This window comes from Acomys minous, assembly GCF_964271855.1.
Source record: "Acomys minous genome assembly, chromosome: 11".
Classification (NCBI taxonomy): domain Eukaryota; kingdom Metazoa; phylum Chordata; class Mammalia; order Rodentia; family Muridae; genus Acomys; species Acomys minous.
The window spans coordinates 7,299,494-7,371,582 of NC_140492.1; the positions used below are offsets into that span (position 1 = coordinate 7,299,494).

The 72,089-nt window shown below is 47.1% G+C and overlaps 1 long non-coding RNA gene across 1 annotated transcript; it reads left to right on the forward strand.

Moving 5' to 3' along the window:
* The first annotated feature begins 13,678 nt into the window (after positions 1 to 13,678).
* LOC311608352 lies at positions 13,679 to 50,924 on the forward strand. Its single transcript, XR_014782916.1, has 4 exons — positions 13,679 to 13,756; positions 29,873 to 29,992; positions 48,951 to 49,045; positions 50,200 to 50,924. It is a non-coding gene; the product is annotated as an uncharacterized lncRNA (long non-coding RNA).
* The last annotated feature ends 21,165 nt before the right edge of the window (positions 50,925 to 72,089 follow it).

A 72,089-nucleotide genomic window follows, 5' to 3' on the forward strand; every position in this document is an offset into this window, starting at 1 on the left:
TCTCAAAGCCAGTTTCATTTGTTCTCGGGAGTGAGGTCTTGCCTGCTCACATAGTTAATTCATCTTGGCTTCTGTTTTGTTTTCCATCCTGCATGTAGGTGCTATCAAGAAATCAGTATATTATATTGTTAAAACAATCCTTCATATTAGTGACTCTCAACTGAAATCCAAGACCGTGTAACCCAGGGCTGATGAGGCTACAGGCAAAGTAGATAGATCATTCTTTGAAAACTGGCACAATGCCTTTTGAGGGCATTTGGCAATCAATGCAGGTCAGAGGTCATTTAAATGTTCGTACTCTTCGACCCCACAATCTCATTCTTCAGAATTTATTTTGAGGAAGTAATTTAAAAGAAGAAACGATGTATGTGTTGATGTGTTTATGGCAGGGTTATTTATGACACAGTGGAAAGTTGACGATGACTTACAGGCTTAGTAATGGGTCACGGATAAACAAACTGGGAAATCGTGATATAATTTAGCAGTATGGGCCCTGCAAACAAGCTAAAAACCTTAGTAATCAGAGCCCTGGGAAAGAACACAACACCATTGTCTACAGAACCATCCATGTTAAATGATGTCAAAGCATTCTGCCGTCAGTAACAACGTAACAAGATGATTTCCGGTGGTGAAGAGGCAAGAAGCAGTTGGCACGGAGCCAGCACATATGCAAACAAATTTTGCTTAAATTTGAAACAGCCGTGCGTCGTGCTGTAGCTTTTATCTAGTAGCAAAGTTAGTTCAGTCAAGGACACTTCTAGGACACCATGTCAATGTCGCCTCATCCGTTCCTCTCCCGGTTTAGTTTTTCTTACTCTGTGTACTTTGTCAAGTCACTTGGATTACTTATTTTAGACCAAACCATGGTTATAGCAGAGAGACTCCTACTGGGGTATAAAGGAGAAGCACACAGGTATAAATCGCTCTCATTGACGTGAGCAGGCCATAGGCGGGGAAGTGGGTAAAACTGTGTCCCCAGCCTTGTACTGGCACAGACCATGGAAATGGACGTACAAGTGCCTTAGGGGCTTAGCTTCTTCTAGGAGAGGGACTTTCTTAGAGAAATAAAAACTATCTGTCACATTTGTGTGCACATGCATGTTTGTATGTATACATGTGTGCTCATGTGGGGGCCAGAGGTGACCATCAGGTGACTTCTTCCATCGCTCTCCTCTCCTTGAGTCATGCTCCGTTTTTTGAGACAAGGTCTTTCCCTGAGCCTGGAACTGGCCTGTTAGGCTGGGCTTGCCTGGCAGGGATCTGCTTGGGTCTGCTTCTCCCTCCCCCAGGGCTGGGGTGGCAGGTGCGCGTTGTCATACCTTGCTTGTTTTCATGAGCTCTGGTAGGTCAAACTCAAGTCTTCGTGACTATATGGCTATTGCTTTACTGACTGAGCCATCTCCCTATACCCCCTAGTCAACAATGACTTTTTAAAAATTCTCTACTTTTTCTTCTATAGAGGGATGGTGCCCTGAATGCTTTCATGTCAGGTTGACATAAGCTAAAGTCATCTGAGAGAAGGGAACATCAATTAAGAGAGCGACCCATCACCTGAGGGTGCCCTACATAGCTGGAGTGTTGGATTTCATGAGACAAAGAAGAGAGGAAAGAACAGCAGCACCAATGCGCCATGACCAAATGGTGTTTACCTAATAAGCCCAAGAGAAGAACCTTCTGGGCTCTCAATCTGTGGTCCAGCTGAAGAAGACACACTCCTCAATATGTGGCTGGAAGAAATAAGCCTAAAGGCCTTGCCCGCATTTCCTGTCTTTTCTATGATACTCACTTCCTTCACTTTCCAGCTCCCAGACCACACACCTGAAACCTGTAGTGTGAGTTACGTTCTATGAAATCATAAATTGCCATAAAGATACATTGTACATTCTTCTTGGAATCACTAAAATGCAGGACACTAGAATTTAGTTGAGATTTTATTTTATTTTTCCCAAGGTGTAACAGTCCACGCTTGGTGTGGTTTTTAAATGACTTCTTTTAGATGTAACGATGGTATTTTTGTAAGTGGACTGCTTCTAGATTATTGAGTGCTAAATCCCAAGCTCATTAACTGTGAATACTTAGATCTGTAGATTAATTGCATCCTAGATTTGTGACCTGAGTGACAAAGCACTTGAGCAAACATGATGGGGTTTAAGGATCTCTTTATGTCCCTTGGCTGTGAAAAACGAGAAAGTGTTAGTTGGTCTTAATATCTGATAGCTTCACGGTGATGAGAAATTGATCTTATGAGTATTGCAATTCTAATAAAGTATTCATTTGATAAAGAAAAGGCAAACAAGAAAATGCCTCCATAAGATTGGGCTGTGGGCCAACCTGTAGGGCATTTTCTCAATTAGTGATTGCTGGGGGGGTGGGGCCCAGCCCATTGTGGGTGGAGCCATCTCTGGGCTGCTGGTCCTGGGTTCTATAAGAAACCAGGCTGAGCAAGCCATAGGGAACAGGTCAGCAAGCAGCCCCCTCCATGGCCTCTGCATCAGCTCCTGCCTCCAGGCTCCTGCCCTGCTTGAGTTCCTGCCAATGGTATGATATGGAACTGTGAGTGAAATAAACCCTTTCTTCTCCAAGTTTCTTTTGGCCATGGTGTTTCCTCACAGAACTAGTAACCCTAACAAAGACAGATGGGGCATCTGTTCAGAGTCTATGTGACAATTAGTACCATCAATATTAATATCTGAACTGTTCACACAAGACAGGAGTGGGCCTTGTGCATAGCAATGGAGGACATAGGGCAGCATTATGTCACAGACAATGCCAGAGTTGTCAGAGAAACAGAAAGTGTCAGTGTGTTAATGGGATGCATTTCTTGTTCCCAAATGGATGGCGCTCCCTTATCCTTTGGGCTCTGTGCAAGGAACCATTTGGCTCCCAGACTCAGGGCCTGTTCTCCCAAGCTCGCTATCAATCACACATTCTGTTTGTCCCACACTAGCTGTTTGGGTCCTGCACGCCAGCTGCTGTGTTCCTGCCCTCAAAGTGGGGGCACAGACATGCGTGGCACCAGGGAGGGAAACACTGGAAGCTTCTTCTGACAGTGCGCTCCCAGCCACACCGTCTTCAGAGGACACCTGCAAAAGTTGGCTTCTGCCAGCAGGCGCTGCCTCCGGTGGAATCTTAACCAACAACTTGCACATCTGGCACAATAAAGCAAAGAGACTTTGCATTAGCTGCATTTCTCAATCGTCCACAGTTTATAGGATACTGAAGTTGTTTTAAAACTAGTAATTCTAGGGGAAATTACTCTTTAAAAGTTCATACGTGTCCCCGCCTTCTTTAGGGTTTTACAAACACAGATTCAACTTTTCCAGGCCACTTTCCATTAGAACTTAAACAAATTTATCTGCAAGTGTAATTTCTTTCCCAAATATTTTTTTTATTACCAACTGCCTGAATCTACAAATGTGGATTTTTTAAAATTTGTATTTTAATGTATTTATTGAAATATGAATGAATTTACCTTAAACTTCCTGAAAGGGTCACCTGGGAAGCCCTGACTGCATTACAGGGCGCAGATCCATGAGGGCTGTGAAAGCTAATTAGAGGTCAAGTGTGGCCAATCATCAAGCTTCCTCAGAACCTCCTTCCGGGCCCACCTTCTGCTGCCCACATTTATTTCTAACAAAAACAAACAAAACTTAAAAAAAAAACTAATTAACCAAGCTGGGAACCAGGTTTCTGTCTCAGTCAGTGAGTCTGCCACTGAAACACAGGGACACAGGATCCACTTTCAGTACCATCTAGAAAGCCATGTGTGGTAGGATGTGATCCCAGTAGTGGGGGTGCAGAGACAGGGGCTCCCTGGTGCTTACTGGACAGCCAGCCAGCCTAGCCGTGTTGGTGAGACCTAAATCCCCGCAATGGGAAAAACAGCACATTTACAATAGCAGGTGCTACCTTAGATGAGGGTCCAAAGTAACATGAGACCTTCAGAAGGACACATCTGTCACCTCGCAGCTTCCTTCTTAATGATACATGACCCTAATCTAGTCATGAGAACATATTCACAAACCCAAACAGAGGCAGTCCTCAGAAGTACCGAGCCCATGAAGTCATAGGACCCATGAAGTCAAGTCACTGGGTGCAGGAGGGAGGGGAGACCTGACAGCTAGATGTTAGGTGGGATGCTGCCTGTTGTCCTAGAACAGACAACGGACATCGGTGGGGACGCTGGACACGTGAATAAGCCCTGAAATTAATTAGTGAGCAGTACTGTGCAAAGTTAATTTCTTATTTTTGGTAAGTGTTCCGTGGCATGTGTCTTCATTACCTTGTGGCTGTTACCAAGTTCCCGTCACAAGCAGCTTAGGGGAGAAGAATTGATTGTCGTCTCCTAGTTGAGGGGTCAAGAGGCCATCGTGGGAGAGAAGGTGTGGGAGAGGACCCCCCTGCAGTGGCAGAAATGTGATGATGGCAGCTGGTTACCCAGTGCCAAGCTGGAAGCAAGACATCAGGCAGAAAGTGGGTTAGGGTTTCAGGTTGTTATTAGTACACGTTAGTTATATATAACAAGACATTTCATTACGCGTTATCGTGTATGTGTCTAATGTGTCTTGATCATATCCACCACATACCCTGGTCCCATCCAAGCCTCCCCGACCTCCTCTTCTTCCCAAATAGTCCCCCTGTGGAGGGACTTTTTAAACTCTAGTTTATTTGTCCGGGCATGGTTGTTCAGGGCTCTAATCCTAGCCCTCAAGAGGCTGAGGCAGGAGGATCCTCACGAGTTGAATTCTCAAGACTCTATTGACTCATTCCCTCTAGCCTGAGCCCCACCTCCTAAAGGTTTCACAACTTCCAAGGCCGGGAAGCCAGCTGGGGGACAAGTGTTCAAATATAAAAGCCTGTCGGGAGACATCCCATATTCAAACCATCACAGCATATAAGATGCTGTTAAAGGAAATTCCCAGAAAAAAGAAAGGAAGGAAGGAAGGAAGGAAGCTGTACTACTGTTTAAACTTTACACGTTGACTGAATAGAATTGGATGATTGTGGAGTGAGAATGTTGCTGGTCCAGAATCAAATTATACTGGGCTATGGTCGTTCCTAAATTTATTGGCCACTTCTCTGTGTGACTGAACAACCTTGGGACTAGCAGGTAAATCTTTCAGTACATACAAGCAGACCCCAAGCTTCCACCAACCCAAATGTTCACAGACAAGGTTATAGCAGGGACTTCCTGCTTTGCCGTGACCTGCCAACCAATGTGTTCAGACAGTGTATCCAAAAATGGCTCCCTTTGTTTGTTACTATAAAAACTTCATGAAACTGTGACCATGTTGGAGCATGGTCACCATGTGGCTCTTTTGAAGTGGAAGATTTGTTTACTTAAAAATACATTTAAAAAAATATATATATATTATATAAGATTTATTTCTTGTAGTTTATGTGAATGAGCATTTTGCCTGCATGTATGTATATGTGCCAGGAGCATGCAATGCCCAAGGAGCCAGAAGAATGTATCAGATCCCCTGGGACTGGAATTACAGGGAGTTAGCTGTGAGCGGGACTGCACCTGGGTCCTCTTCAAGAGTAGTAGCAAGTGTTCTCAACTGCCGAGCCTCCCTCCAGCCCAGAGCTGTGGGCTGGTGAGTGTGTGTGTGTGTGTGTGTGTGTGTGTGTGTGTGTGTGTGTGTGTGTTGACAATGCTAACAGAAAGGAGTGTGGTGGTGGTAGAGAGGGTGTGTGTGTGTGTGTGTGTGTGTTGACAAAGTTAACAGAGAGGAGTGTGCTCAGTGTTATATGTATGATGACAATGCTAATAGAAAAGAGTGGTGTGTGTGTGTGTGCATGTGTGTGTGTGTGTGTGTTGACAGAGAACAGGCTAGGGAAAGAGTCTACAGAAACTCTGTATAGTTTAAAATAACCAGCACCAATTGACTATTTTTTTTCCCGGGAGACTGGCCTCCAACTCCTGATGATCCTCCTGTCTCAGCCTCCGGAGTGCCAGGATTAGAACTCTGAACCACCATACCCAGCCAAAATAAACTAGAGTTTATTATATATAACTAACGTATACTAATAAAAATCTTATGGGATTTCTCTGACTTAAAATGGCCAGAAGCACCTGAAGATATCAACCAGCATTTTGGGGTCCGAGTGAACAGAAGGACGCACAGCATAAGGAGCTGCCCAGAAGTCTTAGCGAATATTTGGCAGGCTTAGGGCTCTGGTGTGGGAAGAAACCAATGCGTTATCCCCAAAAGCTAAGGAGCTTATCAATGGCTTTTACTTCGCAGTCCTGGTTCCCTGAGCGGGAGAAGGAATAAAGACAGACAGGTTGAGCACTGTTACTCTTCTGCTATTCCTGTTTTTTTGTTTATCATTCTGTAAGACTTCCAAAAGCTTGGCTTGGGCATGAATTCAATAGCAAGGACCAAATTGAAGTAATCAAATCAAGCTCCCCTTATTATGTAAAGCTATTTTCCTGGACCCCTGCTTTGAGTAAATGACACCTATTAACATGCAGATTTACTGGGGATTACCAGAAAGTCTCTCAAAATAATCATCAGAAGATGTCTTTCTAAAGAAATACTTTTCTGTCTGACCAGGGCTCTGCCCATAAACCTCTCCCTTCTACTCAGGAACAATTCAGCATTACTCCGTGACCAGGGTGGGAAAGGAGCCTGCTCATTCACAGGGAACCAAAGCGAAAAACACAAACCTAGAGTCGTCCTTTGCGTTCTGTGTTATAAGGAGAAAAGTGGTGTGTGTGTGTGTGTGTGTGTGTGTGTGTGTGTGTGTGTGTGTGTGTGTGTCTGCTGTTTCCCTTAACAGAACTCAATACAGACTGACATAGCAGATGTGTGGAAGGCAACTCAGAGCCACTGGTGCAGGGAGAGCCACTGGCTGACAGTCAGACACGTGCATATAGGGCATCTCTTCTTTCAGTAGCTAGTGTTGGGTCCTTCCACTGTTGGTCTTTCCCTCTCCACATTTTGTCCGTGACACAGGGCAATATTTATCCATGCCTCCAGAACCTTCCTCAGGAAGCAGTGAGCAGCCGGTTCATATAAGAGCTGACTCATGAGCAGATAACTCTATGAGAAATTAGGAATTTTCCCATTTTATCAGAAAGATCCATAGAGTCATCCCGTGGTGTCTGTTGGCAGGTAGGAGACCCAGTACAAGACTCTACCACTTTTATCTCTTAGAAAAAGCTCCAGTATCTGCACAGAACCTGCAAACTTCTGCATATAGTAAATAACCTCTGATTACATATAATATCTAACACAGTGTGGATGTTGCCGGCACACACAAAAATGCAGCTCTCAGCCTAAGGCTATGGTTCCACAGGTCATTCAAGCCAAATGGCTTGAGTTTAGCTCTCCAAAGCCCATATAAGGGCTGGATGTCCCCTGGGGAGATGCGGTGCCTAGAGAGAGTGACTGGAGGCTCTCGGTCCAGCACCCATGGCAGTGAGCAGGGAAGACCGGCTCTCAAATAAGATGGAAGGTGAGGACCAATGTGTAAAGTTGTTCTCTGACCTCCATTTGCACATGGTGTGGCATGCATGTGTCACACACACACACACACACACACACACACACACACACACACACACACCCCACACTTGTAGAAACACCTTCCCTTTCCCCACATCCCTCAAAAAAAAAAGAAAAGGACAATTAAAACAAAACAAAACAAAGCTTTTACCTCACAGGAAATAAGGGCGAGCTCATTCTGGAGCCAGATGTGAGTGATGTGGCCCCATGGCGCAGGTTTGGGTTTCCCCATGCACCATGGCCCAGTGTGGTGACATTTTCATAAGATGCTACAGTAACTGAAGAAAGCTGTAAGCCAAGGCACTTTTCAGATACTTTGGAGGAAACAGCAGGTAGGTGGTTCCAGCAAAGCAGGGAAAGCTCGGCCACAGCCTCCGATGGCTGTCTTAGCCTTTGCATGGATGGAAACTAGGGCTCAGTTTCCAACAAGAAGATCCAGCTGATAGTCACAGGGACGTTCAGGTGCGCCAAGCAGTGGGCAATAAGGTATCCCTCCGGGAGCTAAGATAGCCTGAGGTAACCTTGGCTCACAACACATCACATTTTTTGCTCTCTACAGTCACTAAACTCCATCAGCTGTAGATGTCTCTCCTGAACTTCAGTTACCAACGCTATGTGGTAGCTGTCACATGATATTGTTGGAGGAGTTACGACAAGGGGGAAGAAGGGCCATCCATGCTCTGTGCAGACTCTGCAGTCGGCTAAATTCTCAGATGTAGACTCCAGACACACAACGTTTTCCCCGCCCCACCCCATCCCCATATGAGTGTGTGTGTGTGTGTGTGTGTGTGTGTGTGTGTGTGTGTGTGTGTGTGTGTGTGTGTGTGTAAAATCTTTGAGATACTTCTAATCTAGAAAAAAGAGAGGGAATCCCACAATCACCAGTAGGGAATTCCCTAACCCATGGCTGGTCGCCTCACTCAATGAAACACTGTACACAGAATGACTACTCTGCTCTAAATTTGTAGACACAAAAACATTTGGGGGACAATTTGTCATAACCATGATCCTATGCTGAAACTCTCGTGACAGAGGATACATGATCTTCCAGGCAGTTAAGAATGTCATTTCTACCCAGGGCCCAAGGTCTGACTCAGAGCTCTTCATTTAATCCAGCCCTGTTACTTCCAGTCTTGTTTTCCAAGGTGCTGATTATGATGGTGGTGGTGGTGATAGGTAGTGGTGGTGGTGGGGGTGATGGTGGGGGTGGTGGTGGTGGTGGGGGTGGGGGTGATGGTGGTGGTGGGGGTGGGGGTGGGGGGGTGATGGTGGGGGTGGGGGTGGGGGTGATGGTGGGGGTGATGGTGGGGGTGGTGGTGGGGGTGGGGGTGGGGGTAGTGGTGGGGGTGATGGTGGGGGTGGGGGTGGGGGTGATGGTGGGGGTGGTGGTGGGGGTGATGGTGGGGGTGGTGGTGGGGGTGGTGGTGGGGGTAGTGGTGATGGTGGGGGTGGGGGTGATGGTGGGGGTGGTGGTGGGGGTGGTGGTGGGGGTGGGGGTGATGGTGGGGGTGGGGGTGGGGGTGGGGGTAGTGGTGGGGGTGATGGTGGGGGTGGGGGTGGGGGTGATGGTGGGGGTGGGGGTGGGGGTGATGGTGGGGGTGGTGGTGGGGGTGATGGTGGGGGTGGTGGTGGGGGTGAGGGTGGGGGTGATGGTGGGGGTGATGGTGGGGGTGGGGGTGGGGGTGATGGTGGGGGTGGGGGTGGGGGTGATGGTGGGGGTGATGGTGGGGGTGGTGGTGGTGGTGGGGGTGGGGGTAGTGGTGATGATGGGGGTGGGGGTGATGGTGGGGGTGATGGTGGGGGTGGGGTTGATGGTGGGGGTGGTGGTGGGGGTCATGGTGGGGGTGGGGGTGGGGGTGATGGTGGTGGTGGGGGTGGTGGTGGTGGTGGGGGTGATGGTAGGGGTGATGGTGGGGGTGGTGGGGGGTGATGGTGGGGGTGGGGGTGGGGGTGATGGTGGTGGTGATGGTGGTGGTGGAGGTGATGGTGGGGGTGGTGGTGGAGGTGATGGTGGGGGGGGTGGTGGGGGTGGTGGTGGGGGTGGGGGTGGGGGTGGTAGTGGGGGTGGTAGTGGGGGTGGTGGTGGGGGTGATGGTGGGGGTGATGGTGGGGGTGATGGTGAGGGTGGTGGTGGGGGTGATGGTGGTGGTGGTAGTGGGGGTGGTGGTGGGGGTGATGGTGGGGGTGATGGTGGGGGTGATGGTGGGGGTGATGGTGGGGGTGGTAGTGGGGGTGGTAGTGGGGGTGGTGGTGGGGGTGATGGTGGGGGTGGTAGTGGGGGTGATGGTGGTGGTGGTGCGGGTGATGGTGGTGGTGGGGGTGATGGTGGTGGTGGTGGTGGGGGTAATGGTGGTGGTGGTGGTGGTGGGGGTAATGGTGGTGGTGGTGGTGGGGGTGATGGTGGGGGGGTGGTGGGGGTGATGGTGAGGGTGGTGGTGGGGGGTGGGTCTGCCCACAATGGCTTGCAATGCTGCCAATATTGCACTAGCTGTCTAGTATTGCCAAACTGACTTCATGGCAGGCAAGTTCTGATGCTGGTCTGTTTAAAAATAGTTCTTTAAAATAGTAAGTAAAATTAAACACGAAACTGTAAATAAGAGCCACTATTACACATTTTGTTTACAGATCTACTAATCATAACCCTTGCTTTACTGTCTTCCTTACCCACTGGCTACTCTCCTGTGGAATACATTATGGAATACACACGCACACAAGTATATGTGCACATATATATTTCATACATAGATAGGTTAAAAGTCATATAAATAGGCAACCCGAATAACTGTATTTTTTTTTTTGTTTCAGTCACCTTATAATTTTACCTTTGAAAATAATCTTTAAAAAAAACACACAGTAGAAATAGTACATAGCTGGGTGTGGCACTGCATGTCAGTAAGACTATCTATCCCTTGAGAGATGGAGGCAGAAAGATCAGGAGTCTGAGGCCAGCCTGGGCTACATGAGACCTTACCTTTAAAAATACCAACACAAGCCGGGCGTGGTGGCGCATGCCTTTAATCCCAGCACTTGGGAGGCAGAGGCGGGCGGATCGCTGTGAGTTCGAGGCCAGCCTGGTCTACAAAGTGAGTCCAGGACAGCCAAGGCTAACACAGAGAGACCCTGTCTCGAAAAACAAAAAAAACAAAAAAACAAAAAAAATAAAAATAAAAATACCAACACAAAAAGAACAATATAGACAATGCAGGGTAGGAGCAAGTAAGATCTTAGAGACTGTGAAGATTCTTCCCAAAGTTGCCAATATTCTGATCAAACACATGAGAACGTGGTGCCTGTCTCTGTTCCCGTCAATGGCAGCATGATGTGACTTAGGAAAGTTACAACTTCCAGACCTGACAGACAGACTGCCCCAGCTATTGACAGTCCTCCTTCCGAGGCCTTCCAGGGGCCATTCTGTTACCTCCAACTATGTTGTCTGTAGCTGGTTTGTACAGATGGTCAGGCAATTTATTAAGAGGCTGTGACCCACTCCCTCCACTCTCAAGTTCAGGCATCTTTTTTTGTTGGCCTATGGGGCCAATATATTTCAGGAGCTAAAAACTTTAGGAGCTGGGAGGAAAAGAGAGAAGGGGGTTAGGAGAGCTAGCTCAGTAGGCTGGCCTTACAAGTGTGAGGACCAGGTTCAACTGTGAAATGTCAAGCCCTGGGTTCAGTTAGAGACCACAACTCAGTACATAAGGTGGAAAGTGATTGAGGAAGACACCTCATGTCAGCCTCAGGACCTCATACATGTACATGCACCAGTCTATACATGTGAAAGTTCACACACACACACACACACACACACACACACACACACCCCTCATATTTGTTCGCGCTACTTTTAAAATCTACTTTATTTTGGTCTCTTATACCACTACCTCCCTTCCAATCCCTTGACCCTCGGTAGAAGAGAAAGGTTAGTGGGGAGAGGGGTGTAGGTCTCTTTACTACTTCTGCCTGATTAGGGTCTTTGGGTTCTTTGGGGGCGATACCAACCTCACTCATCAGGATGTCCAGCAGCCCAGCTAACCAGCAACCAGCAGAGGTGGCGGTGGCAGCAGCAGCAGCAGCAGCAGCAGCAGCAGCAGCAGCAGCAGCAGGACAACCCATCAGCCTTCTTCCTCCTCTGACCATTCTTTCTTCTCTCTCTGGGCTCTGATATTTATACCCTCTCAGAGTCCTCAGAATTAAACTATCTGCAGCTGGCAAAGACCATGCCCCCCTACACACACACACACACACACACACACACACACACACACACACACACGAGGCATTTATAGTTAAACTCTCTGGGCTCTGATATTTATACCCTCTCAGAGTCCTCAGAATTAAACTATCTGCAGCTGGCAAAGACCATGCCCCCCCTACACACACATACACACACACACACACACACACACACACACACGAGGCATTTATAGTTAACAGCTGTGGATAAACTAAGGCAGCCCCATATTTCACGCTTGGGATTAAAACAAAAACATGTTTACATAACATAACTGAGTTTTAAAAGAAACTAATACTTCCACTATACATACCCCCCCCCCTTTTTTTTTTAAGAGGAGGAAAGGTCAAGAGGCAGCTGCATAGATTATGATGATAAAGCTCTGATCTCCATCCCCAAACTTCCTCATTACCCCAAGGGAAACAAAATATCTCCTCCTAGGTGTAACAGGGCCAAGATCTTAGCAGGCCCTGAGACCTTAGCACAGCTGACTCCATGATGGAAGAACCACCAGGCTTTAAACCCAGCAAGTACACAGCATCATCTGCTAAAACTGAAACAGACCTAATCCCTCACAGTGCATAGTTCTGGGGAAGTCACTAATGTACTGACCTGCTCTTTGGCTTCTGTGGTTCTGCTTCTGGCTAACTGTTCTTGCTAACTTTAGTACGTCAACCCAGAACATGGTTTTTGTGCTTCAAAGCTCACCCTGAGAAAGGCCTGGGGCTGCACAGAGACAGTGAATATCTAGTGTAGTCTCCGGCCCGCTGACCAAGACTTTCTGTTGGCTTAAACCTGTGTCTGAGGAGTCTTTTTGGACAAACCCCCTACAACACTAGGCTCCCACCCAGTGTAGGCTCTTTAGAACCTCTTTTCATTTTTCTTTAGTTTATGTAAGGCTTTGATGAATAAAGATGATGTGCCATACACTTCCCTGGCCACTGCAAATACAGCCATGAATAAGCAAGCAACCCCTAGTGTGCACTGACCTTATACAAGACCAGTGCAGGAGGAGACACTGACAACTAGTAGACAGACTGCCAGCAAACTTTTGAATCCCGCTAAGGTCTCACCAGCACCCACATTCCTTAAAGGACCGGCGCCTAGGTTGGGTTCCAGGAAAAGGCTCCAGATTGCCCACTGGTGATTCTTACAGCCTGGAATCAGCTTTTGAAACCAATAACGCCCACGGGCAGAAACAGCTGGGTCATCTAGTCAACGATGGGCCAATATGCACCCCCCAACCTCCCTCTATGAAAGAAACATGAGGCACGGGGCGGGGTGTGGGGTGTGGGGTGGTGGTGGGGCGGGGTAGCCTGGACTGGAGAGAGGGAAACTTAGCCGGGTACAGGTGACTGCAATGTTAAGATCTCAACAAAGAACACACCTGGGAACAGTTTCGGAGAACTGGCTCGGTATATTTGGGGGTGGGGGATATTTACAGCCCTGGGGAGGTAGCCAGGGTCTCTGGGGCAAGGTTCGCGTGAACAGGGTCGGGGGAGGGGCTGGGGGGGAGCGCAGGGGATGGTGGGGTGTCGGATGCTTCATTTGCATACTCGGGGCCCTGGGGGTGGGGAAAACCTTGCGTAATAAATTCTACTAGGGTTGATGGTGGGGCAGCTGACTTTAGGGCGGCCAGGCTGGAGCTCGGGGGAGGTAGCTAACTCCTGTCTCCCTCACGTTAGAGGTACTGGGCTTGAAGCTCCCTCAAGCCTTTCTCCGACCACCCTTCCTCATAACCCTGGGCCATTACGGCCTCACAGAGGCGTGCCAGCCAGCTGACAAACAAACCTTCTCTTTTCTCCCATAACAACTCCTCCATTTGACAGAGGCTGGGATTGAAGCTTGTAACTACTGTTCCCCTCACTCATCTCTCCCAGCAGATGAAGACAAAGGAGCCCTGACGACAGCTGTCTCTGGAGTTTTCTGTGATGTCAAATGGCCCAACTCACCCTGGTATCAGAGGAAACGGAGAAAGACTATCTGTCCAGTTGGACCCTGGACCAAGTCGGTGAGCGGGGATTCAAACCCACTGTGCTTGCTGCCCCAGGTGCACACTATATAGGGTCCATTTTTATTCACATAAAGCCATACTATGGGTTATCAGAGGACATTATTAAACCCATGGGTGTGTACAGGGTCTGAAACACACACACACACACACACACACACACACACACACACACACACACACGTATATACTTAAATACAGAGGAAAAAACTACATAAAGTGTTGCAAACATAGAGGAAGTTGTGGCTGAAGAAAGAGAGTTACGATAAGGCCTCTCTACTAGGGACACCTGACGGGGTGTGCAAAGCCATTTTCCAAAAGCCTGCGAGGTGGCATTTGCTCTAATCTCCTGGAGCTCACATTCCAAGAGATCTCCCACAGTTGTGGTCTGGTAGAGTCTCCTCTGTCCCTCCTCACCCTGCTGGTAGACAGGGCTCCAGAACACAGGCACTGCAAGCTGTGCCTTCCTCTGGGTTAATGGCCCATGGCGGTGCGCTGGAAATGGCAGAGTGTTAGTGTAAAGAGGCAGGATTGTTTGCTTAACAGTCAAGTGACAAATTATTTAATTAGTGCATATGCCATTTATGGCGGCAGCTGTGATCATTGGTGCTAATTGCAATGCAGTCTTAATTTATCGTAGGTCTATTGCTGCACCATGCTAATGCGATCATTATAAATGGCCATTATGGCCCTGCGCTGTGCTTGAAAACCAGAGCAGCTTCCCCTCGTGGGGGAACCCACACTCCTCCTCCTGGCCAAGGATGTAGTACAGGAAAAGTGCTCTTTTAAATCTTCCCCTGATCTCTTGGGCTGGTTTACTGCAGGAACTACTGACCTTCAGCTTGGCTGTGACCACAACCTGAAGGACAGAGGACAGTGGCTTCCTGAGCTACCTGGCTTTGAGATCTGAGCTCCTTGTATGCCTACTACTTGCAGAGACACTTTCCATCCCCCATTACTCTAAGTGGGACATATTTTAGAGGCCCATGCATGGGGGACTCTGGGACACACACACACACACACACACACACACACACACACACACACACACACACGGACAAATCCTGGTAGCCAGTGGAGCTTCTGCAACTTGAAAGCAAGAACAGGCGATCAAAAGTAGCCATTACAGGGCTGGGGGAATGGCTCAGGCAGTGAAACATTTGCTGAGGGCATGAGAACCCGAGTCCAGGTCGTGAGAGTCTAAAGCTGGGTGTGGTAGGATGCGCCAGTCTCAGAGGCTGAGAGGGGCAGCCAGCCTTCATAACTGAAGTGGTAAACAGGTTCAAATTAAGGCTGAAACTGACTGAAGAAAACACCCTGTATTTAACTCTGCCCTTAGCAAGCATACAAACACACACATACCATGCTCACTTATATAAGCATGTGCACACACACACACACACACACACACACACACACACACACACACACCCATGCATGCAAACAGGCATGCAGACACACACACACAGTAGCCATTCAGACCCCCCAAAGTCAAGGCTGAGGTTGGTAAGGACTTGTTGTGATGCGGCAGAGAACAGGACCCCAGTATTTACAGATAAGGCAGACAGGCAGCGGCGTTATAACCTCCCATTAAGCATTTTATTTACTACTAGAAAAAGACCAGGAAGTTGGTTCTAGTTAAAAACCACGCTGAAGTCCATTGGAGAAGGCACCTGGGGAGCAGGCAAGGATAACACTAAAGTCTCTCTGCTTAGCATAGCCGGGCGTGTTTATTGGCGAGGCCCAATCTCCCCTTTCTGGAAAGCATCTTCCTTCCATTTCCTTACAATCTCCACAATGGCAGCCTGGGAGGCTGTGCATCCCTAGTTGATGAAGAGAGCGCACCCCCACCCTGGATGCCTTATGGTAGATAAAATACAGGGCAAATCTCGATTCCAAATTCGTCATTTTAAAATATTTATTGTTCTTATGAAGCAGATTTAGCCAGGTATTCTGTGCTCTTACTTGTGTCAATCTACTGCTCCTGGGGGAGGAGATGTGGTGAGGAGAGACCCAGCTCTTTCTGGAACCTTCAGCCACTTGCTACCACCAACCTGCCTCCATGCACAAACCACACGGCAAACCCCTTGCCCTTCGGAGCCACCTGGCGGCTGGGTGCCAATCACGCAGCACGAGTTGCCTGGGAGTCCCTCTTGCCACTTTTGCCTCTTGTCCTCGCTAGTGCCAGGAAATGCCTGCTGGGGAGAGCTGGGCCCCTTCCCCTCTGCGCTGCCAGGTCCCCCACTTTCCTTCCTCAGCCACTACCTCAGATAAAAGGCTTTATTAAATCAGGCAAACATCAGGCCCAGAGCTCAGCTGTAAGTTAACCAGGCAACAGGGGAGAATGGATAAAAGTCCCCCGTGGCAGCATCAGCATAAAAGGGGGCCCAGGCAATTGGGGTTGGGGGGACACAACAGAGGGGACAGTAGCCAGGACCTGGCCCTGGCCCTAATTTTCAGGTGGCCACTGGTCAGGACTGTCAGCTGTGTCTGTCCCCCAGACAGCAAATTGAAAACAGCAAATGTAGCTGGATTCTTTTTTATTTCTTGGCCCCCCTCCCCCTCTTTTTCCTTTCTTTCTTTCTTTCTTTTTTCTTTTACTTTTTTTTTTCTTCTGTCAATGTAGAATACAAGGCCACTGCCAAAAACATATCCCACACAATTAAACATCAGATGGTGACTCCTTTCCCACAGCTTGCCTGAGTGAAAACAGTGAAATTATACCCATGTTTTCCTGGCGAGTCCCCTGGTGTCCTTGCAGGGGCCAGGCCGGTGCTGGCTCTTGTTCGTCTGCTTTTTGTTCCCAGGTCCGCAGTGTTTTTAGCGCTGGACACCATTCAGCCGGCCTTCGGCATTGTGTGTCGCTTCGCATATGGTTCATCCGTTCCAAATGTGTGCGTGTACCCAGAAAATGCAGCTTTTCATTATGTATTCTCTATGTAACAGAAAAGATTAAGATATAAGCCTGGTGAATGCGGGAGGAATTAGTTGGACAGATGAATAAGAGGAAAATGAATCTAGAATGATGTGGATTTCGTCTAATGATTGTGGGAGGGCGCTAAGGACTTGCTGGTAGGTTTCAGCCCTTTTAATCCCAGGCTGTGTGTGTATTTTGGCAGGAGAAATATCCCATCTCTAAGGGTATGGCCAGACACACAGGCTTGCATGCACTTGCACTACAGTGTGGTACACTTGCACACACATACTCACTTATATAAACATCCTCCAAAAAGGCAGGGGAGAGACTCCCTGAAACCGGGCATCCAAGTCTGAAGGTCCCCAAACTATCTTTAGAGCTAAAAAAATAAAATAAAAAAATTTAAAAAACCGGTTTTTTGTTGTTGTTGTTGTTGTTTTGTTTTGTTTTTGTCCAGTTTTAAAATAAAATGCAAGCGGAAAGCTTCCGTGATGTCTTCTTTCTGTATTTCATCTTAGTTTGTCCATCAGGACTTAGATAAAGGGTCCAGGCTGAGAAAGGGGGTTCTGCCAGGACTCTATCACTGGCCAGCAGGCAAAGCTAAAATGCTTTTAGCTCTTGTTACATTGGCACCCAAACTGGGGACTCCCCAAAAGCCATGGCCATTTATGTTTCATACACCCAGTGCCACTTGAGACTCACACCACGGTTAATTAAAAGTGCTAACTGGACAGCTGTAAAAGATGTTTCGAGTGTAATTGTTTAATAGCATTTACTTAAGGGTTTAACAGGATGTCTGAACAGAGAGAAATCAGCTTTAGACTTACTTCCTCCAACACTTTCCAGAGAAACTTTTTTTTTCCAGGCAATTTTAATTGAAAATCAGGATTTGCATCACAATGGAGATATTTCAAACGTGTAAATACAAAGGCTGCAACTTCAGAGACCTCTTGGTCAGCCCCTAGCTTTCCAGTTCATCTTAAAGGCTCGGAGGAGCTTTTCAGATTCAGGCCAGAGGAGGCTCTGCTTTCTGCTCACTGTGGAAATTCATGCTGCAGACTCCTTTGGGCAACTCCTGTGTCTCCTGCTCTAATCTGGAGAAGGGGACAAGTCTTACCTACATCAGTTGTCATTTAATTCACAGATACTTTGACAGGCAGATAGGCGCATGTTAGACTATCCAATTAATTGACATCAGAAACAACCCTTTCAGAGATTAGCAGAGTCAGACAAAAGCTAATCCCCGCATTGTTGTATATTCAGTGTATTTTGGTGTCCCTGGCATATGTGAGGTCCACAACTTGGACGGTTTTATTTATTGCAGGAAAAAGGACTTGAAGATGCCACATCCTACTGACGAGCAGTAATAGTGATTTTTTTTCCTCTCTTGATTGAAATGACTTGGTTTTCGTTTTTTAACACATGATATGAAGAATACTTGAAAGAGTTAGCTGCAGCTTTATATGATTCTATAGCTTGATCTTATTTAAAATTTATCCATTTGTGTGTGTGTATGTGTGAGTATGTGTGAGTATGTGTGTGAGTGTGTGTGTGTGAGTGTGTGTGTGTGTATGTGAATGTGTGTGTGTGAGTATGTGTGTGAGTATTTGTGTGAGTGTGTGTGTGTAAGTGTGTGTATGTGAATGTGTGTGAGTATGTGAGTGTGTGTGTGTGTGTGTGTGTGTGTGTGTGTGTGTGTGTGTGTGTAGGTCAGAGGGCAGCTTTGGGAAGTCAGTTCTTCCCCTCACCGTGGGGTCTGGCATCAAGCTCATGTTACCTGGTTTGTAAGCTTAGTGTTCAACTGACTTAAAAGTGCTGTGTCACCAACCCTATTTTTTGTGGTTTTAAAACTTTCTTTTTGAAACCTTCCCTTTCTTATTTGTTTTGCATCTCTTGACACTGAAGGCTGCCCGCAGTGTGTTGTTGAATGGCGCACATGTGTTCCTCCCTCAGCCTTTGGAAGGCTTCTTTCCTGTAACTGAAATGCAAGAGCGTTCAATCCCACCCTACACCCTGTCCCTCCTAACTGTTCACCGGCGCTTGATAATGATCCTGTCCACCAGGATGAAGCTGTGAGAAGTCATTCCAGGCTCAGCGATTTATTCTTGGGGTTTTTTTTTTTCTTCCTCTATTTTTTTCTTTTTAAAGTTCCAAGTTATTTTTCCCTCAGCCTATCCCAAGACTGGATCTTGGGAACATGGAGCCAACTGAAGTGTCGCCTGATTCACATGCCCGTTTTTGTACACACTGCCATCTTCTAATGATCCTTTAGGCTAAAGAGGCTGGCGAGTGTTTTGTCCTCTTAATTAATGTAAAAATGTAACAAACCAGAGCCATGGCTCCTTGGCTGCTTTGGAAGCACTGGGAAACAGACTGTGGACCCTCCCGTCTTTTTTTCCTCTTGGGTCCTCTCTAAGTGCCATGTGGAGGCATAAAATCTTTCCCCCAGCCTGAAATCTGTTTTATTTTTCCCCAGTGTTTTACTTTAAACTTACTTATTTCATGCTATGAGGGTTCTTTTTTTTTTTTTAACCTGCATGTATGTATCTGTTTGTACCATATGAGTACCTAGTATCTACAGAGGTCAGAAGAGGGCATCAGATCCCCTGGGACTAGAGCTAAGGGTAGTTGTGAGCCACCCTGGGGTGCTGGGATCTAAACCTGGATCGCATGCGAGAGCAGCAAGTGCTCTTAATCACTGAGCCACCCCTCTGGTTTTTGTGTTTTGTTTTTGTTTGTTTGATGTTTTTGGTTTTGGGGCTTTTGTTGTTTTTGGTTTTTGAGACAGGGTTTCTCTGTGTAGCTCTGTCTGTCCTGGACTTGTTTTGTAGACCAGGCTGGCCTCGAACTCACAGAGATCCACCTGCCTCTTCCTCCCTGAGTGCTGGGATTATAGGTGTGCACCACCACACCTGGGTTTACTCTACCCATTTAAATTACAATGGAAGTTGTGTTTCTATTAGAATCTCTCTCTCTCTCTCTCTCTCTCTCTCTCTCTCTCCCTCCCTCCCTGCCTCATTTTAATCTAGAAATTTTAAGTATATTCTAGAATCTCAACAAACAGTCTGCTTTTGCGTTAAACAACACACACACACACACACAGTGGTGTCAACAGAAAACTTAATCATAATTTGCATGACAGGACAAAAGGGACAAGCCCCCTGCTTTGTCCTTGTGTGTATTTGAGGGTACTACAAGTGTTGTAGCTTCCAAAGTGTCTTTCTGTGCTAAACACAGGGCTGGACCGTGGAAAATCAAAAAACAAACTGGCCATTTGGGAGGGTAGTCACTTTCTGCTGTAGCAGGGAGGAATGCGCCCTGAGCCTGTTATCTCAGACTTACTTCCGCCTCTCCAAGGCTTCCAAGGTAACAAATGGAGATAGGTCACCCACCTTCAGTCTCACAGCAGGACCAGTGGAGGAGAAAGGGAAACCTGTTGGCTTTTGGAGCCTCCCATCGAGATGAAAGGGGAATTAAACGGTGTCACCCCTGTGGCATCGCCAAAGCAAAATCGGGTGGCTTTATCTGGGCTCTTCGGAGCTCTTTAAGGCTTGACGGTCTGGATTGAAATCTATATAGTACATTCATTCACTAAGTCAAGATTAATAGCATGGGCCTGTGTCCTGGGGGCGAGCTTCCAAAAGGCATTGGGAAAGAAAGCAGGTCTCGCTTTGAAATGCTTCCTATGATGCACAGGTCAGAAAAAAAAATTTTTTTTTAATTCCCTAATAAGAATTCCTTTGGCATCTGATTAACATTCATAATGTGTTTTCCCCTTCCCATATAGACACATTTTGCCAGGTCTCCTCCAGCTCAAATACTGCTGAGTCAAATACTTTGTCTTAGAATTGATTGCTGGTGGGTGGTACTCTGTCCCCCCCATGTCCCCCCCTCCCCCCTTCTGTCACCCTGCTTGTAAGGGTCACTCTTGCTTTTGTTGCACCGGCCTCCCTGGTTTCTCTACAACACCCAGCAATTGCTGTATTTACAACCAGAAGTGATCTAAGCTTATTTTGAAAACATGGTTTCAAGTAAAATTGGAAACAAAATACTATGAATAATAGTAGATTTGGTACTAAATTATCTCAGTCCAAAAACACGATTTTGTTTGCTTTCTGCTTTGCCCTGCAACCAGAGTATATCATAAACGAACAAACAAGCAGGAGTCGAGGATGGTTGCCTAAGAAAACAACCCTGCCAGCCATGCAAAGAAGAAGAAACCTGCCTGAGAAAGTTAAGTTTGAGACCCCCTTCCCTGACAAGGCTGCATTCCCGGAGGGAGCGCTCTTTCCATGGCAAAAACTTCCCAAAGCTGAGAACGTTCTCGCATTCACTCATTCACTTTCACCGCATTCACTTTCTTTCATGCAGGGGCCATGTTTAATGTTTTTTTTTTTTTTTTTTTTTTGCACTTTGGGAAGATTTATATTTAAAAGACCCCACACAGAGGTCAGCGGCTTTGAGCTCATTTTAAACTCTGGGGACTGCTACATGGTTTTCACCCTGGGGCATGTGTTAGCCAAGCAAGTCTTAGAAGGAGCAGCAGCAGTCTAGTGTTCTGAGAGGCCACCCCACCCGCTGCAAATTCTGTCCTTGGCTTTGTGTTTTCTAACCAGCTCGGGTGAACAGCCTGTAGATGCTTCTTCGCTTGCGGTGCTAAGGGAGCAGGTTTCACATTTCAGGGCAAAAGACGGAAGTGAGCACCTGGGTCCAGCGCAGCCTGGTGCGAGAGCTTCTTATTGTGAGTGGGTTAGTGTTGCTGTCTGCTGTTTTACTGGTGTCTGAGTAATCCTGCTGGTCGCTAAGCGTAAACCCAGGTTTTATCTGATCTATGAACAAAACTTTCCCCCTGTTGGACAGAAGGTGGTCTGGGTGGGTCAGGGCAGGGGTCACTGGAAGGGGCAACCCGAGGAAGCCTGTGTGTTCACAGCAACCACTTTTTACAATTAGTTGAGAGAGAGAGAGAGAGAGAGAGAGAGAGAGAGAGAGAGAGAGAGAAGCCAATATGGCTTGAACTGGCACTTTTGTGAGTCCCTGAGTCTGGACAGTGCAATTGTCCCAGAAAACAATGCTTACATCTTCATTTGAAAGTAGAAAAAGAAAAAGAAAAAGAAATTTAAGTGGAAAGAGAACAACATATTTCAAGCAGCAAAATCCCTGTCGGACGGAGCCGTTTGAGGGTTTCATTTGCTTTGGTGTCTGGAACTCTATACATCCCCACCCCACCCCACCCCCACCCCCGAATCCAAGTGCATTGCCTGAAAATGCAGGGCGAGTACACCATCCCAGCCAGCTCTCCCTGGCTGACAGGTCACTCGTGGAATCTAAACTGAAGATGAATGCTGTGACCTCACTTGTGTGTGGCATCCCAGAAGGTGACCTGGTTGAAGTAGGTTGCAGGCTGGGTAACAAAGGGCATGGAGGACTTGCACTAACATAGCTAGAATCCCAGTTAGGTGGGCTCGAGAGCTCTAAGATGGCGTATGGTAATGTAGTCTTAAAAAACTCACAGCGGACATTAAATGTCTTCACAAGAATGAGAAGTAATGGGTCATAATGCATTTGTAATTAGCTAGAATTAGGAATCTTATCATACATATCTGCTTTGAAATCCGTATTGTACATGCCAAGCAGACACTGTTATCTGTCAGTAAATAAATGAAAAATTAAGAAAGACGAATAATTTGGAAGCACATCCCTTGAATCCTAGGGTGCTTCTGAGCCCAGAAGTAAGGTGCCCCCAACCTCATCGGTTCTCCTGTGGACACCCCAGCTTTCAGCCAGACACAGATACACTTGGAATAATGCTTCTGTGCTCCCCTGACTGGCTTCAAGCTGAGCATGACCTTGAGACTGAGTTCCAGACAGGAGCTCAAGGCAGGGGTGTTGTACCACTTCTGGCAAGTGTCCTTAGGGGGAGGACATTCCTTTATCTGTTGTCCTTGCTCCATGTTGAATAGGAGGCATCCAGCAGTGGCAGCAGAGACCACACCTTGTGAAGTCTCCCAATAGCAGGGAGCCGGTATAAGGACAGTGGAAACCCACAGGCGAGAGAATAAAAATGGACATACAACACACACACACACACACACACACACACACACACACACACACATACACACACACACACACACACTCCAACAAATGTTTCGGAAATCTAACGGGCAAGGGTACAATAAAACTTTAAGATAAAGCAGGCTGTGTGGCCTTGGCTGAGGCGATGGTCTCTTGGCCAGAACACTGAAAAGCAAAACTAACCAATGGCAGGCCACTGTGTGGCAGCAGGAGGCGATGTCTTTGGGTTGTGAATGATGCCCTAAAGAGAAAGCACGGCCCTGAGAAAGGGGAAAAGTCATCGACAAGCCATATGTCTAGGAAGGGACAATGATTTAGCCTATATATGAAAAAGTCTTACAGCTCACTAGCAAAAGGACTACCGAATTAAAAACAGATGAAGGATGTGAGCATACATCTTCCTAGGATGTGCATCAGTGTGTCTTTACATACAGAGGACATGTTCTAGTATCCTCTCTAAGATGTATGTGACAAATTAGCTGCCATTATTATCCACCTGAGAAATGCAACTTAGAACGGCAGTGAGGCACCAGCTCATATCCATGAGAACGGGTGAGACTCAGAGATAGGTAATTACAAGTGTCCGTGAGTGTTTGGAGACACTGGAACCCTCCTGCCTTGCTGGTGGGGGTTTGTAATGATGCGGCTGATTAGGAAAACAAGTTGGCAGATCCCCAAAAGCTTAAAAATAGAGAAGCCATATGCCCCAGTAATTCTACCCCTCGGTTTATATCCAAGAGGAATGAAAACATATGTCTAAGCAGAGCTGCTAGATAAATGTTTACAGTGGCATTGTTCACAAACAGGAATAGGTGGAGACAGCTGATGCTGGGACTGTGGAAAAGACGCTGGAGATGAAGAAAACTTGAGGTCAGGGGTCAGGTGCGGGTCCCCTCTATCTGCTTCTTTTAAGAGCTATGCAACTCTCAGACCAAATAACCCGAGCTCCCGTAACTCAAGAAAGTCACATCTAACCTTGAAGGAACCATTTAATACATATTTTTCCTTTTTTTTTTTTTTTAAGTTTTGAGACTAGAAGCTGAAGGATCCAGGCCTCAAAGCAACTAACTTTCATGCTTTCTCAGCCCAACTGTTCTCTCATTTGCTTTCTGTTGGTATGACAAACACCACAACAAAAGGCAAATTGGGGAGGAGAAGCTTTATTTAATTTACAGATTATAATATAAGTCCCTCATCACGGGAAGCCACAGCAGGCACTCAAGGCAGCAGCTGAAGAAGAGCCCGCGGAGTAATGCTGGTTTGCCCCCAGGCTCATGTTTAGCTACCTCTTATACAGTGCAGGCTTACCCACGTAGGAACGGTGGTGCCCACAGTGGACTGGGCCCTCCCACACCGGTTAGCAGTTAAGGAAATGCATCACAGACATGGTCAGAGGCCAAAATGGAGGCAAATCCTCAGCTGCAGTTTCCTCTTCCTGAGTACGTCAAGTGGATAACTAAGATTAGCCATTGTGCCAACCCTCTAAAAATACATACAAAACACTGTTGAGGGTTCAATACACAAATTTTAAAAACTCTTGTGTGCTGTTATAAAGAATGAAACCCCCAAACATTTGATTTTACCAATAAAGACTCAGGAGCCAGATGCTGGGGTGAAAATGTGCTAGCTCAGAGAAACAGAGAAAGCACCCAGCTGACCTTCCTGCTCAACTTACATCCCAGAGGAAAACCCAAAAAGCCCAAAGTGCTAAAGAGCTTGCTAGCTCAAAGCTCAAAAGCCCACTTCTTCTTAACCATACTGTCTTAAATACCCTTCAACTCAAAGTCCCTCCCACTCTTTAATTCCTGTCAGCTGGTTTCTTGCTCCACCTCTTGACCTAGCATTAATTTTTATTAAATCCTGTGTACAGAAAGCTCTTGGATTAAAGGTGTATGTTAAGGCTGAACTACACCAAACAAGAAATAGGTTTTCACGGTTCACAATCTAGGGGTTAACAATGGGATCAAATATCCTGTAACACTTGTGACAATGCATCAGACTTATTTTTAAGTGTGTGTGTGTGTGTGTGTGTGTGTGTTTGTGTGTGTGTGTGTGTGTGTGTGTGTGTGTGTGTGTGTGTGTGTGTGTGTGTTTAGGTGGCTACTGTGGCCTGAAGAGAGTGTCAGATGCCCTGGAGCTGGAGTTACAGGCATGGTGCTGGGAACCAAATTCAGGTCTTCTGCAAAAGTAGTGAGTGTTCTTAAGTCCTGAGCCCTCCAGGACCTGTCAAGTGACTCTACAGTCTTTGTCAAATGACAAGGTCTTTTCTATGTATTTCTGATGCATAGATAAACCTAGTCTTCCTAGTAACTCCGCAAGTACTGTCACCATCACTCCCATTTTTACATAAAAAGAAACAAGTATAGGTTAAGTCACTTGTCTAAATCCAGCCTAGCAGTACATGGTGGAACTTGAGCAGCAAAGCTCTACTGTCTATCTATCTATTTATCTATCTATCTATCTATCTATCTATCTATCTATCCTTCCGATGATGATGTTGTTGTTGGTTGGTTGGTTGGCTGGTTGGTTTTTTTTGAGACAGAGTTTCTGTGTAGCCTTGGCTGTCCTGGGAATCTATCTTCTTAAGCATGTTGCTATTCAGTTTCCCTCTAATGAAACATAGTGGTCTATGAGTAAGGCTCATCTATGTGTGTGATGGGTTGGCTGCTCAAAGGAACCATTGTTAACCTTACAGAATGTACACACACACACACACACACACACACACACACACACATACACACTCACATTGACTTTCTTTGGGGACCCAGAGCACTATCTAGATGAACCACTAGGAATCAGTTAGGACTGCAAACCAACACATACCCTGAATGCCTGTCGGAAACCCCAGAAATACTCATTTTTACCGCACCAGCCCATTATCCAACAAAATAATGACCTAGTTTTTTCCTAGACAGCTCCTGCTGTTTTGAAGGCAGTCGCAGACCTCTGTGTGTTTCAAAGGTTCCCTCCTTAGGGCATCCAAGAATGCATTGGTGGATGAGGAAATGAGAGAAAGGGCCACGCTGTGGAACCCAGGAGTTCCACGAGGTATTACAGGGACTCTGTGGGGAGAAGGTCAAAAGCAAGCCATGTGAGAGAAATGTCCCCTCGCCCTCCCCTGCCTGCAGACTCCTCCCAGAACCCCCTCCACTTCAACCAGAGAGCTCTGCCTGTGTGATTTTTGTGTTTTTAAATTAATGTGTCACTGAAAAGTCATTCAGAACAACCCCAAAGAGAAGGAAGAGGAGGGCACACCCCACATTCCTACCGCTCATCCTGTCACACGGCTGGTGACACTCTAGCCCCCCCACCACCCACGAGATCCCATAGCTGCCCCAACTCCTATTTACTCACATGTAGGCTACAAAGCTCATCATCCCCTGGAGGGCATCCCTCAGCTAAACTATCAAGAAGCTGAGTCATCTGTCCAGTCTTCCTTGACACAGGTGTCCACTGGTAGGCCACTCAGACATAGTGTCCTTCCATAAGGCATGGACGCTAGCCTTGCTCTTGGGATATCTAACCCTGGACCAGTTAGTCTTCACGTTGGCTTGGTGACTTGTGAGACCTTCGGTGGGAGGCATTTGGGAACCATTTAAGCACAGCTCCCCATCTTCCTGCCTGCTCGCTATCCCTGGATCCCAGAAGCTTTGCTTCTGCTCTCCCTCTGCTTCTGAATTCCCAGTGGCAGTGGAAGCAGCAGTAGCAGCAGCAGCAGCAGCAGCAGCAGCAGCAGCAAGAGCAGCAGGAGCAAGAGCAGCAGGAGCAGCATCAAAGCTTGTGAGAAAGCATCTCCTAGGCCCAGATCCAGTGCACTGGAGTCAAGAACGCCACAGGCGGCACTGCAGTCTGAGTGTGCAGCTGGCTGGAGTCTGAGAACCTCCGCAGCAGCTCACTGGAAAAGGCAGTGTCTACGGGGGCCTCTCTAGGCCACTGCAAGCCAGCAATCGAGGGGCAACCAAGTCCCATGCCTTATGGTCTGTAAGGAACATGGTTGTTAAGACTCGAGCTGCATGAAAACCAGAACCTCAGTCAGAGCCTTGTGTCTTCTGTGTATCTTTTTAAGAGACACCCACAAGATTCCTTAAGTTTTAGAATCCTAAGAATGTGGAAAAGCTGAACGATATTCTGGTGTGAAAATGACCCTGAAGGAACAGATTCAGAGAAAACGCTGTGCAAAGGTCCTGCTCTCTGGGGATAATAGAAGTCTAGTCACTGATACTTGGGCAAGGTTTCTTTTTTCTTTTTAAGAATGCCTTATTTGTTTTCACTGGAAGCTAGAGATCTTAGAATGCTCTAGACATTCGAAGCAGGGAAATTCCTGGGAGACCACTCCCCAGTGTCCTTCTCAGAGCAGGGAGCTACCTCATGCTATAAAGCCGGGAGACTCCCCTTCTTCAGTGAGGCACTTGGCTCTGAGAATATTTGCATCCTTTTGTTCCCTATGTCTACTTTCCTATACATGACACGGGCCTCAGGGATGCTGGCTGGAGGTGTCATTTTCCTCCTTCAGCATCTGTTGGCAAACTCCTTTGACTCTTTTCTTTGGTGTGTGCCCTTGCCAAAGGCTTGCACGTATAGCCCCACCCCCACCCCATGCTGTTTCTGTGAGCACTTACTCCTAAGTGTGTGCTCGGTGGAGGAAAAATCATTCCAGGAAGGCATCCAACTCCAAAATTTGAGTCACGTTATTTTTACTCAGCAACAAAGAACAAATACGTCTCTCAATTATGAGACCCATCTGTGTGGTGCCCTTCAAAGCATGCACCCACGCAGGCCCACGTTGGATTGAATTCTCAAGTCATCTTGAAACAGTAGCTGCTCCCTGCCCCACTCACTGCACGTTCGGTTGTGCAATATGATAGCATTGTGAGCTTCCCTTTTTTAGTTAAATATGGTTTCCATTTCTCTCAACTGGCACCCAAGTGAGTCCAAAGCACCAAGTAAACCATGCTGATGGTTTCTGGGAAAGAATCATCGATAATCAATGTGCCTTCCCCACTCTCCAAGACAGACTCAGTTTTCCCTGGCTGAAGTGACCACCTCTACCTCTTGGGAAGGGGACTCTGGAGGCACTGTTAAACGTGTGCTAACGGCCCAATGACGTAATGTCAAGAAGCAAAGAGGGAACTTGAGGCCAGCTGGGAATGTAGATCCATGCTAGAGCACATGTATAAGATGGATGAACCCATGGGTTTTATCCCTTCTGAAAGAAAGAGAGAGAGAGGGAGGGAGAGAGACAGAGACAGGGAGAGACAGACATGTACAGAGACTTGGCTAAAGCATGTATGGGCCAAGACATGCTAAGGATTGCCAACAACACCAGAAGCTGGGGGAGACTGTACCCCGAAGCTCCAGAGCTGATTTATGGCACTAGGGATTTTTTAGGGGAAGAGGTAATACATATCTCCTCACCCCAGAAAAGCAACCAATGACACATCAAAGAAATGCTTGCACCAAAGTTCAATGTGGTGAACCAGTAGGGTTTTATTGGGGTTACTAACAGGGATATGGGTTCCTTACAGGACCAGGGATGACTTTAAAAAGTAGCTGCATCAGAGCTGGGTGTGGTAGCGCATGCCTTTAATCCCAGCACTTGGGAGGCAGAGGCAGGTGGATCACTGTGAGTTCAAGGCCCGCCTGGTCTACAAAGCTAGTCCAGGACAGCCAAGACTACACAGAGAGACCCTGTCTTGGGGAAAAAAAAAAGTAGCTGCATCACAGAAAAACCCAAACCAACATAGGAAAGCTGCGACCCTGGGGTTCTCTGCATGCCTTGGAGGCAGCTCAAGGGTGGGAGAGTCTTCTGCCAACTGGCTGGTCTGCCCCACCCCCACCCACCCCCAGCAGTTGTTTGGTGTGTCTACAAAGCTGGGGAGGCGCTTTCAAAAATCTTGCAAGCTTTAAACTCTCTCAGATCCTCTTTCTTCATACTGGAGAAAATGTTTCAGTTCAAAGAAAACTGCCATACAACATGCCTTGATCCTAGATTTCTAGGCCCTAGAATGAGTAGACGGTGAACTTCTTTAATTCAATTGTTTTTTTTTTTTTGTTGTTGTTGTTGTTGTTGTTGACACGTTGGCACGTGCCTTAGGAAATAAACTCACTTTCCATCTGGTCTACCTAAATCTATAGAGGTGGACAAGGGTTCCATCTTACTGGGTTGTTAACAGTTTCAAGTACCTTTGTAGAATCTACCTTTTGGGCCAACGAGCTTCCAACCCATGCAACTTTAACCATGCCATAAAAGGATCTATTATGAGCCTTGCCTTGAAGAGACCATCACAACATTTTTCTATAAGGCTTGTTTTCAGATCAAAATCTTCCTCTCAAATACGGAAGGGCTCATAATATGAAGGCACACAGCTGCAGGTCCCCTTCAGCCATCCAGCAAAGGTTCATTTGGCCTCAGTGTCAGGATGTTTTACTGAGCCGCTCTGAGCAAACAATCGGGAGTCGGTGGGTGCTGGCTTGTGATGGGGCTGAACTATCTGTCCCCTGACCCTAGCGACCATTTGAAGACCGAACACTGGTGATCAAAGGGCTGCTTCTTCCTTTCTTGAGCGCCCTCTGGTGTCGCCTAGTCATGTCAGCTAACACTCAGGATTGGAAAAGATGCCCAAGGGAAACTGACAGTTTCTTAATCTGGAGAACTGCAGGAATTCTGATGGCTCTTTTGAATTTATTGTCTCCACAGTTTCCAAGAACAGCGGAGGTAGTTTAGTTTCCTTCTTTCTTTCGTTATGGTTTTTCAACCAGGGTTTCACTGTGTAGCCCTAGTTGGCCTGAAACTCATTTTGTAGACCAGGCTGGCCACAAACTCAGAGGTCCACCTGCCTCTGCCTCCTGCATGCCTTTAACCCCAGCAGTGTGGCTTTAAAGGCGCGAGTCACCACCTCCCGGCCCCCACACTCTTTCTGACCTTGGGCTTCACAGCAGAGGGGGCATAAATTCCCAGACTCTGTGTTCATGTTAACAACACCAACTATGCTCAAGGTCATAGCACTATTAACTCCGTTCTGCTGACATCCTGCAACCAGGGAGCGCTCAGAACTTGCACCTTTTATTCAAATGATCAGTCCCTCAGGCTGAGGGCCTTCCTTGTTTGCTCACCTCACCAGGGTGTGACCGCTCCACTCTTCAGTGTGGTGACACCAGAACTCCACAGAGGAATCAGCTGCCACGAGGAGCCCCTGTCTTAGCTGGGATTGCTACTGTTGCGATGAGACACCATGACCAATGTAAGTTGGGGAGGAAAGGGTTTATTTGGCTTACACTTCCACATCATTGTTCCTCATTGAAAGGAAGTCAGGACAGGAACTCAAACAGGAAGTCTGAGCTCCCAGAGGCAGGAGCTGTTGCAGAGGTCATGGAGGAGTGCTGTGGCCTACATGGCAATTGCTGCATTACTGCACTCAAAGGGCAGGTTGTAAAGGATGTAACAAAGGTGCCTCCTCTTGCTAGGATGATGGGAATAAACACCTACTCCCCCCTGGATAGGTAGTGGCAGACCAAGGAAACCGTCCCACCCAAGCCTATCTTGGTGAGTCGGTGGGTTTATTAGGGTTACCCACAGGAACATGGATGAGGTATTACAGGAGATTGATTCAAAGGCAGCTCCACCACTGAGAAGCCTGCACCAGTGTGGGTAACAACTCACAGAAATGGATCCCTGGAGTTCCCTGAAGAGCTTGTAAGCTTCTGGGATGGGGGGTGGAGGGGGTGGGGGGGTATGTGGGGAGGCTCCCCATGGCAGTTATTTTTATAACTCTGGGGAAGAACCTTTGTGAATCTTGTAAGTTTCAGGAGCTTTTTCAGCCTTGTAAGTTTCCTGGACCTCCTGAGTCTCATGAGCCTCCCTTCCTCTTTCCAGGAGGGAATATTTGAAATCAGGAGAAATAATTTGATTATTCTTTGTTATTACTGTGAGAATCTACAGAAAACTGAAGATCTCAGAAGTCCACATCCAACGATCTCTTAACTGGTCCCAGTAGGGCTGAGCCCTCACAACTTAAATTTGCAAGTGAGTTTGAAAAGCACTTGATTGCTAGTCTGTTTGACAAGCCCATGTTGACCCCTGACCTAGTAAGCATTAAGTGTCGGTATGGAATAGTCTGAGAGGAAAACCTGAGTTGAAAAATTGTCCTTCTTGCCTGTTAATTCACGATGGAGGGCCCAGCTCACTGCGGTCAGCGCCGTCCCCTGGTTATATAAGGAAGCTAGCTAAGCATGAGCCTGAAGGGGCCAGAGAGGGAGCCAACACACAGCATTCCTGCAGGGTTTCTCCTCCAAATTCCTACCTTGGCTTTCCTCAGTGGCGGGCTGTGACCTGGAAATATAAGTATTACTTACAGGTATAAGCAATAGCCATTTCCTCCCCTAAGTTTCTTTGATCAGAGTGTTTTATCAGTGAAACTAGATAAGCCCCTAGTCAAGCCTTATGCAATGGAAGGAAGCCCCTGGCCTTGGCGGCTAGTCACTGCAGGGCATTGGTTGGCACTGTAGACTGGCATCAGTCTAACTCCTGCCCCATCTCTGCAAACATCATAAAGCCTAGGTGGCAAGCCTTGACAGAAGAGTGTGTGGTAATTAATCTTAACTATCAGTGCATTCTCTGGGTGTGTCTATGAGCTGTTTCCAGGTCTAAGTGAGGGAGGCGAGACCCAACCTGAAGGAGGTGAGTGGCATAGGCCAAGGCTGTGGGCTGAATAAAACAGGAGAAAACAAGCTGAGCACCAGCATTCACTTTTCTCTGCTTCCTTACTGTGGATGCAAAGAGGGGCTGCCTCTCTCTCTCTGCTGTCATGACTCCCCTGCGGTGGTGCACAGCTCCCTCACACTGTGTCCAAATACGGCTTTCTACCCTGAAGTTGCTTCTAGTTGTGGTGTTCCCTTCAACAGGAAAAGTATGGAACAGGCTGTTGGGAGCCCCTCCTGGCTCCCGTCTCAGGCGTTAGTGAGAGAGTTAAACACCAGGCTTTGGAAACAGAGAAACCAGACTGCACCCCAAGGTGAGCAGCTCCCAAGCTGTGTGCCACGCGGTCAGTTGCCTAACTTAGCTAAGTCTTGGTTTGCTCGTGGTTAAAATAAGGGGGTATTCGTTAGCTAGGGCTGTTGTAACGAGGTAAGGAAGCACGGGTGGCCTAAGCAACAGTAGCTCGTCTTCTCACGGTTCCAGCGACAGGAAGGCTGGGATTGACCTTCCCACCAGAGACCTCTGTCCTTGGCCTGTAAATGGCGTCTTACCCCTGCGCCTTCCGAACATGACGGTGACTTAAGCTCCCTCCCCATCTTACAAAGATGCTACTGATTTGGGCCTTCTTGTGCGAGCCCATTTTACCTTAATGGCTCCTTTAAAGCTCCTGTTTCTAAATACGGTTGCATTCTGAAGGAGTAGGCGATATTGCCGTCCTGGCGGAGGCAATGAGTTGCTCTGAGGACAGTGAGACGAGGGCCCCAGAGCCTCGGGTGCTCCAGGCCATCAAAAGGTGGAAATTCGGATTTCCATTCCCACCGATTCTGGTGGCATTGTGTGGAAAAATTGCCTTTAAGAAGTGGGTGGCACACAGGAAAAGTGGCTTTTGTTTCAGCGATAATCCCCTTAAAACATCTGGTCTGCCCCCACCCGCAGCCGGTGCGAATGGAGTGGCCATGAAAAGGTGGCGCTGGGTCTTCGCAGCTGCGGGCAGCCAGGCTGCTTTCCTGAGGAGGCCTTTGCCCGACCTCGCGGAATCTGAGCTTTAGCAGTTAAGACCGGGTTTCTTTTCAAAGGAGCTGAAGGCTCAAGCACTTCGCAGCACCTAATCCTTTTTCAGAAGAAGGAAGGGGGTGGGGGGAGAGGCATTTTAATGCTGCCTCAAAATCCTCACTTGGCTTTACAAAGGACTCTGGTGGATTTTCACACTCCCCTGGAAGGCCTGGGTACCAGAAATGGGGCCCGGCAAACCCACATAAGAACTTAGGCAATGAAGGGGGGAACCGAGACTCCTTCCAGCTTGCAAGAGTGCCCCATGTGGGTCGGAGTCTTCTCTTCAGGTGAAGCCAGCAGTGAGAGGACAATGCCAAGTCCTGTCACCACAGTGTGCCACAGAGAGCCTCACCGTCCTTACATGTTGGATATGCATGGCTGTACAGGTTGGCGCGAAGGTGAATCTGGACACCTCTGTTACGAATTAGAATGCTAAGTTGAAAGGAAGTGTGTGTGTGGGGGGGGGGGGGAGGGGTGTTTCCAGTCCCTTAAGTTGATAAATAGAAAATACTGTAACCACAACACTCACTGTCTTAGTTAGGGTTTCTATCGCTGTGAACAGATGCCATGGCCACAGCAACTCTGACAAAGGGAAGCGTTTAAATTGGGGCTGGCTTACAGTTCAGAGGTTTAGTCCATTGTCACGGCGGAAAGCATGGTGGCGTACTGACAGACATGGTTCAGGAGAGGTAGCTGAGAGCTCTTTATCTGGATGGGCAGATAGCAGGGAGAGAGAGAGAGAGAAAGAGAGAGAGAGAGAGAGAGAGAGAGAGAGAGAGAGAGAGAGAGAGAGAGAGAGACTGGGCCTGGCTTGATCATCTGAGACCTCAAAGCCCACCTCTACCCCCAGTGACACACTTCCTCCAAGCAAGCCACGTCTACTCCAACAAGGCCACACCTCCTAATAGTGCCACGCCCTATGGGCCTATGGGGGTCATTTTCTTTTTCTTTCTTCTTTCTTTTTAAAATTTGTTTCTTTTTTTTATTTTTATTTTATGTACATTGATGTTTTGCCTAATATATGCCTGTGTGAGCGCATCAGGTCCCCTGGAGCTAGAGTTACAGACAGTTGTGAGCTCCCCTGTTGGTTGCTGGGAATTGAACCCAGGTCCTCTGGAAGAGCAGCCAGTGCTCTTAATCACTTAGCAATCTCTCCAGCCCCAGCCATTTTCACTCAAACCATCATACTGACCAACTCCGAGATGGATCCATGATCTTAGGATGATGACACCATGGCCCCTGTCCCTGGTGACACTTCAGGGACCATAGTCCCCTTCAATAGAGTGGTGGCTTCCAAGTGCTGAAGGCAGATAAGGCAGAACTGGGCATGAGAGCAGAAATCTGGCCTAGGAACTCTCCCTGCCGGGATCTCTGCTTTCCCACGCAGTTGCATCCGTGACCTCTGCTCTACCTCCCAGCTCTCATATTTTATGGTTACATCAACACCTAGGCTGACAGGCCTTGGCTCTCTGGTCCAGCCAACCTAGCCTTTGTTCAGATGGAGGGCCTTCGCTTTGAGGCAAGGAGATTTAGAAAGAGAAAAAGCAACGTGTCAGAAGAAAATTGCACAGAGAACTGCAATTCCATTTGGAATTCTGACCACTCAGAATGTTTCCAGTTTGCTATAAGGAGTCATCCTGGCAGACCCTTAGGACTCGGCCTGCTGGTTCAGACTCCAACGGTCTTATGCATTTTGCATACCCCAAGTGATTTTAAGGCTTGCCGAACTCTGAAGGCTCCTGACCTATATGGGTGCCTCATGTCTAACTACCCCTAGCCCCCCTCTTGTCTGCCTTTCACCTCATTTTCAGGACTCTAATCTGCCACACTGTTATTGCCATATTTATGTACCCTTCATCTAGATTCCTTATCTACATCAGCATCCCCGACGCTAAATATAGAGATCAACATGATGGCCCAGGCAGCTTCTTATTGGCGTTCCAGGGCCTCCAGCTCCACAGGAGCAAACTCAGGCGGAAGGCAAGCCTTGGTCTCCAGCCCCGCCACAAGGCACTACCAAGGAACAGACTCTAACCCTTGCCCCAGGCCCCTCTATCTCAGTCTGCTGGGTGTGGGTTGGTACCCAGTGACTTCCCGATGCCAAGTTTTACTTGACCAAACAGGGCTGCCTCCAGGTTTTCTTTTGCAACTAAATTCCTGACATATTGAAATGTTATCTATTTCTTTACTTACTTATTTTGAGATAGGGTCTCTCGCTGTGGCTCAGGTTGTTCTGGAACTCTCTATACAGCCTAACCTGTCAATCTCTGAGTTACCCTCTTTCTCCATCTTCCCAATGCTGGGCTCACAGACACCCCAGACCAAGCTGAACCACTGGTAACCATTTCTAGAATGGACTGGTTTCCCATGGCAATTTTAAAGGAGCATTTTAGGTTAATATCCTAAAATAAAAGGATAGGCCCTGAATATATTTGTCTATCTCGTCACATTTTATTTCTGTGAAATTCCTGAGAGTCATCCATCATGTATCCAGCCAGGAGCTCTCTATGGAGCCCCTGGACTGTGGCTACTTTATCCCCAGAGCAAGCATGGGATGGCAGTCATGGCGGCACAGTCACGCCACACAGCCGAGCCCGCACAGTCACACCCGCACAGTCATGCCCACACAGTCACACCCGCACAGTCACGCCCACACAGTCATGCCTGCTCAGTCATGCCCACTCAGGCATCCTACAAATGCAGAAACCCGGAGCAGTGTGACAGAGACCAACCCAGGCACACTTCCTGACCCAACTCTTCTTCATCGCTGAGGCACTGGGAACTAGGGCTCCGACACAAACCCCAGAAGTTATTTGTCACTACACACCGCTCCAAGAATGAGAGTCTATTGTCATTATTCCTGTTTTCTTGGTTGGAAAAGCAAGGCATGGAGAAGTAAAGTCACGTAAGGTCGCAGATCCAGGAAGTCACAGAGGTGGGATCATCAGCAACCTTCGAAGCAAAGAGTTGGGGGGCAGGCCATCTCAACCTGGCAGCAACGTGTGTCAATCCAGGCTCGCAGATCTCTGTGTCCCCAGGGTCACCCCTGCCTCTGGCTGTTGAAAAACTGAATTTATGCTTTCGTTAGTTCATTGTATCTGAGCCCCAAGGTAACTGTGTGTTTTATGACGAATGAAAGATAAACACAGGATGGTGGCTTGGTGAGGCGTGTCACCCACAGGCTTGAGCGTGTGAACACTCGGTCCCTAACCGATGGTGTGATTCGGGGAAGGTTTAGGAGCTACAGCCTTGCTGGAGCTTTGAGGGCTTGAGACTGGCCCCTATTTGCAGTTTGTTTTCTGTTTCCTGCTTCTGCCTCTGTATCTGTTGTCAGCTATCACTCTGCTACCACGGCTTGGACTCAGACCTTCTGGAGGCATCAGCCAAAATACCCTTTATCACAGCAACAGAAGAGTAACTACTGCACACAGTATGTGATCTTGTGGTCTGTGGAGAAGACTTAGAAAACGTGGGGGAAAGCATTTTTTAAAATCCCACTCTCTTTGTCCCGACGTCTGAAAATTACCGCTGTCGGTAGTTTCTGACCTCAAATGTTTTGAGTGGATAAAACTGGTGGTTGGAGCCCTGGCTTTTCAAGTATTGCACTGCTCCTCGGCCTCCTTCCACTCCCAGCCCTGGAGTTTTCAGTGGGTTCTGTCTCAGAAGGGGATGCCACATGCTTGTTCACACTGAAGCGTGGTGTAACGGCAACAGCTGGACGCTGTAGCTGGCAAACTGTGCATTCTACCAAAGCTGTTTCGACAGCAGGTGTCTCAGAGACCATTGCACTTGGAACCTTTAGACATGAGGTCTAAGCCCAGCATTGCCACTAGTGAGCCATGTCAAAATCCTGGACAAGTCACTTCAGTCCCCTAGTCCTTCTCTTTAAAGGAGGTTGAGCTAGAAAGTAACAAGGCCACTCATCTCAAACACCCTCTTCTAGCCAAATTCACGCACAGTATCTTGGTTTGGGTTTCTATCGCTGTGATGAAACACGATGAACAAAAAAGCAAGTTGAGGAGGAAAGGGTTTATTTGGCTCACATTTCCACATCATAGTCCATCATTGGAGGAAGTCAAGGCAGGAACTAAAGGAGGGCAGGAACCTGGAGGCAGGAGCTGATGCAGAGGCTGTGGAGGGGAGCAGCTTGCTGCCTTGCTTCCCATTCCTTGCTCAACCTGCTTTCTTACAGAACCCAGGAGGACCAGCCCAGGGATGGTGCTGCCCACAGTAGGCTGGGCCCTCCCCCATTGATCACTAATTGAGAAAACACCTTACAGCTGGATCTCATGGAGGCATTTCCTCAACTGAGGCTCCTTCCTCTCTGATGACTTTACCCTATGTCAAGTTGACACACATCCAGTACACACACAGACACACACACAAATTGGCTAAATTTTATTATAAAAAATAAACTAAAAGCAGAGGCAATTATTTCCATATTGGGTCACAAAAGCCTCAGTTCCTTGCTATCTGGTTCCTGTCACCCTGTCACATCCCTCTCTCCAAGCAACAGGTTGTTTTGAAGCAAACCCCAAATATGGGTCATATGTGACTACGTAGGATGCAACCCTAAAAGACAAGGACTCTGTTTAAAGATTGTCTTGCATGAGGAAAGGTGGGAGATAATTCTTATCAAGTGACCAATGGAACTGAACATGTTTGCTTCTCTGTAGCAGTGGTTCTCAACCTTCCCAGTGCTGCAGCCCCTAATACAACTCCTCATGTGGTGGGGTGACCCCCAACCATACCTTTGTTGCTACTTTGTTACTGTAACTTTGCTATTGTTATGAGTTGCAATGTGAATAGCTGTGTTTTCTGATGATCTTGCACCCAGGTTGAGAACCACTGCTCTATAAACATGTTCAGTGTCGCTGTTACAGGAGTCGGGTTTTCATGGCTCCCAGTGAGGTTCTCCTATGGCCCCAGGTGCCAATACAGGCTGCCCAAGGATGTCAGAGCCTTGGCCCACGGTCAGAGCCTGAAAAAAATAAATGGGATATTTTATTGGTACTCTCCCCTCAGCTGCAGGTGCTCAGTGCATCTTTAGGAAGGGCTCTAGGCATCCTTCAAGAGAACACTGAAGGCATATCTTCCTGCAACTGGTCTTTGTCCCACTGGAGGAGGTCGAGCATAACCTGGGGTTCCATTTTAGAGACAAAAGAATGGTGTGGGGTTGACAAGAGAAAGAGCACACTTGACTTCCAAGGCAGGCTGTGGGAGCACTGGCGGAGACTGCGTCTGCGTGAGGCTCTGGTCACCCCTTATCCAGGCACCTCTCAAACTTTCTAACAGTCTACAGGGTGGCCTGACTTAGGCTTGGTGTGTGTCAGGGTGTGCTGGGAGATCTCCATGAGGTAGAGATGCAAAGTTGGAGGGTAAGCACCTGAGTTTTGTTTAATAAATACAGGTAGGAAGTGTTGGCATGAAGCTACCTTTGCGTTTGAGAAATCTGAATATTTCTCATGTGCCCACTGAAGCAACTTATAGTTTTTATGAATCATGTTAACCCGTGTTGAGGGGAAACCAAGGAGCAAGGCTTATCCTGGGGTTCAGAGTGAGCCACCTCTGAAACTGGCCTTTGCAAAGCAGTTCCTGGCTGATCCCCAAAGGGAATTTTCAATCATTTCTCATGCTCCTGTGTCACTCCATAAAGTTTGGAGATTTATTTATTCCTTTTACTTGAAATATGTTAATCAAGATTTCAAACCTCAGGATTTCCAGAGCGTATTGCTGGCCTTGTCAGTCCATGGTTGATTTTTTTTTTTTTAAAGAAGGAATATTTTACTTTGTCCTCTCTGGGAGTGTTTAAGATTTTGTTTGTACAGTGACTTAGCTTAGAAAACCAGTTTGAGTCCAAATACTGGGTACACCTGGGACAGTCAGGGACTTGATACCTGGGAAAGTCCCCAGAGTCCTTTGGGACACTGTCTGTCAATGTCTGGAGACCTTCCTAATCTAGATGTTAGACACTGTGCTGCGGTCCAGCCTGTGAGCTCATGACTTTACTCTTTTTCTCTTGGTGTTTTCCCCCACAGTCTGAAACTTTTACCCTATGTTTTCATTTCTCTTGTCTTAAGGGGCTTTTGCTTATTCTCTAAGCTGATTCGCTATTTAAGACGTGTCCTAGCCATTTTGGAACTCGCTCTGTAGACCAGGCTAGCATTGCACTCACAGATATCCCCCAGCCTCTGCCACCCACATCCTGGGATTTAAGATATGGTCATCATGTCTGGCAGCCTTTTGAAATTTGTTCTTTCAAACTTACCTTATCTAAGTAATGAAAGCAAAAATGAACAAATGAGTCTATATCAAATTAAAAAAAAATTAACAGCAAAAGAAATGCCTTAGCTAAATTATAGCCTGTGGATTTCAAAGAGAATGTTTGCAAAGCCTATACTAAATAAAGACCCAAGGATAATTGCCAAAATGTAAAAATAACTCAAACTAGGGCTGGCTATGTGGTTTAGTGGGTAAAGTTCTGACAGACTGAGTTTTCAATCCCTAAGATCCAGATAGTGGAGGTCACAGGGGTGCAAATTGTCCTTTGACCTCCACATGTGCATAGGCATGTGCAAGCCTGAACCCATAATAAATAAATAAATAAATAAATAAATAAATAAATAAGTGTTAAAAAATTAAAGAATGCAAACTACTCAATATCAAGAAAACAAACAATCTAATTAAAAATGACTAGATTCTGAAGTAGGCATTTCTCAAAGGAAGAATACAAATGGCCAAAAGATATGTGAAAAATGTTTGACATCTCAAATCATCAGAGAAATTAATTAAAATGTCAATGACTTATTAGTTCATACCTACTAGACTGACTATTATCAAGAAGCACAAAGGGGGTCAGAGAGATGGGCCAGCAGTCAAGAGCACCTGCTACTCAATCATGGGGGTCATAGTTTGGACCCTAGCACCCACATCAGGTGGCTCACAAGTGCCTGTAAATCCACCTCCAAGGGATCTAGCGCCCTCTTCTGGAGTCCTTGGACATCTGCAACACATGTGCACATACACATAGACACACATACATAAACAAGTTTTGTTTTGTTTTTAAATTGAGAAGCTAATATGTGTTGGTGATCATGGACAGAAAAGAAACCATTGTATGATGTTTGTGGGAAGGCATCCACTTTCAGAAAGAAGTTTGGAGATTCCTTCAAAACTTACAAGTAAGATTATCGTATGATGCAGCAGTCCCTCTTCTGGGTATATATCCAAAGGAACTGAAGCAAGTATACCAAAAAGAGAGAGAGAGTCATCCCTGTGCTCACGGTAAAATTACATAACAGCTAAGGTGTGTCAGCAATTCAACTATCAGCTGACAGACAATAAAGAGAATATATATGTGTATATGTGTATGTGAACATGTGTGTATACATGCACTGTGTTCATATACATGCACTGTGTATTCATACATATACACATGCGGATGAGCAAGAAGGCATTTAGAGTAAAGTAAGCCAGATACAGAACCATCATGACCATACCTACATCCAGGATATGGTAGCGTGAACTTGTAGGAGCAGAGAGTAGAACTGTAGTCATCAGAGGCTGAGTGGGTGAAGGGTCAGGGAGCACGGAGAACAGCGAGATGGTAGCCAAAGAGCTCAAGCACCCATCCCTCAGGCAGGAGGCACAGGCCCTAGTGACCTGTGGCACAGCACGGTGACTGCGGTTAACAACAACACACTGCAAACTTTAAAAGGGCAAGGGGGGGGGAGATTATAAGCAGTGTAATCACTAATAAGTTATTAAGGATCTGAACAGTTCATTCTCCTTTTATAATGTTATAACTTCTATGGCCTCCACGTTTCCACGTTACCCGCCTCCTCTTTCTCTGGTGCTGCCTTTTCCGTTAGAGACTGTTCTCAGATATCAAGTGGTCTGTAACTGTCCCCTCCTATGGAAGAATAGGACGTTAACAGGTGGTGGCAAGCTCTGTGCACACTGCGGGGCTCTGGGGCTCTGCAGCGATGGCTTAGATACAATGGACCACTTACATCCTGGGGGAACCGTGAGGGTCAGTGTCTAAGGGACACTGCCGCAGCAAGGACCCCTGTGTGAAAGCACAAGTCCTTATGGTCATTATTCTGGAAGCAGAACCATTTCAGCCCTCAGTCTGGGGACACTTTGATGACCACAAGGGCTAGGGCCAAGCACTTGTCATCTGTCATGATTCTTAGCACCTAGGACAAGTCGAGAGCAGAGAAGTCCTTGAATAAGTAAGAAGGGATGACTCCACCGTATGCTTCCTGAAGACCATGGTAAAAGTGTTTTCATTTTGTGTTTCCCATGGCTTCTGGAGCAAGGAGAGAACTTCAGCAAACATCTGCTCAAAGACGGAGTGCTCCCCCAGCAGATGATGGGTGCGTTGGCCACTCTTATGTCAACTGGACACAAGCTAGAGTCACCAAAAGGAGGGAACCTCAACTCAGAAAAATGACTCCAAAAGATCCAACTGTGTTTTTTAAAATTAGTGGTTGGTCGGGGAGGGCCCAGCCCATTGTGGGTGGTGCTATCCCTGGGCTGGTGGTCCTGGGATCTATAAAGAAGCAAGCTGGGCAAGCCATGTGGAGCAAGCCAGTAAGCAGCACCCCCTTCCATGGTCTCTGCATCAGCTCCTGTCTCCTGCGGTGTTTCATCACAACAATAGAAACGCTGACTAAGACAATTGACCTTAGCCCACACAGCTCCCTGTCAACTCTGCCCTTACACACAGCATCTTTTAGTTTTGCCATATCCCTCCAGTATCCTTCAGCCTCAGCACCGCTGCCTTACCTCCATCAGGAGGGTAACCACTGGCACCTCAGCCCTTCCATGTACATCCCTACGCACATGCATCCCTTGATTACTCCTGCTTATATTTCTTAGATGCCCTTTTCCTTCTCACTCCAAATTAAGGCCAGAGTATATATATATACCCAGGACTCCCCCAATATGGTCATTTGGGATGCAGAAAATGATGTTAGAACTTTTACTTTTTAAAAGTAGATGTTTATTTATTATGTATACAGTGCTCTGTCTGCATGTGCGCTTGCATGACAGAAGGAACCAGATCTCATTATAGATGGTTGTGAGTCACCATGTGGTTGCTGGGAATTGAACTCAGGACCTCTGGAAGAACAGCCAGGGCTTTTAACTTCTGAGCCATCTCTCCAGCCCCCAGAACTTTTATTTTCTTGATCTTACTGGTTACTGTTGCCTTGATCTGCTCTGTATTTTAAAGTGTTGAGAATATATTGGTCTGGTAGAATGTGCTTCTTTATAACCTAGATACACACTTACAGTGTACCCTAACATTTTTGTTTGTTGGGGTACGTGGTTGAAACAGGCATCCCTGAGACTCTCCCACCCATGCATCCTGCTCATATCTCTAGGCCAGCAGAGGCCCCACCCTGCCACCCCTGTGTCTCCTCTGGCCAAATGATGCTCAAGAAGTTGACTTTGTTATTTCAAATGGCCTCACGTAGTCAGCGCTAGTCCTGAGATCTCCTGGATCCTCAGTCTCTTGTTTTACCTCTGCAGTGTTGGTATTACAGGCTTAATCTTATTATTAATAAATAAATAAATAAATTAATTAATTAATTAATTCCTTTGTGCTGCTGGACCTCAACCTAGAGCCTAGTACATGTAAGGCAAACTCCCTACCATTGAGCTACACTCCCAGCCCCTATTCTAAATTCTTACTGTATTTCTAGGTAATACTCTGCATTTTTTTATTCTTTATTTCTTTGAAGTTTTTTTTGTCTGTTTGTTTGTTTTTGTTTTTTGCTACCAGTTTCAGATTTCCAAGCAGATGACAAATTTCAGGAGCATCTTACAATTCTTTTGAACGAATATCTTGCCTAAAATGAAAAGGGTAGGGCCAGGCGGGGGCCATATATCCCAGCCTTGTGGGAAAGTGAGAAAAGAGGGTCCCAAATTCAACTCTGGGTTACAGTGTGAGTTCAAGGCCAGTCTGGGGAACTTAGTAAGACCTTGTCTCAAAAAGAAAGAAAAAAAGTAAACCTTGGGCTGAGAATGGAGCTCAATGTGGCTTACCTAATAGGGGACAGGCCTAAATCCAATGCTAAGGTCCCCAAAAGGCATTTGTAAATAGTAGAGACAAGACAGAACCATCACATCTGAGAAACAAACAGCTGAGAACTAAAACAGCGCTCTTAGAGCCGCACAGGTAGCACTAGCTCTGGCTCCATTTAGAGATTTAGAGCCTAGACCTGAAAAGAAAAGGCGTACTAACATGGACGGAGCCAGGCTCCGCTGTACGACCCCCAGACACAAACACAGAGCAGGTGGTTCTGTCTTCTTTTGCCTTCCTTCCCACTGAGCAGCACAGCCCTTGAACCTGGAAGAAAATCTACACTGCAAGGTGGTGTCAGCATGGGGCTTAACATAAGAGAGAAGCTGGGGTCAGGGCCTCCTAATGGCCAGCCAGCCTATTAGTTTAGCCAAGTGTATCTCCAGGGTCAAAGTGGTGGCCCCGTAGAGGTTTGGCAGGAAGCTACTTATTAGAAAATGAGAGAACCGTCTTACCAGGCGCTGGAAGTCCTGTGGCTTACATAGATAGCATATAGGATGCTCACCTGAGAAGCTGGCCGCAGGCTTTTACATCTTTCTCACTGTGGTCTCAACTGGATGGATAGTGGGGAAGGGAAACAGCTCAAACCTGTGCGAAGGGGGGGGGGAGCCAATCAAATGTCAATGATGATCTCATTAAAAAATGATTTCCATTCAAATTCTATAATACAAATTTCTCAGACTTTATGGTTAGCTGTATCAAATAAACTTTGCCTTAATAATTTGGCAACAGTTATGTTGTAATATTTTTGCAATCATTTCATGTTTGAAGTTTTTTTTTTAATAGTGACCCCCCCCAACCAAAAAAACAAAAAACAAAAAACAAACCCCTCTTGCTTCATTCAGCCTCCTGAGAATGTTGGGTCGAGTTTTTTGATCCCTGTGACTCATTGATTTGCGGGCTGATGCAGTGCGAGGGGTCCTTGTTAGTGGCGTCTGTCCCGGCTGTAATGTTTTTGTTATTTTTCCTCATTTGTTCCCTCTGACATCATGTCATTACAGAATGGTGCTGTTCAGGCCCTGCCTTGGCTGTTCGTTAGCGTGTGTTTAATGAGCAGCTTAATTGAGCTGTCTAGAAGGCCACCTGTCGCCCTCCGGACTTATTAACATACTAATGGCCTGACATTGTATTCACTGACAGGCAACAGGGCTTACTGATTTGATGTCTGGGCATGGAGATTTTATAGGAATGAGAGCGGGCATTGGAAAGGGGGTTTAAAAAACGCAAATTAACTCTTCGGTATCTATGTGTTTATGGGTCTGTGTCAGGAAAGGAAAAAAAAATATTCAACCGGTCTCTGGCCAAGGAAGCTCACTCCCCAGAGGGAGTCCGGGCCATCCCTGTAAACCGGGCTGCGGGTCTTGCGTAGGCAAGCTTTGTGTCCATTACAGTATTATTGTTGGGAACTGCTTCAAAGCGGAGCCTTGTACTCCGGGAGAGTTCTGAGACTTTCCTCTGCTGTAGCTAAACAAATGCGGAGCAGCTAGGCCTCCGCATGAGGGATTTGAGTGCAGTCTGGGTCCCGCCTTCTAAATCCAGTTGAGGACTGGGCTGGGAATGTGGGCTGGCCCACTAAACACCACACCAGGGGCTTGAAGAACTTGGCGGAGCTCACATGAGCATGCCGGGGAGAACACGCTGATTCTCTTTGTGTGTCTCTTGTAAAGCAACTCTTTCTCTTCTCCCTGCAAGAGGCAGGGAGGAAGTCTTCTGTCCAGGGAGAGACCGGAGAGGCGGCTTACAGAGGGGAAAGGACAGGGCTCCACCCTCTCTCTTCCTACCTGTATTTTCTTTCTCTTTGCCTGTCTACCTAGCCAGCATAGGCACCAGTCTTCCAAGAAATGGCTCCGGGAGTATAACTGCATGAGTGTCTGCACAAGGACTGCCACTAATGCGGAGAGGCAGTGCAGAGCGAGCCAGGCCGGTGAGAGCTCCCTGCTGCAGGGAGCTGGGCTGCCTGGTCAGCCAGAGAGGATGGGAGGCTGGATCCTCACAGAGCCAGCGTGCTCTAGATTCCGCTGGCCAGAAGCTGCATTCCAGAACTTGGCATGTCCACGCCTGCAGCTGGCAGACTCTTATACTTGAGGCCACAAGTGGGTCCCCTCCCTCCATACTTTGAGCAGGGAGAATGTTGCCAAGACAGTCCCATTCCCTCTCCATGGGGGGAAGCAGAGAACTGGGATGACAATGAGCAGAAACCCATCCATCAGATTCCGACATGGTGATGGTGATGGGGGTTGTGATGGTGATGATGGTGGTGATGGTGATGGTGGTTGTGATGGTGGTGATGGTGATGATGGTGGTGATGGTGATGGTGGTGGTGGTGATGGTGATGATGGTGGTGATGGTGATGATGGTGGTGATGGTGATGGTGGTGGTGGTAATGATGATGGTGGTGGTACCTCTATTTTCATCTGCAGCCAAGCCTGACCACTTAAGAAGCTATAAGCAAGGCTTTCTGCAGGTGCTGCTCCCCACAGTCTCTCAGCATAGACAAGCTCTTGAGCTGAGTAAGTCTTTGTTTGGAGGAAGGGATCAGGACGGGACTGTCCTCAAGCAGTATGAGATGATTGGACGTAACCCTGGGCTCTGCCTACAGATACAGAGAACACTTGCTATACAACACAGCTCTGACAATCAAAAACATCACTTAGTCCATCGTGGGTTACCTGCCCACAGCACAGTAGCCACCAGAGGACTGTCACAGAGTGGGTGTGCTTTCAAGGATTGCATACCCATGCCCCCGAGATAGGTACTGTACTATTCTCCCTTAAGAGCAGAAGAGTTAAGTGACGTGTCTAAGGTCACATAGCTATTGGGAGCATCTCACCTAGATCTCTGTAGCATCTGCAGCATCATGGAGAACTTAGCCAAAATATCATATGCTGACTATATTACCAAAAACAGATGTGATGGCTGCTTTTATGCATCCATATGAAAAGGCCATTGGGTGACCAGAAATTTGGTCCAGCGTTATTCTGAGTATCTCCATGACATTCCCGGGTCTCCAGCTTGCAGGCTCATCCTGCAGGCCCTGGGACTCAACAGCATCCACAACCACATGAGCCGGTTCCATATAATAAGAACATCTTTCTACATGCACATACCCATGGCCTTAGTTCTCCTTTGCTGAGGCAGCTTCCACACCCGGCAGTATTATGTCATTTGCTTTAAGGCCAACCTGCCTCCAGGCTCTACTCCCTGTTTTAAAGCAGACCTCAGGCTAATAACGCCTAATACCTTCCTGTGTTGCTGGCCATTTGAAGACTTATTATTCTGGATGAATTCCTCTGTAACGATCTTCCAGTTCACTGCTTCTGTCTTCAGCCATCCAGTCTAGAGTTCATCCCATGTATTCGGCTTCGTATGGTCCAGTCATTAGCTCTTGTATCCTTTTACCCCAAGACTTGGGTAATTTTTTTTTTAATACTCATCTGTTCTTTTTTTTATTTCCATATGCTTTGTGACCTTAACTTCCTGCTGAATCTTTTTTTAAAATCTGCAATACTTCCTTTAACTCAGAAGCTATTTATTTAGCACAATACCCCCAGTGTTAGTCTTAATTCTTGATTTTTTTAAATAAAAAAAAATTTCTTATGATACACTCTGATCATGCTCCCTCTCATGCCTCCCAGATCTTTCCCTCTTGCCGTCTTCCCAGCTCTATGCCACCTCTCTCTCTTTTCTCTCTCTCTCTCTCTCTCTCTCTCTCTCTCTCTCTCTCTCTCTCTCTCTCTCTCTCTCTCTCTCTGTCTCTCTCTCTCTCCCTCTACTGTAAGACAAGCTTCCTACCTCCTCCAACTGCCCCCAAGTCCGGCGTGCCGGGATGGCCAGTCTGTCCTTCAGTTCTGTTATGGCCACGACTTTGTTACAGTTTCCTTTTGCTTTTACGTTTTGAGCACACAAGTAAAACAAATCTCCCACTTGTCTGTGCTGATACCAGAGACGCAAAGCATGCTTTTTGGTGGAGTTGAATATTCCTTACTGTCCCCCCCCTTTATCACCATTTGGCAGGAACACCTCCCCAGCTATCTTGGCTTTACAAAGTGCTATGATTAGGATATTAGAATGCTCAGCAATTAAAGGCAAGGGGTGATCCAGACATCCAGAGTTCGAATCCCAGATCTGCTGCTTTGTCACGTAAACTTGGGCCAAGCTATTAATGCTTTAAGTCCTAATAGCCTCATCTGAAAGACAGACCAATTGTGTAAACTTCCTAAGATTATCCTAGAGATTAAATGAAATAATCCACGTAAAACACACTCCCTAGAGTTGCTGGCACACAGTCGGGCCCTCAATAAGTGCCTGCCATCGTCACAGCGATTGTCACTGTTGGATTGGAATCAGATGCCCAACTTCAGAGAATTATTATTTTGTTGAAAGGCTCCAGCAATCTAAGCAGCAGAAGAGAGAAATGCCAAGAAATTACTTAATCACAGGATTTTTCTAGGCTCTTTCAGATCTTGATTGCGGGATCCCATAACAAATCCATGCTCTGTTTGAACACAGGTGTGCGAAAGATCAAACACAGGTGGTACTCCCTGGGGCAGACACAAAAAATGGAACCGTTTCTTGAGCAGAGAGCAGGACACAGCCCTGGACGATTCTGGCTCCCTGCTGGAGGTCAGAGTGCCGTTTCCCCAGCTGTGGATTTGTCACAGCAGCACTGATATGGCCCCAGATGGCCATTCTTTTGGTTGGCTTTGGTTTGGGTGCTTTGAGACAGGGTCCAACATGTATCTGTTCTGGCCACGAACATGTTGTAGTCTCCTTTTCTGAGCATATAACTAAAACAAATCTATCACTTGTCTGCACTAATACAGGAGAGAGAGTCAGAGCATTATTCTTGACAGAGTTCAATATTCACTACTGTTCCCCGTTTTATCACCATTTGGCAGGGCCACCTCCCCAAATGCACCGACAGGGGGGAGAGAGCCGCCCAGGTATCTTGGCTTTACAATGTTCTATGATTAGGTTTTTCTAGGTAGTTCTGGTATAGCCTGATACTCAGTATGGACCCCAGACTGGCCTTGCATGCAAAACAATCCTGCCTCAGATACAGAGTAGCGGGATACAGGGCCAGGCCACCATGTCCGACTAATGGCCATTATTTTGTAGTCTGAAGCACATTGGATGGTATTATAGACGCTCCTCAGTGGACAGTGGGAGCACATCTCTACAAACCCATGACACACTGAGAGTATCTAAAGTCAGGTTAAGATGACATCATGTTGCACAAGCCTGAGGGTCTGAGTTCGGATCCCCCCAGCACATGAGGAGCCTGGCACGCCAGTGCAAGCCTGTAATTCCAGTCCCGGAAGGGAGGCAGCAGGAGGATGCTAGGGGCTTGATGACCATCCAGTATAGCTAACTGGTGATTTCCAGCTTCAGTGAGGGACCCTGCCAAAAACCTAAGGTGGAGGGCAATGTAGTAAAATGCACACATTACATACAAGCATGTGTACCTGCATGTACTTGCTCACAAGCACACAAAACAAAAGAAGAAAAAAAAAGAAAAAGAAAAATTCCTAAGTCAAAATGTACAGAATGCATCCAAGAGGATCACAGCTCAGTTCAGCATTCTTTTTTAAAAATTTTATTAGTTTATTCTTGTTACATCTCAGTGGTTATCCCATCCTTTGTAACCTCCCATTCCTCCCTCCTTCCCATATTCCCCCTACTCCCCTCCCCTATGACTGTGACTGAGGGGGACCTCCTCCCCCTGTATATGCTCATAGGGTATCAAGTCTCTTCTTGGTAGCCTGCTATCCTTCCTCTGAGTGCCACCAGGTCTCCCCATCCAGGGGACGTGGTCAGATATGGGGCACCAGAGTTCGTGTGAAAGTCAGACCCCACTCTCCACTCAGGACAGGAATGTCCTGTCCACTGGCTAGATCTGGGTAGGGGTTCAAAGTTTACTGCATGTGTTGTCCTTCTTGCACCTTCTCAGAACAGCAGCCGGAAGCCACGGTTAGACAGATTGTCTGGCGTAAGTCTACACGCAACAGGGTGCTAGCTAGCACGCGTGATGTATCGACTTCTGTACCAATTGTGTATAACAGAACAGCTGCAGGGGTACACCGTGACGTTAGCATGCAGTCAGCACCGTGACGTAAGCATGCAGTCAGAGAAGTCCTTCAAGGGTGGGACAAGTCAAGAGTTCTTCATTTTCTTTGGGAACAAGTTTGTAGACTGTAGAGTTTGAATGAGATGCCCCCTAAAGTTGGTTGTTGTCTGGGGAGATTTAAGTGGGGTGGCCTTGGCAGAGGTGTGTCACTGGAGGGGGGTGGGCTTTGAGGTTTTAAAAGCCTCCAGACACCCCAAATATGCTCTCACTCTCTGTTTCCTGTTTGTTGTTAAGGTATGTGTTCTCAACTTTTGCTTCATGCCCCGCGCAGCCCCTCCCCCCACCATCTGCCACCTTGGACTTCAACACTCTAGAATGATAAGCCCAAGGTAAACCCTGTCTCTTATAAGTTGCCTTGGTTACAGTGTCTTATTACAGCAATGGAAAAATAACTAGTCACTTTTTGTAAGAAGTTTGTAGATCAAAAAGAATTTGCCAGAATGTACACTTTCACTGTCTACCAAATGTGAAATAGATGAATAAGTCTCCATTTTTGTTTGTTTGTTGGTTTGTTTGTTTGAACAAGAAGTTTACCAACTTCAGGTTTATATTTTTCTGAAATTTCATGAAACTCTTCACAGAAATCAATAAGATTTGAAATTCTATTCTTGAAGTTAAATATCCTAAGAGTTAGGGAGAAACTGGAAGAATAGCATGTTTTCATTCTTTTCATAGTTTGGGAATTATAAAACAAATGCACAATTGGGTCTGGAGAGATGCCTCGGGCTTGAGAGTGCTCATTGCTCTTGCAGAGGACCCTGGTTCAGTTCTCAGAGCCCACATGACAGCTACAAGGCCCTGTAAATACAGTCCCAGGGCATCTGTGCCACCCTCTTCCTACCTCAGCAGGCTCCCACTCACATGTGACACACATAAACTAGCACGCATGCGCATGCACACACAAATAAAAATGTATAATTTTTAAAAGTGTAATTGCTGGTTATGAGATAAGAAAACCAGTTCTACTGTACAAGAGACTACAAAGTGCATCTTTCAACAAAATGTACCCCCCTTTTCTTCTCCTATAAGACATTTGATTGTGACCTCTGAACTGGGAAATACAACTTTGCTTAGTCTACAGGCTAACCAAAAGACTGATTTTTTAAAAATTCTTATTTATTTTATGTATACAGTGCTCTGCCTGCATGTACACCTGTACCTGCAGAAGGCACCAGATCTCATTATTGATGGTTGTGAGCCACCATGTGGGTGCTGGGAATTGAACTCAGGACCTCAGAAAGAGCAGACAGTGCCCTTAGCCACTGAGCCATCTCTCCAGCCCCAAAGGACTGATTGAATGTGGTGTGCCTGGAGTGCACAAACACCCACTTTCAAATAAACAGTTCTCACTAGACACAATTTCTTGATTGACTTGGCAGTACTTAGCTTACTCCGCTGACTATAAAGTGATGGTTGTGGACAGTCTGTGAAATGAGCAATTTGGAAGACGATGGTATGCCCTAGCTTCCTTCTCTCCCCACAGTATCTCTCCATGAATTTTGTGCTGGCCAGAAGCAATCCACCAACCCAATGGCGATGATAAATGCAACGTGGAGATATTGGCATAAAGAAAGGACTTGGCAGCTGAGCCAGTTTGGAAGGTCAAGAAGCTCACACAAGGAAGCCCACGCTGCTCCTGGAGAAAGTGGTTACATGTGTGAGCATGCCCAGCATGAACCAGACCCCCAGGAGCTGCACACAGGGGACTCGCCATATACAACTTCAAATATGACAGAAGATCCACCATATACAGAAAAGAATTTATCTTCTCTGATTACAGTAACCCCCTGGATTTACATGGAAAATTGATGCACATTACTTTGGCATCGAGGTTTCAGACCCTCCTGGTCTTTCTCTGGGTTGTGTCAGGAAGACACCCCACACCATCAGGCCCTGACTCAGGCAGGGGTCTGCCATGCACAGGGGCCTTGTGGACGAGCAGGCAGTTGAGCTCCTGGGTATGAGGATGTGTAGATTTATTCCAGAACAAATCTCAAAGGCAGCAAATGTGTTCCACAAATGTGTTTTATATGAACTCTGGCCATGGACCTCTGGACTGTGGAAGCTAAAACATACATGGCAGCCATGATAACAAAGGACATGGGGTGACATGTCCATTTCCATTTTTTAAGAATTTTCTTTCCATTGAAAAGTTATAACCCCCTCCCATCTTTACTCCACAATTTTCCAAATAAAATAAAACTTCATTATTATTTCCATTAAAAAAAAATAAGTGCTCAGCTGAGTCTTCCTGGAACTTAACTCTGTGTGTGCTTTCACATCCCCTTCTCTGCCATGCTCAATTTGCATTGTTTAAAAATCACAACTCAATGCTCTTCCTAACGGATGTATCACGGTCTGTTTAGGTAACTCTGGGCCTCTTGCAGGCTAAGCAAGCTCTCAACCACTAAGCTCTATCAGCCCCTCGGATTCGAAGTTCTTTTCTCTCCCATCAAGTTGTGGCGTCTTCTGCCTGCAATCAAAATAAGGTGGAGAGCAATTTCAAAAGACACCTGAAGTCAACCTCAAGTCTCTACATGTAGGCAATCACACACGTGAGTGCCCAGCACACATGTGTACATGCAAACACACATGCACACATATACACAAAATAATACAGTGATGTCTGAAGTCAGACACTGGCATTGGTGATACCATTTTTTTCTTTTGTAATTAACATTTTTAGCTGGCATATAAAAGAATGGGTTTCATTATGATATCTTACACATATTATGAATGTGTTGTTGTACTTTGTTTTTTTTAAAGCATTTTAAAATGGATATGAGTGTTTGGCTTGCATTTATGCATCCATACCACATGTGTGCCTTGGGCATGAAGAGGCCAGAATAGAACATCCAGTGCCATGGAACTGGAATTACATATGGTTGTGAAGCACTAGATGGGGGATGAGAACTTAGCCCAGGTCCTCTGGAAGGGTAGCAAGTGCTCCTAGCTGCTGATCTATCTCTCTATCCCCCGCACTTTATTCTTATTTCCCCCTGCCAACAACTTTGCCTCTTCCTTTGCTTTCCCTCTGGCCTACCTTCCTTAATCCCCACAACAGAATACCTTCTGTATTGCACCACACCACACCACATCACACCACACCACACCAAATCACACCACATCACACCACACCACACCACACCACACCACACCACACCACACCACACCACACATCACACCACATCACACCACATCACACCACACCACACCACACCACACATCACACCACACCACACCACACCACACCACACACCACACCACACATCACACCACACATCACACATCACACCACATCACACCACACCACACCACACCACACATCACACCACACCACACATCACACCACACCACACCACACCACATATCACACCATACCACACCACATCACACCACACCATACCAAATCACACCACATCACACTACACCACACCAAATCACACCACATCACTCCACATCACACCACACCACTCCACATCACACCACACCACACTACACCACATTACTCCACATCACACCACACCACACTACACCACATCACACCACACTACACCACATCACTCCACACCACATCATACCACCCACTATTCCACATCACACCACACACTATTCCACATCACACCACATCACACTATTCCACACCACACCACACCACACTACACCACATCATACCACATCACACAACACCTCATCACATCACACCACATCACACCACAACACAACACACTACACCACACCTACAGTTAAATTTAGTTTCTGAGAAACACCTAGTGTTGGTATTGAAATCATTATGTTTTATTATCTAATTTCTTAGAAAAACATTACCACAATATTCACTATGTTAAAAGTTAAACAAGTACGGTCCCATACAACGCAGGGCTACAGTACCCAGTCAGAGCCGTAGACAGATCGCTAGCCTCCCTGAGTGCGGTATACTTAAGTGCATATTTAGAGGCATTGCTGGGGAGGAAGCAAACACGAGTGCCTCAACTTGCTCAGATTTGAGTCTGACCTGACTGGAGCAACAACAGAATGAAAAGAGGACAGACACGGGACGGAAAAGCTGGGGTCTGGTGGGCTGTGCATTATGGTGGAGACGAACTGCACAGACCAGAGACTCAGCACGTTTATTTTAAACATCTGAACTGAGGAGGCAGATTTGCCTTGTTCAGCAGAGCCAGGTTTAGCTAATCTCAGAGGAGGTCTCCGCAGGGGAGCAGTTGGCCCCAGGTAGCAGCCCTCTGGGGAGAGGAAGTGGTGGTTGGGGGTTTCTGCAAACACTTCAGAAGCTGCACGTGAACCCCAGAAAGGGTGTGGCATTCCCTGAGCCTGACCCGGGAGAGCTTTGCCACTTCTCTGAGTCTGAAGCCCTGGGTTCCTTAACATGGCTGAGCTCATGTCGAAAACATTCACACAGGACTTGGTCTGTTCCCCAACAGATGAGCCACAGTTCCCACAAGTCATGGCTGCCAACCTCAGCAGTCAGATGCAACGGAGGTAGAGGCCAGGCAGAGGTGATGGAGGCCAGAGACTGTATGCCACACTCATTTGCAGTAACGATACTATTGTGTTCAGGCCCTGCTTGGGAACCACTGTGAGTACTTTCCATCCCATCTCCAAATACTGGATTTCCAGGAGCTGGGATGCCCAGCGCTGTGGTTTGCATGAGAAATGTCTCTCATAGTCTTGGGCGTTTGAACACCTGGTCCTCATTGGCGCGCTCTTTGGGAGGTTTACTGGCACAGCTGTGCTGGACCAAGCACATCACCGGAGGGGCGTGGCACATCACCAGAGGGGCGTGGCACATCACCAGAGGGGCGTGGCTTTGGGATTCAAAGCCTCCAATGACTTCCAGTTCACCCTCTCTGCCTTGCACTCGTGGTCTAGGATGTGAACTCTCAGCTTTCTGCCCCTGCAGGCCCCGTCGCCTGGATTACTTGACCTCTGGAACTGTAAGTCCAATAAACTTCATTCTATAAGATGTTTTGGTGATGGTGTTTGATGACAGAAAACTAATCTACCAGAGTAATTCCAGACCCTCAGAGAGTGGGCCAGGAAGGAAGTCGTAGATTAGGGGACTGAGGCAGTGAGATTATAATGCCCTCCCTAAGGGACTGGTTTAGGCTTGCTTCATCCCTTGAGCAAAGCACCCAGGTCCTGCCAGAAGGCCATCTCTGTCTCTGGGCTCCAGGGAACACAGAACTCTTCTTCCTCCTCTTCTCAGGGCCATGGATTCCAAGATCGTCATCTACCCATTAGACATCTATGCTTTGCAAGCAACTGACAATATCCTCTGGAATTATTCCCTTTGTGGGGGCCGTCCAGGTCCCTGGCTGCTGTGATATCATAGGCTACAGGAGTAGCCCAGGGAGGCAGCTATCTGAACAGTTTGATGACTCCATTTGATTACTCTTCCTGGTAGCCAGCTGTTAGTACCCCACAAGAGCCTGGTGTACATCTCCCTCCAATTATGTGCTCAGTGGATTGTGCTGCTAGCTTTGAAATTCATTATGGTGGGAATATTTACACTGCAGAAAACACTTTTTTCTTTTCTTTCGTCCGTTCTTTCTCTTCCCTTCCTCTTCTCCCTCCTTTCCTCCACCCCTCCCCTCCCCTCCCTTCTTTCCTTCCCAGCATGCCAGGGTTACTCGAGGTTACCTCTCTCACCCAGGTACAGAAGACCTTCAAAGTAGCTGAGACTTGGAAGGCAGGCCTGACGAACTGGAATAAAGTTTATAGGCATAAGGTTATTGTGTAATTTAAATGCTGATTGCCTTCTGCCCCACCCCACCCCCACCCCACGTCTGGTTGCAATCCTTGTTCTGAGACTCTCCTGTCTCAGTGTTGTGTAAACACTGCTCCCCAGTTGTCCCCTGGTATGCCAATAAAGCAGCCTACAGTCAGTCATTGAGCAGGGGACAGAACAGGGCTGGACTTCCTGCCAGCCAGGGGAAGAGGAGGAGCTAGAAGAGGAAGTAGGGGATTCACCACGGGAGGGGTAACATCAGGAGAGAGGAGGAAAATTCAGCTGGATCAGAAAAGCTGTACAGTACAAGTATCTCTTAGATGTATGCTGGGAGGAAGCCAAGTTAGCTTAGAGGGTTAAGAATAGAGTGATAATTGCTTAGTTATTGTGCTGTGAAGCTTACTATTAAACAAATATAAAAGAGTCTCAATTATTTGTGTGATAGCCAGGTTAAGAGAGAAACAGAGAAACACTGTTTTGTAAAAAATAACATTAACAAAAGCCTCTGCAGGGGTTCGAAGCCTGAAAGTTGGCTCAGGGAGGAAGGTGCTCCAGGCAGCTGGTTCTCAAGGGTGGGGTGGGCATCGGGGTGGGGAGGGTATGGGTTGGAAGGCATGCACATTGGGTAAAGCTTCTTCTATGGTAAAAAAAAAACAGTCCCTGATGGAATACAGAACTTGTTTGAGGGATGTAACCCGTGTGTGTGTGTGTGTGTGTGTGTGTGTGTGTGTGTGTGTGTGTGTGTGTGATATGTGTGCTCATGTGGGTACACACAGGCGTGAGTGCAGGTGTATGCACATGCATATGGAGGCTAGAGGTTGATATCAGGTATCTTCCCCAATCACTTTCCACCTTAGCTTTTGAAAGAAGCCTCTCGTAGAACCTGGCGCTCAAGCCATGCAGATAGAATGGCTGGCCAATGGCTTCTAGGGATCCAACTGTCTCCCCTCCCCCTTCCCCCCTTCTCTCCAGCACTGGGCACACACAGCACTACTCCTGGCTTCTTACTAGAGTGCTGACTTGGTTCCTCAGGACTTTCCTGCCTGCGCCCTCTCTCCTGGCCCCAGCAAGGAGCAGGTGTCTTATTTCTATCCCAGTCTTTTGTAGTCAGAGCCTAGCATGGCGCCTGCAGAGAACTTAGAAGACTGTAACACACGGCAGACCTCCAGATTTCCAGCGGCGCTCTCCGGAAGAAGGTGCTGAACAACAAGACAGTCTCCTAGAACAATAGTAATTAGAGTTTTTTTTCTCTGTAGTTAATTAAGTGACTCGACCTTACATAAGTTGGATATGACCACCTGTTTTCTGTGCCTCTGGCTCAGTAGCTCAGGGCAGGGTATAGTAGTGTGGAGGACTGCATAAGTCCCCACATGCAAACACCCCAAGTGCTCATCAGTGTGTGGGTAGAATATTACTCAGCTATAAAGTTAATAAAGTTATCTTCATGGGATGACATGAACCTTGAGGACAATATGCCTGTACAATAAGCTTACGTCAGAAGACAAAATGCCATGTGATATTATGAAGTTTCTACAAGAGCCAGGCTCTACAAGACAGAAATCAAACTACAAGGATGTCATGAGGAGTCTGAGGAGGGGAAATAGGGGTTTCCTAGTTAAAAGTTTTTTAGTTTTTTCTGGAATTTGTTTTTAAAACCTTGAAAATAATGGTGATGTTATGCAATACTGTGTGTGTGGTTAGTGACATTGCATCTAATACTTACAAATGATTACAGTGGCATATCTTAGGATCTGTCCTCGACAAAGCCTGTGGAATTATTCATTTTAAATAGATGCATTATTTGGTATATAATTTGATCTCAATGAAGTTTTCTAAATGAATTAAGCAATTTGTATTAGTCAGGGCTCTCTATAGGAACAGAATCAATGGGATGAATACACATAGATGTGTGTAATATCTATGTACATATATTGCATATGTAGTATACACACACAACACACACACTCACACACAACTCACACAGTCCTGTAGGACAACTCCAACCACTCAGGCACCTGGCCTTAAGAGCCATGTGACTACTAGGTCCTCAGCTCTTAAGACTGATCTTGCTCTTGCTACTGTTTTAAAGCTGGCCTAATACATTCTCTCATGTGTGTGTGTGTGTGTGTGGTGTGTGGTGTGTATGTATATGGTATATGTATGTGAGTCTGTGTGGTGTGTGTGTGTATGTGCATTATAATGTGTTATATGTGTGTGTTATATGTGTGTGTGCCCCCCTTGAACATAATATTGGGAATCAGATCTGGGTCCTCACACATGCTGAGCACATGCTACCATTCCTGAGCCACACCCCCAGCCCCAGATGGAATCTTTAGAATCTGGAGATTGTTTATGTTTGGCAAAATATTCCTGGCAAATTACCAGGGAAAGAAAACACAGCAGCGTCTTTGCTGAACGGTTACGGCTGAAGGAAAAGGGAACCAACCCAAAACGAAAGAGGCATGAGTTGAGCGACGTGCTTCACCCTCACGTGCATCCAGAAGGAGGGTCTTCACAGAGGGGAGTCTTAGAGGTTAGGGCTGCTGTCACACTGGAGTCAGGCTAGGCCTTGAATCCAGTCACTACAAGCCTTACAAAGGAGGTGATCTTGTGAAGATGGAGGAGACTGGTGTCACACAGGAAGTGACAATGAGTGCCAGGGCCTGAGAGAGGCAGACAGGATCTCCGGGAGCCTGCGGGGGGGAGCAAGCTCAGTGTCACTGGCAGCTTGTCCAGACCTGAGTGGGAATAAATATTTAAGACACTAACTTTGTTATGGTGGTCATTGGAAACTCGTAGAGGGGAGGAGAATCCTCACTCAGATATGGAAGTGGGCTTGAGGAGGAGGCAGAGACAGAGTTCATTAACCACACTGGCCCATCCCGACTCTGCACTAATGCCTGCCTCACTTCCTGACACTGGCCGAGAAATCATGGGGTCACAACTTAAATACTTCCAAGACAGGAAACTCACCCATCTACTTCCACTACAACCAGTTCCAGCTTTGTACAGTTTTTCTTCATAATCAGCCCCAAATCTGTCCTCAGATCTCAGAGGTGACTGTTCGCTCCTCTTGATATACACATCAAATCTTGCAGAAGAGGAGACTGTCATTCTTTTTATTTTTATTTTTTTATTTTTATTTTTTGGTTTTTCGAGATAGGGTCTCTCTGTGTAGCCTTGGCTGTCCTGGACTCACTTTGTAGACCAGGCTGGCCTCGAACTCACAGTGATCCGCCTGCCTCTGCCTCCTGAGTCCTGGGATTAAAGGCATGCGCCACCACTCCCGGCACCATCCCTCATCCGGTCCTTTCAGCTACATCTCTCTTACATGTTTTCTTCCCATGAGCATCCAAACTCCTTCCCTTTGAACACACCCATTTCATTCCTTTTCTTTTCCCATGTTTCATGTATACGTGTATGCACGTTTGCATGTGTGAGCACATGCATGTCTGTGTATGTGTGTGCACATGTAGTATATACACACCTGTGGAGGATGCTGCGAATCCTCCTCAAATGCTCTTCCACCTTATTCAGTGAGGTAAGCGCCTTTAATCAAACCCAAAGCTTCCTAATACACTAGTCTCCTAGGCAGCTAGCTCTGGAGACCCCCACCTCCTGAGGCTGGACTCGTAGGATGGCCACTGGGCCCCGAAGGAGTGAAGTTCTGCTGACCCGAACTGCAATCTCCACGCTTGCTTGGGAAGTGCTCAAGTGGCCCAACCTCCACTGGGGAGGTGGGTTGGGGTGGGGGTGGGGGTGGGGGCTGGAGCCGCTCTATTCCTCTTCTACTTACTGATCTGGGGATGCACCCACACACACACACTCATGGTGGTCAGCCGGGTGTTATCAGCAGAGTGCCCTGCGGGTTCTACGTTAGTAACTTTTCTTGTTGCTGTGACAAAATACTCTGATCAAAGTGGCTTAAGGAAAGAAAGGTTTGTGTTGGCTCACAGTTCAAGGGAGCGAGGCAGCTGGTCACACTGCACTGCAGCCAGAAAGTGGAAGGTGATGAAGAGTCCTGACGGTCCACACCCTTTGTCCTTTGGTGCCACTGTCTCTTAGGGTGACTCTTTCTACCTCAATTAACTTAATCTAGAAAGCACTTCACAGACTGGCACAGAGATTCATCTTCCAGGTGATCCTAGATCCCCAAGCCGACAAGCAAGATTAATGCGGACAGATTCCACCCCGTCCGCAGAGGCAGTGAGCCTTGTGCAGCTCTGACAGAAGGCAGCCTGGGGCAGAATTCCCCTGGGTAGGCTCGGAGAGCAAAACACCAGACCAGGGCTCCAGAACAATTTGGGATTAGAGGGGGATTATTTTATGCTCACCAAAGGAGGAGGAGAGAGACCCCCTAATTCCCTAGGAAGGGTTAAGTCCAACTAGTACAATGACAAGCCAGGTGTGGTGGTGCAAACCTTCAATCTTAGCATCTGGGAGGCAGAGGCAGGCAGGTCTCCACGAATTCAAGGGCAGCCTGGTGTACATAGTGAGTTCCAGGTCAGCCAAGGCTGCATAGGAAGATCCTCACTCAAAAATAAAATCTATAATAACAGCCTTTGGGTGAGGTAGGGAGTATAATATAAATATCATTACATTTGCTAACACTTGTTCTCTGGCAATAATTGTCACCACTGTCACTAAGCACATCTCAGAAAGTTGCGCCCCGGCCCCCCCCCACTCCCCCAGCCTCCCCCCCACCCAAGCTGGCGTGATTAGCACCATCTTGCAGCTGAGGAAAACAGCTCAGAGACACGAAGTGCGCGTCCCAAAGCCACACATGTGACAGAGAGCAGGGTACACTTGACGAGTTTGTTCTTGAGTGGCAGGTTACAGTGTAGCCAAGTTGTCAACTCAAAACCGAGATGCAGAAAGTTGAGTATCACACAGCCTGAGAGAAGATGGCTCCCAATCGGTCCTTAGTCCCACATGACGGAGTTGATGCATCTCCTGACAGCTGGGTTCCAGCCACAAACTTGTGCACCTCCTTTCAGGCCAACATTCAACCCTCTTACTCTGACTGGACAAAGCCCAGCAAATGAAGGCACGATCTCTAAGTTGTCCTCACTGGGCCCAAAGCCTTTCCTGTTTGTAAAGTGTCCCGTCTGTGGTCCGATTGCCTCACCTGTATTCCCTACATCCTATTCTGTTCCTATTGTCCTCAGAGGAAGTCCCTGTGACCAGCATTAGGTTCTCAGGCTTGCATGAGTACTTTTCCATCTCCCGAGGCCCCTGGAACCAAGGTGGTTAGGCGTTCTCTGTCCTTTTTATCCACAAAGCCTAAGTCCACCTCGCTACATGCTATGGTCTACTTCAGAAGCATTTCTCTCACTTCCTTGTTCAAATGCTCCAAGGCCATCATTAGAAAAGGAGAAGTGTGGGGTGGAGGATATGGGGCATAGGAGAGGAATTGTAGGGGAGAAATGGGAGATCATGCCATGCTCAAACAAATTTTAAAAATTAATTAAAGATAGGTCTCCAATCGTTTATGCAGGTTGGCGACTTCTCAGCTAGGTGCTTGGGTAGAGAGCATACAACAGCGCTGATGCTAAGCTCCGCCTTCCCAAAGGTAGACTCTTTGCAGCCGCTGACCTTCACATGAGAACATGCCATGGCGGAAATCTGAGATTTTTATCCCCCAGCCCTACACGTGTCCTTAAAGAGGGTAAAGCAAGGCCCTGCCAATGGCCACCAGTGGTCACCTGGCTTTCGTCCACAGTGTGTTCTTGAGTGGTTGTCTCTCGTGTTCACTCGTGGCGTTTCCTTGGGAGGGCTCATAAGCTCTCTGGTGTTTTGTTCTGTGCAGGCAGGATTAAAGGATCATGAAGGCCCTTGTTGGCTGGGTTCTTCTGTCTCCGTTTGCCTGCTGTTTGTGATGGCTGTCTTTGCCAAGGGCTTCCATGCAAAGTCTTTGGGGGTAAAGTATAAATGATTGGCAGGGGGCCGTGGGATGAACTGTGCTGGACTCTGCTGCCCCATCTCAACAGTGCTGGTGTCCTGTTTCCTGCCGTCAATGCTGCATTTTCTTACCAGGTGGACTCTAGCTCTGACTCCCTCAGGTGCCTGTCCTGGAGGCTCATCAGACAGACAAAGACAGAGCCACACAGCTTTCATTAATCCACATGGAAATAAAAAAGATTAGGCTGCCCAGGCCCTGGGGACACTGGGGAAATGACAGAAATAAGTGTCATTTTGTGCATCTGGTTTTTCTGGGGGTGGCGCGTAGTGAGGGTGGAGATAAAGCCTTAAGTCTTTAATAAGGCTAGAAATTAAATTGGGATTAACAGCAAGATGAAGCGTCTCCAAGAACTGCACAAGGACACACCTGCTTGGGGGCTTTTTGGCCTGGTTTCCAGAACATTCTCTGTACTGTTAATACTTATCTCCAGCTTTTCTCTAGTTGAAAAGCTAGTCATTGCGCATTTGGTTTCAGGTCCACAACCCGCCCTGCAGATGGGCTCCGCTTGCTTCCAGGGGTGCTGCCTCTAAAGCTGTCATTCTGCAGTTTCACGGGAGCCCAGAAGTCTGGCCTTGGCCTGTGAAGTGAGGGGGCTTCCTACCGAAGGTGAGCAAGGACCCACGCCCTGTGGGCTGGAGGGAGGAGCAGAGTGGAAGGGGAAACACTGTGCTTTGATTTCTCAAAGTTTCTGAAAGCTGGAAGTTCAAGATCTGGGTCCAAGCAAGGTAGGTTTCATTCTGAGACCCCCATGCTTGTATATGCTACATTTCATGAGAGAGAGAGACAGAGAGAGACAGAGAGAGACAGAGAGACACACACACACACACACACACACACACACACACACACACACACAGAGAGAGAGAGAGAGAGAGAGAGAGAGAGAGAGAGAGAGAGAGAGAGAGAGAGACTGAGACACACAGAGAGAAAGACAGAGACATAGAGACAGAGACAGAGACAGAGACAGACACACAGAGAGAACAGGGATGGCTGAACTTACATCTCTACTCTCAAGGGTACTAGGACCGCTGTGGCAGGGATGTCCTCTGTGGCCTTACTTTAGCCCAAGCCTCCTTTCTCTAAGCACAGACACATTAGGGTCCCTGCTTCTCCATGATGAATATTCCTCCAAACATTCAGTTCACAACAGGCAGTGAGTCGGAGCGGGGCTTAAACGAAGAAGCTCATGGCCATCATAGAAAAATATTTTTGCCAGCATCTGATTGCTTGGCTGATAAACTGATGCACTGCCAGACAAGGTGGTGGCATGTGTCTGTAATCTCAGGGCTTGGGAAGCTGAGGCAGGGGGATTTTAGACCAGCCTGGACTACACAGCAAGACCTTGTCTCAAAACAAAATAAAAAACAACAACCTCCAAACCTGGCACCTAACACAACACATAAATATCATTTCTATATGGTATTATTTCTATATTTAGCATGATTTTCTCTTGTAATAGAGAAAGCAATAGAAATATATATCATCTAACTATGATAAGTAGGGAGGGAAAGGAAAGCATGGGCGAGATGGCTCGGCAGGGCAAGGAGCTTTCTTCCAAGCCTGAGTCTTTTCTCTGGGACCCACATGGTGCAAGGAGAGAAGTGACCCCTGCAAGCTGTCATCTGACCTCCACATGTGCACTGTGATGTATGCGCTAAAAACAAAACAAATAAGCAACAACAAACAGAAAGCACGGGCCAGCCGGGAGGACAATTAGTCTCTTCCTTACTGCTTGTCTAATGCGGAGGGGTCGGCCTTGAAACTGTATGCATACCAAAACAAAGATGAACTCCAGGAGGTCACACATAGGTACATACATACATACATACATACATGCATACATACGTACATACATACATCTGTGATTGTAGCAAAAGTAATCAATGAGAAAGAGGCTATCATTTGAGAATGGGGACATGGTTGGGGTTTGAGGGAGGGTGGCTGGGAAGGACTAGAGGGAGAAAAGAGGGAGTGATAGGATTTTATTTCAATTATGGGCTGGAGAGATGGCTCAGCCATTAAAGGCTAGGCTCACAACCAAAATTATTTTTATTTCAGGATGTTCTCTCTGTGTGTCTGTCTGTTTGTCTCTGTCTCTGTCTCTATGTATTTTTTTTTTAAAGCGTGATGCTTTCTAATAAAAATCGCTGTCACTCTTTGCCAGTGCATGTAGAGTTGCCAGAAGCTGGCACACTTTTGCGATTTAGCTTTCGTTTTATTCTTGAGGCAGGGTCTCAGGGTGGAGGCCAGGCTGTCCTCTCACTCCACCCCCCACCCCCCACCCCTGCTTCAGCATCTTGGCTGCTGGGATCACAGACATGCACCACCAAACCTGGCTTCTTCAGACCTTTCAGAAGAGCCACTTCTTTGTTGGTATGTGTTAAGAGCTTGAATGTGTTCTGCTCTGCTAAGCATCTCTGCAGCGTTTACTCTAGGGAAAGAGGAGCGTGCCTAGCCACTGCTGCAAAGATGGCCATGAGAGTGTATCTGTGTTGGTAAATACTGGAAAGGTCCGACTTTGTATTTAAATTGATGAAAATTATCAGATATTTTTTCATTATGGGATTTGAGGCAACCTTTGAAAGTCAAGCTGCAAATGTCAGAAGTGTCCATCCCCCCTGCCCCCCTTCCCCTCCCCTCTAGATCTTTAAGCCAGGCGTGGTGGCACACCAGCACTCAGGAGGCAGAGGCAGCTGGATCCATGTGAGTTCAAGGCCAGCCTGGTCTACAAAGTAAGTCCAGGACAGCCAAGGCTACAAAGAGAAAGCCTGTGTCAGGGGGGAAAAAAAGTTTTATTGTAATAAAAATAAAGTCTAAAGAGCCAATGTCTTTGTTGTTGTTATTGATACCCGTGATTATTTTGTTTTCTTTTTCTGTCTCTTTTTTTGGTTGAGACAATGTTTTGTTTTGCAGTATGATCCTGGTCATACTATGCAATCCTGGGTAGCCTGAAACTCTCTGTGTAGACCAGGCTGTGCAGACTGACCTCGGATTTACAGAGATCTACACACCTCTGCCTCCTGAGTGCTGGGGTTAAAGGTATGCACCATCATACGTAGCTATATTTTGATTTTCTAAGCAGTTTTCCAACAGGAAGAAAATATTCTCCTTTGCTTTCAAACACCAAATTCAAATTGGCTTGGATGTGTGTTGTGAGCAGAAGTCAAGGTCAATCTTTTTCTATCCCAATATCTAGTTTTTTACATTATTTTTTTTTACCTCTTACTAACATATGGATTATTTTTCTTTCTAAATTGAATTGCTTTTGCATTTGGTCAAAAGCCAATCTTTGTGTTGTGCAGTATACCATATCGTGCTGTTTTAATATTCATTTCTATCTTATTTGTGTGTGTATATATGTATGTATGTATTATGTACATATGTGTGTATGTGCATATGTGTGCTGGTACCTGTGGAGGCCAGAAGAGGGCATCTGATCCCCTGGAGCAGGAATTGTGAGCTTGCTGACATGATTCAAGGACATAAACTCAGATTCTCTGCAATAACAGCAAATGACCTTAACCTTTTTTAATTGAAAAACAACATAATACACACATACACACACACACACACACACACACACACACACACACATATATATATCTGAGTCCACAGAACTTTATGGAAGAGGAGACAGAAAGAGTGTAAGAGCCAGAGGGGATGGAGGAAACAAGGCCTCTAAACAGTTTTTAAGTAAGTCTTGAAATCGGCTGATGTTAGCGCCACCCAGTACTTTCTTCTTTTGTAATTCTTTTAGCCATTTCAGATCCTTTATGTGAACGTTTCATGATCAGCTGTCCCAGTTAGTGTTTCTATCGCTGCAACAAAACACCATGACCAAAAATCAAGTTGGGGAGGAAAGGGTTTATCTGGCTTACACTTCCACAGCACTCACTGTTCGTATTGGAGGAAGTCAGGACAGGAACTCAAGCAGGGCAGGAACCGGGAGGCAGGAGCTGATGCAGAGGCCATGGAGGGGTGCTGCTTACTGGTTTGCTCCCCATGGCTTGCTCAACCTGCTTCCTTATAGAACCCAGGACCAGCAGCCCAGGGATGGCACACAGTAGGCTGGGCCCTCCCCTGTTGATCACTAATTGAGAAAATGCCTTCCTGCTGGATCTCATGGAGGCATTTCCTCAACTGAGGCTCCTTCCTCTCTCATGACTCTTGCTTGTGTTAAGTTGACACACGGAACCAGCTAGAACACTAGCTTATCCACTTTTGCAAAACTCCCTGCCAAGATTGTGCCTGGGATGGTACTGAATCTACGAACCAATGTGAGGAAAGCTGAAATCTTAATATTTTCAGTTTCTTGATGCATGAGTGTGTGATATATCTTCTCATTCATCTAAGACATGTTTAATTAATCTAAATGATAGTTTCTAATTTTTGAGTCAGCCAACCTGATCCAAATAACTCCTCACTAAGACTTTTCCCAGTCTGTGGCAAGTTGACATTTAAAATTAACCATCCCACCAGACCCAAATCTCCCAACTGATATACAGTGGGTCCTACCTTACTACCTATTGCTTATAGTAACCCATGTCTTTGATCACTCTTTTAATTAAAAAAAAATCCTAAAAATAAGCATTTTTATTCTGGAATTAAGAATTATCCCTTTAAAGTCTGGGGAGCAAAACTGTTTATGAAATTTTCCACTTTAATTGAGGGTTAAAGATAAGAACTCCTGGGGCTGGAGAGATGGCTCAGAGGTTAAGAGCACTGGCTGTTCTTCCAAAGGTCCTGAGTTCAATTCCCAGCAACCACATGGTGGCTCACAACCATCTACAATGAGATTTGGTGCCCTCTTCTGGCCACAGGCACCCATGCAGGCAGAACACTGTATAATTAATTAATTAAAAATAGAAGAACCCCCAGAATCCCTCAACAACTCTGCCTCTTGCCATGCAGTTCCCACCCAAATACCAGCCCCAATCACATCTGTGGTCTCAGAGTTGGTCCACAGTATATAAGGGCGTGTTCAGTTCCATCTTCCTCTTGGGCTACCATGGACTCCAACACCCCCCACTGCCCTCCGCCCACCCGACACACACACACACACACACACACACACACACACACACACTGGAAGATTCCAGTTGTACTAGGAGCCTCTTTTCTTAGTCTGTTCTTCTAGTCATCTTGAGAAATCAGCTAATTCATCTGATTCAGTCCCATAGAACCCCGCCTCTCGGAATTAACTCAACCGCAGCTGCCTCCCAGCACAGAAAGCATCCCGGGCTCTGTGCAGGAAGCCTTGACATCGCTTCTCCCTTGCCTGATCTGAAGTAGACCTTTCTCCTAAGTGACCTGTCTTCACAGCCGTTTTCCCATCCTCAGCAGACAAGTCAAGCGGCATGCTGTGCCGGGTTCTGAGTGGCGGATGCGTCCACGTGCACTCAAGTTTCTTTTGGGTACTCACAGCTGAAAGGGGCTTGACTGGGTCGGAAACCGGATGAGCACAAAAGTCAGAGAGGCGAAAGCTTTGCAAGTGCCCTGCAAGGAATAGGATATTCCAAAGCCATGTAGGAAAACACATCACAGCGCGTGGGGATGAAGTAGGTAGGGCTTCATGGCCCACCAACTGTGCGAGAGCAGAGACTGTCCCTCCTCAGAGTGGACAGCTGGCAGAGCATGTCCTTGGAGACAGTCTCAAATCACACAGTGTGACAGGCCATGCCAGTTCCCAGGACAGCCAGGCACATGGGGATGTTGGCATGAAGAGGTCAGAGTTACAGTACCAGAATCATAGTGCCGAGGCACAGTTCTGCCAAGTACTCAGCACAGAGGGCCTCTCAGGTCACCCAAGGCTTGTTCCAGCCTCAGAAGGAGGGACCGGCCACCAATGCCCACCAACTCCTATTTGCACCTATGACTAATACGCAGCAACCTAGGTTCACTCCCCTATTAGACTTGGCCTGGGGGCCTGATAATCTGCAAGTAAACCAGATAGATCCCTGCCCCCCACAAGGGGAGGGGCTTACATCCCATTTAATAAGCACTATGATACAGAAAACAGTCTTCCAAACGCTTCCTGTGCATCTATTCGGTTGCCAATCACAGCAGCCCTATGTGGAGGGGAGGCTGGCGGACAGTGGGCAGATGGAAAGATGCAGTATAGTACCAGAAGACATTTGACTGTAGCATCCCGGCCTTGACATTTACCTGAGTCAACAGGGTGGTTAGACATTTCCTGACCGCCCCTCCCTCTCACACAAACATTGTTCAGTCAGATATTGTCTGAGGCACCGTGACACCGTGAGAGGGAGCTGTCAGGCTGGCAGAAGACAGCTCTGAAGCTAAAGCCAAGGAGGTGGGCTCTCCAGAGAGGAGACTGCAGGGACGCGGGGTAAGGGCTGAGACAGTGAGAGACGGGGCAGGGCCAGCTGATGAAAGGGGTCAGCGGGAAGTCCTGCGGGGAGCTGCATGGCATCCCGTACCCAGCCCAGCTCTGTCACTTCTGAGAAAGGAAGTGAGGGAGGGGGCATGGAGTAGAAAAAAGAAGGTCAAAGGCCGAACTGGGCCATGGTTGTGAGGTACTCTCAATGTCTTATTAAAAGTTTGGCTTTGTGTGGCTAATGTGGAGGTTCGATCGGAGACATGAGACATGAAATATAATCATATCTGTGTTTCTGTATCCCATACATGGTACTGATGAGCTCAGTGGCCTACAGAGCAGATGCAGGTGATATAGAAAGAGAGATGGTGGACATAAGTGATGGGAAAGTAAGGACAGTATAGAAGATCGCCGGATAGGTCAGACAGTAAAGGTAGGAAGACAGACCAGACAAACGTAGTACATACAGTTGTCTTGGTTTCTTCTTCTGTCCTTGGGCTTAAATGCCCTGACAAAAGCAACTTAAGGAAGAAAGGACTTATTTCAGCTCACAGGTCCTGTGAGGGGAAGTAGAGGTGCCACATCACACCCACAAGTACACGCAGACGGCAGTGAACACGTGCACATGCTGGTGCTTTCTTTACATTAGACGGCCTGGCTTCCCTGCCCAGGGAGCGGGCCTGTTCACGGTTGGAAACGGCTCTTCCCACATCAGCCAACGTAATCAAGACAAACCCTCACAGTCTTGGGGCTAAGCTTCATCTGGATAATCCTCCCAGGCCTGCCCTGGGAGTCTAGATTCTGTCATGTTGGCAGTTCATACCGAGCATCCCATATGGCATATAGGTGGTTATAAATAGCAGGGAGCTGTAAATCAAACCCTAGCTTAATTGGTGGACGTAGATAATAAAAAAGATGATAACGACTGACAAAGGTCGATTATAGATAAGTAGATTGATAGACAGCTCAAGGTGAAGACGGTGGTAGAGAGTGACAGAGAAGGACTCGGGAGATAAAGATGGGAGTTTGTGGGGAATTTCTCAGTCTGTTGGTCCTCACTAACTCCACACAGACTGGTGACAGGAGGATGGAGGAAAGGCATCCCCAACACCAAGACTAAGCCTAGGTCCCACCCTACCCTGCTGCTGACATCCTTCCCTGAAAGCAACAGGGCTGTCTTTCCTAAAGTCTTGTTTACTTTGGCCTGGGTTTCCCTGCCTGGCCCGCATAGTCACTGAGACTGCATGCTAGATGGCTAGGCGGGGACAAATGCCACGGGTAAGTGCCACCTTGTCTCCAATGGCAGCGGTTGGGAAAGCCTGCTTCCAAGTCCAAGCTGCCAGGGAGAGAGATGGTCAAGGTTAATGCTGGGGCCTCGGGCACACAGCATCTGTAGCCTTCACCCACTCTCCCCTGTTTCCACTGTTACATCTCGCTGGCCAGTGGCCCACAGGCTCCTGGCAGAGACAAAACGGGGTACCACAGCCACCATTCAGGGGAGATTAACGCCTGAACAGAGCTGCACCTCTGAACAATTGCTTCCTGCACAAGGTACATCACGGTCCCCTGTGATGACTTAAGGAGGTGAGGGCTGTGTGCAGGCAGAGACAAGCTCTATGCTGCTCCTCGGATCTGGCTCTGGGCTTTCCTTCTTGCCCTCAACTGTCCATTTCACCCATGTTGCCTTAACCCAAAATCTTCCTTTCATGTCAAAAGACCTGGGCTGATAAGTGGTGTCGTCTGGTATCTGCACAAGTTCCCCACCTGACAGCCTGTCACGGCCGTTCACGCTGTGCAATCAGCTGTGCAATCTCGCCTGTTCATTTGAATATAAATAAGCTGTTCAATAACATGTTAGGTTGCCATGTTTACAAATACACTCCAGGTATTTAGATGCTCCAGAACACCTCGTGGAAGCCGCAGTGGGGGCCGGTTTAAATTACTTAAGCCTATTTTCAGTCACCCAGTGATTCCTTGCACATACTTCTGTCTCCTGTCTACTCTTCATCAAAACTAAAATATGCTCTTTTGGGGGTTTTGGGTTTTTTTCCCACTGTATTAAACCAATAATCTTCCAGACAGTTCTTAATAAGCAGCTGCCTCAACATAGGTCTGTTTTCTTTTCTAATCCCTGCTGACTTAATTCCTGCCTCTTTTTGAAATAGATGCAGATAAATAGGGAATAGATTTTTTTTTAAAAAAAGTGCTCTCTGTAGTTTCCATATTAAATATTAACTTGTGACCAATGGTTTATACATAGCACAAAGAAAGGAAAGGCATGTTTTAATGAGGTTAAGACCTAAGTTATACCTAGTGATAAACTCCTAGGAGGAGGGCAACGTGCACTTCAGATGACACCTGTTGGCTAGCTCTGTCAACGGGCATATCAGTGGCAGATTGTCTTGTTAGTTGGTGGAGGAGGGCCCAGGCCACTGTGGGTGGCACCATTCTCTGAGCATGCTCTGTAGAAAGATTAGCTGAGCACAAGCCTGTGCGGATCCAGCAAGCAGTATTCCTCCATGCTTTCTGCTCATGTGCTTGCTTGAGTTTCTACAGGGACTTCCTGCCATGATGGACCACGACCTGGAAGCATCAGCCATATAGACCCTTCCTCCCTTAAGTTGCTTTGGGTCAGGGTGTTTTGTGTCCTGTTTGTTTGTTTGGGGAGCTGAGGAGTGAACCCAGGGCCTTGCACTTGCCAGGCAAGCCCTCTACCACTGAGCTAAATCCCCAGCCCCAGGGCTCAGCATGCTATCGGATCTATTTCCAGGGTTCTGGTGTTGGGGCTGCTGGTCTGGGTACCACATTGGATAGCAAGGTTCTAAGTGACAGGGGCATCCAACTGTACTGGTTCGGTTGAGAATGGCCCCCACAGGCTCCTATGTTTTAATGCTTGGTTCCCAGTTGGTGAAACTGTTTGGGAAGGATTAGGGGCATAGTCTTGATGGAGGAGGCATGTCTTTGAGGAGAAGATGGACTTTGAAGGTTCATACCATTCCCATTTAACTCTCTCTGCATGCCTCCTCGAGCATGGGGGGTGGGGTTGAAGGGCAGGTGTGGATGTCCTTCAGTGATGTGCCAGAAGCTGCTGGAAGCCTTACTATCTCTTCTTTTTCCTGCTAGACACAATCTTGGTTTTGCCTATGTTGGTGTCCTACTCTGGTCACCTACGTATATCAGAGAAGGGTGGCTCTTGGGGGTGGGCCACCAGGAGTCCTGGACCTTCCATATTGTACTGTGTTCTTTGCCCTGCCCGTGAGTGGTTCTGGAATAGTTGATGGATAGGTCCTTAATGGGTCAATTCTATAGCCAATGGGACAGGAAGGCATTTGCTGAGGGGCTTTGAGGAGGGTTTCTTTGCTCATGAAAAGAGACGTGGAAAGAGTGGGAGAAAAAAGTCAAGATGGCTCAGTGGGTAAAGTGCTTGTCCTACAAGCATGAGGAACTGAGTTCAACTCCCAGCACCCGCATAAAGAGCCAGGCGTTGGTAACATTTTCTTGTCATCCTTAGTGCCAGGGAAGCAGGAACAAAAGGATCCCTGGGGCTCACTGGCCGGCCTGGTCAAGTTGGCAAGTCCTGGCTGGGTCAGCGAGAGACCCAATCTCAGAAAACAGTAGATGAGCATGGTGGCATAGGTCTTTAGCACTCGAGAGGCAGAGGCAGGGATTGGGTTCTGTGAAGTTGAGGGCAGCCTTGTCTACATAGCAAATTCCAGGCTAGCCAAGGCTATAAAGCGAGAGCCTGTCTCCAAACAAACAAACAAACAAACAAACAGCAAAACATAGGTTGACCTCTGGCCTCCATATGTAGCTGCGCACGCATGAACTTGCACCATGGTGAGGGTGGGGGTAAGTGTCTGTCTGCCTACAGTCATATAATCTGTGTGCATGAGACACAAGAATAAAAACCACCATGCTGCCAGCTGCCAGAAGATGGGTTCCCATCTAGCCTTCAGCCCAACTCCTCTACCACATCACACCTTTGCCTCTGCTGTTCTTTATCACAGAGTCAGCACTTTCTCAACCTCCTCAGACAGAGACAGACAGACAGATAGAGACAGACAGACAGACAGACAGACACTCCCCATCTCTTGCTCCTGGATAATTTCTGTTTATGCTTCACATTTCAAGTAATTCTTTAGAGGGCTCTGTGCTATCATCTAAACTGCTCTCTCCTTTCACTGGACCTGCCCGCCCCCCCCCCCCTTGTTATTTCCTGTGAGCCAGTGGGCCAAGTGTGGAGCTCACAACACAGTTGCTTCTACCCACCATGTGGGTACCCAAGATGGAACTCAGGTCATCAGGCTTAGCGGGAAGCCCCTGGATCCACAGAGCCATCACATGCGTGCGTGCGTGCGCATGCACACACCCACACCCACACAATGCACACACATGCATACACCACACACAGACACACACCACATAATCACACACACATATACATACCATGCACATACACTCATACAACACACACACACACACACACACACACACACACGCACACACACACATACACACACACAGCCCCCACCTCATGCCCCCACATTGTTGCTATGACACTTATCAGAACTTATCATTTTATTTGTTTGTGTTATTATGTGCTTGGTCTCTGTCCTCCCCAAAGACAGGAGCCTTTCTACATGTGTGCCACCATGGCTGTTGTCAGCACTGTTTCTGCCGTGACAGGCACATTGTAGCAATCGCAAAATCGTCACATAAAAGGAAGGAAAAAGAAGCTGAGAGGAAGGAAAGTCAGGAGGAGGGAAGGGAAGAAAAATCAAGAGATCAAGGAAGTGAGAAAGAAGGAAAGGAAGAGAGAGGGAAGGAGGGAGGAAGAGAGGGAAGGACGGAGGAAGATGAGGTCCCCATGAGTTCCCACCCACCCACCCACGTGGAAGTTTTTTGATAGAAAATCTGCCTCCACTCGGCAGCCCCTGGCCGGGCCAATGGTTCCTTTCTGTGACAGTCACCCTGTGTCCACTTGCTCTGTCCTCTTCCCCTTTCTGTCTTCCTATTTCTTTATTCTTTTTCATGTTTACAAAAAAAAAACCAAAAAACAAAACAAAACAAAAAAAAAAACTGAATGATTCAATAAGAGCAGTGTTTTAAAATTAAATTATCCTTCAAATCTAAAGGAAAGCATGTGTGCTGGGCCAGCGAGACATCGAGACATCGTTAGCGTTGCTGGGTGGGGAGCTGGAGGCCCCCCCCCCCTCCGTTCGTTTCACCTTCCCAACCACATGAGTGGCTCTGTGACCCTGCGGTGTCCTGGGGCAGCCACACACATGCTAGAAAAACCAGCTGGGCAAGTAGGTTAGGTGGCTG